This window comes from Cicer arietinum, chromosome 7, assembly GCF_000331145.2.
Source record: "Cicer arietinum cultivar CDC Frontier isolate Library 1 chromosome 7, Cicar.CDCFrontier_v2.0, whole genome shotgun sequence".
In the NCBI taxonomy this organism is placed as follows: Eukaryota; Viridiplantae; Streptophyta; class Magnoliopsida; order Fabales; family Fabaceae; genus Cicer; species Cicer arietinum.
In genome coordinates, this window is record NC_021166.2 from 56,985,811 (window position 1) to 57,057,899 (window position 72,089).

At 27.4% G+C, this 72,089-nt stretch overlaps 3 protein-coding genes across 3 annotated transcripts; 2 read left to right on the forward strand and 1 right to left on the reverse strand.

Annotated features, from left to right (window-relative positions):
• The first annotated feature begins 14,572 nt into the window (after nucleotides 1-14,572).
• Nucleotides 14,573-23,500, forward strand: LOC101512038 (linoleate 13S-lipoxygenase 3-1, chloroplastic). Its single transcript, XM_073363332.1, has 9 exons — nucleotides 14,573-14,972; nucleotides 15,132-15,324; nucleotides 15,781-16,061; nucleotides 17,916-18,156; nucleotides 18,242-18,574; nucleotides 19,296-19,489; nucleotides 20,395-20,696; nucleotides 22,080-22,346; nucleotides 22,551-23,500. The coding sequence occupies exons 1-9, from the start codon at nucleotides 14,745-14,747 to the stop codon at nucleotides 23,305-23,307; spliced, it is 2,796 nt and encodes a 931-aa protein (XP_073219433.1). The 5' UTR covers nucleotides 14,573-14,744; the 3' UTR covers nucleotides 23,308-23,500.
• Nucleotides 23,501-39,994: 16,494 nt separating this feature from the next.
• LOC101511721 (trimethyltridecatetraene synthase-like) lies at nucleotides 39,995-43,697 on the forward strand. The gene is made up of 2 exons (XM_004510423.4): nucleotides 39,995-41,011; nucleotides 42,806-43,697. The coding sequence occupies exons 1-2, from the start codon at nucleotides 40,106-40,108 to the stop codon at nucleotides 43,433-43,435; spliced, it is 1,536 nt and encodes a 511-aa protein (XP_004510480.1). The 5' UTR covers nucleotides 39,995-40,105; the 3' UTR covers nucleotides 43,436-43,697.
• Nucleotides 43,698-56,335: 12,638 nt separating this feature from the next.
• On the reverse strand, nucleotides 56,336-59,012 carry LOC101511392 (serine/threonine-protein kinase RIPK-like). Its single transcript, XM_004510422.4, has 5 exons — nucleotides 58,549-59,012; nucleotides 58,210-58,345; nucleotides 57,980-58,116; nucleotides 57,762-57,885; nucleotides 56,336-57,227 (listed from the first exon to the last, which is right to left on the reverse strand). Exons 1-5 carry the CDS (start codon nucleotides 58,936-58,938, stop codon nucleotides 56,641-56,643), a joined length of 1,374 nt encoding a protein of 457 aa, XP_004510479.1. The 5' UTR covers nucleotides 58,939-59,012; the 3' UTR covers nucleotides 56,336-56,640.
• Nucleotides 59,013-72,089: the final 13,077 nt, after the last annotated feature.

Below are 72,089 nucleotides of genomic sequence, written 5' to 3' on the forward strand. Positions count from 1 at the left end.
AGTTAGTTAACTAAATGAGCAGAATTTGAACTATATATACTATAACTTGTTTAATTCACAAACTTAGTGGATATATAGTCCAATGAAGTTCAAAGGCATCCAATCCAACTGCATAGGGCCCAAATATATTTTTTACAATATCAATACTTTCTTGGTGAATTTGCTTTAAGAATTACTCTTTTTAATTAGTTATAAGATATTAGATTTAAGTTGTAACGAGATGTTATTCACAATTTAAATAAGTTGTTTGAGTTTTTTATGTTTCATTTGGTAAAAGTATAATTTTTAATTATTAAAATTGTATTTTATTTTTATTAGAGATTTAATTTTTAATATTATAATAAAATTTCAAAAATACTTAAGACAGCTCTGTTTGTGATAGCTATAATTTTTTAGTAAGATTTTGTATGATGAACCGTTAATTTTAGTAAGTTGAAGGTTATGTAAATTAGACATAATAATAATAATAATAATAATAATAATAATAATAATAATAATAATAATAATAATAAACTTTATGTTAAAAATGAGATTTTTTATAAACCTATTATATGTTTATATCTATATTTTTTATTAGACAATTATTTTATCCTAAAAATACAATTAAATTATCGATTTAAAAGCACATAAATTTAAAATATTTGACTTTTGAATTATGTTATTCGAGTTTGAGTGGAGAACAATTTAATAATTAAGGAGTTGAGTGTTGATTCCGGAGAGAGCAAACATGTTGTACAATGTATCAATGAGAGAAAAACGTATGCATTTATTAAAAAATAATTTTCTTTTTAAATTTCTTCAAATACTAAAAAATAATACACCAAGGTCAAATCCGAGTCGCACGGCGACGACGGCAGCGCGCATGTGCATATCTATTTATGTGTGTTCCCTTCTTCACTAAATTGGTATCTTTCGTGCTACACCTTAATTGTCATACCTCCAACTTATAAACATTACTAATGTGTCATCCCTCATATTTGAGATTTCTTTATTTTTTCAATTCACACCAACTAACTTTTATTATTATCATCATCATTTCTAACAATCTACTATTATTATTATTATTATTATTATTATTATTATTATTATTATTATTATTATTATTATTACCAACAGTTTCATATTATAATTAGTAGTAATATTAAATCTACTCACTAATTTTAACATCAAGTAATTTAACAATAAAATTAAGCAAATTCAATAATGTTGCGTCTCATATTTATTTATTATACATATATAAATTTTATAGTAAAGGGATAAGACCTTATCCAACTCCACTAAACCCATTAAAGTTAAATACTTTTTATATTTTTTTTCTCTTAAATTCACTCTAATTCTAAAAATATGATGGGTCAATTAAGATGGTAGCTAGAAAATAAAAAGTAATCCAACTAATAAAAACGTTTCGCAGAAAATAAGATGAGTCAACTATAAAAATCATTAATGCATAAACACAAATTTGCTAGAGAATAAAAACGTGTGGACGGTGAACACAAGTTCATGATTCATATTTTGGTACCTTTTTAGTACATTTGATAAACTTTTCCTATGTCCTTCTCTTAATCATATACACATATAAAAGAATTATAAGCCAACTATTTCCATTTAAACCGATACATCGCTATAACAATTTATCACGGTTCCATTTTTGTTTTCTTTTCATTGCTCAAAATAGAGGAAACAAGAACGAAAACCTCATAAGAAAAACTCGTTGGGTCAAATATTGCTTAGACTTGATAGTCGATACACATATTCTCAATATTAAGCAAGACTTGTATTACCCGCCGTCACAATACCAAAGTGATGCAGGAATGACAAAGTTTAATTATAATTTTGATTTTTTTATTTTTATTAAGTTGCAAAATAGATTCTTTATTTTAAAATTGAAGTTTATCTTTTATCTTTATTTATTAAAAAAATTTAATGTGACATATTTTATATAATGTTAATTGATTATAACTATAAAATTGCAAAAAGTATAATTTATATTTATGAAATTATTATTTTTATAATTTATTTAATAATATATAAATAATTAATAAATTTAGATGGTTTTACATCATAAAATAATATATTATATTATCTTTTAAAATATGTCACATCATTATTTTTAAATTTAAAATATTCAAGAGAATGACTAAAACGATTGAATTTTAAAATAAATATACCAATTTCACAAATTGATGAAAATAGATAGATCAAATCTGTAATTAAATTTTAAAAAATTGTTAAAACTATACTCTCTAAAATAAAAATAAATAAAAATAGTATCAGAAAAAAACTGATGTATGCAATTAAAAATTAAAATCAAATACATTAACTTTTTTAAATATTTTTTTATTTATATTCATTCCAAAATAGTATAAATAATTTAAAAGGATTGTATTGACTATGGAAATGGATATATTATGATGTAATCAAATGCACTTCTAATGCAACGGAATCTAAAATATATAACGTAAAACAATATTTTTTTTTGTTTGGTAACGGGATTTCCTCGTGACTAAACAAGCCATATGAATTTAGTCAAAGAAAAACAGGGAATAGGAATTTAATTTGACTAAGGATTGGAATGGATTAAATAGAAACGTACAAATATTAAAGTACGAATGCATATATTGAACTTGATCCGTCCATTTTAATACCGGCCAAGACTCTTATGTGTTTTTTGTTTCTCCATTGGTCAACATGTTATGCAAGTTTAAAGTTCTTTCACCAAAGAATAAAATTTGCAAAAAAAACCAAGTTCCAGGGACAACACTGCAATTTTAGAAAATAAATATATGGAAAAGCATGTACAACAAGATGTAACGCATTTTCTATGCTGTTTCCCGAACAGCACCGCGTCTTTTACTAGGAAAAATTCTCATTGCCTCAGTTTTGACTCACTATCCCATTGTCACTGTTTATTTTCTTTGACAAAACCACGTCCTGTTGATTTTAAAGTTATGAATACAACTAATTAGAAAATAAAATGTCAAAATTCAAAGTGTCATTAAAGAAAAGTAAAAAAGGTTTATTATTGATAAAATATACCCATAATTAGTGGTTAAAATAAAAATAAATTTGAAATAAATTATTTTCGTTAATTACAAAAATACTTGTATATTATAATCTAAAAACACTATTTTAAGTAAATTTAATGGCTTGATTCTTAAAATACTTCTCATTTAATATAAGATCGGCAAAATTATCCAAAGGTCATTTATATTTCGTGAAAGTAACCATTTAATTATTTATGTTTTTATTTGTAACATTCATATCCTTTAAATTTAGTTTAATTTTCGTTTAGATCATTTAATTTTTTTATTTTTTTCGATTTAGTTATTTAAGTTATATTTTCCTTTCACCATTAAACTATACGTTATATTAAATTACGTATGTAGTGTATTAAATTTGACAATTTTTTTGAATTATTATTAAAATATAATTCAAACACCACATTGAGTTAATTATTCATATTACTTTAAAAGTGAATGAAATTATGATAATAATTATGTGGATAAACTTTTATAACCAAATTTTTAGATGTTATATATGTTTGTTTAAATGGTTGTAGAAAATCTAGAAATATAGATTGCTTATAAGGTTTGATTATTGCTTTCTATATAATTAGTATCTAAGACTTATTGTTGCAACATTTGATAGAATTTTTTAGTGATAAAATATTTTTAATTGTACTAGGCGTTGTTAAAATTGAGGCAAAAGACTAACAATGTAAACATGATGTAATTTATAGGACTAAATCAGAAAAATAAAAGCTTAAAAGAGCTAAGCGGAAACTAAGCTATACACAAAGGACATATGTGTTACAAAAAAACCATAAAAGATCAAACTTTTATTTTCATGAAACATAAAGGACATCGAGATGTCCTTAAGTCATAATTCAACTGGCAAATGTCGATATTTTGCTAGGTTGAACGTCTTGTACCGAATTCGAATCTGAAACATCACAGTTGCGTGACTTAATTATGATGAAATTTATCATCTCTTCTAAGACAAAAAAAAATCTCGATATATATTTTGTCTATAAGATGTTACTAACTATTTGACTTCCTTAAGAATTTAACGGTAAACACCAAACAATATACTTCTTATAATATTTTTTAAAAGAAAAAAATTCAAAATTAATGAAATTATTAAGCAAAATGCTAATAAGGGTTTGATGGACACTTGTTAAGAATCTAAATGTGTAAAAGAAAAATTGGAACTCTTACATTTATTACTTTCAAATTATAAAAATTGAATATTTCAATTCAAAATGTTGTTTTTTTATTTTCTCTTTTGTTTCCTTAGCATGACACAATTATTCATTACAATAACTTTTTAGATATTTTATAAAATATATCATCATAAAAATAATGAAACCTTAAATGTATACAGTGATATTTTAAAAACAAACATTTAAATAAAGGTAATTTTTAAAAAAAAAATACATCTTAAAAATTATGTCTTTTCTTATAAATAGGACAAAAAAGTATCTAAAAAACTTTGTATGATAAGAAACATATATAGTAACTCTTCTGCTTATGTGAAATAAATTTCTATGAAGGATATAGAAGAATGATAACAATACTCTTTTTAATCTTTACTATCTTATTGAATGAAATACATATGTATTCAATCATTTTATATGCGGTTCATTTTTAAAATGACGTAATCCAAATTTATTCTATCCAACTATTATGTACACCCATGCGTGTACAATTTTATTTATAGACTAATTTTTCTTATATATTAAGATATTGTTTATAGTGATTGATTAATATTATATGTATGTACATATGAAGAGATTAAGAGAACACTTGAGAAATAATTTCTTTTATTAATCGGTATTTGAAAATTTTACCAATAATGTGTTGAATTTCCTCATTATACTTTGACAAGTTTGGGTTATAAAGATCTTTCATAAACGAAATAAAAATTTTCATCAAACATGCCCAATGAAAAAATGATAACATGTACTTCTATATTGTTAAATATTAACAGTTAATACATCAATATAAATAGTATATGCAATCTTGTATAGTTAAAAACTAAAATGTCTAAAAAAAAAATGTAATTTGTATCTTCTCATGTCACATTTTAAAGACAAACTCAAATATGAGAACCAAAATTATAACATACATACCTAAAAAACAAAGAAGATTTCATATATTTTGTCTAGTTGGTTATGTAAGCTTATCACATGTTGACTATTTTGTTTAATTAATTATGGATTGTTGTAACCATCATTTTTTATGTGTTTGATTCACGCAATTGTGATTAATGCACACTCTTTATTCATACAATTGCGGTTAATGTTCGACTGTTGTATATAACACACACAATCTAGATTAATGCATAGTCATACAACTTTGATCAACACATTTTGTTATGGAGGACAATAAATACACGTATCATATTGAGTAACATAGCTCTTGGTTATCACAAAGGTACCCTTTTGTTTAAGATTTAAAAAAAATGATTTTTATATTATTTTATCTTTTTGTTATAACATTTTTAAAAAAATAAGATTTTAGATGAAAAGTTGGTTTAAATAGTTTATCTTTAAAATATAATTTTAAGTATTTCATTTATTTTTTATAATTTTTTTTGGATAATGAAATTTTAAAAATTAATTAAAATGAAAAACTATTTTGAGAAGCTCTTCATGAAAATCATTTTTCAATGATACATTTAAAAAAAAATGATTTTATCATGTTAATATCTCAAATGATGAAATATAAATGTGAATGTCAAAATTACTCTTTTTTTGAAAAAAATTTGTAACAAATTAATCTAAAAAACTTCTACTATTTTTAAATAAATTTTTATAAAAATCATTTTTTAAAATATAAAATCAAAATCATATTTTTAAAATCTTAAACAAACAGATCCAAATATAACTCTTGGTAATCCACACATGAATTAATTGTGTCATGATAAGTTGCAAGGTTTGGTCTAAATTCATGTGAGACAATTAATGCAAGGTGACTAATTTGATTCACCCATTAATTAATGGACCATGTGATTCTCATGTACATTTTATGTGACATTTTTTTTTTAATGTAAATTTGCATGTTTATCAATGAAACACTCATCTATTCATTGCATTTAATGTTATTTATATGACATCATTAGTAGCAACTTTGTTCATGTCATGCATTTGTTGGATGACAATTTCAATGGAGTGCATTTAATTTTGGTGCTTATAACCATGTGTGTGACTTAGATAAAGTAAATAGGCAGAAACATTATTTTTGTAAGTGTTTTAGTGGTGTTATGGATTAGGGTTAAAGTTTGTTGCATAAAGACTTAATAGGCTTGATACTTATTTTGAGTATCATCTTCCATTCTTGATTAACGCAATTGTGGTTTATGCACATCTTTCATACATGCAAATGTGGTTAAAACACAAATGACTTTGGTAATTCACGCAATCTTGATTAAGTAATTCATAGTCATGCAACCATTACTCACTCTTATTTTTGTGGAGGACAATTAATACACGTATCATATTAAGTAATGTAGCCCTAGTTATCATAATATCACTATTGGTAATCCATACACGATTTAATTATGTCTTGAAAATTTGCACAACCATGCAAAGTTTTATCTAAATTCATACATGAAAATTAATGTAAGACGATTGGTTTAACTTATTGAGTAATTTACGGGGCATGTAGTTCACACATACGTTTGATGAAGCATTCGTTCATGCATTTGTGTTTAATGCTGATAATTATTATCAAGATAGACTTTGATTCACGCATAACATTTAATGAAACATTCATTCTGTATTTAATATTGTGGGTTATTATAAATAGTAACTTTGATTCATTTATGCATTTGATGGATGCCAATTTCAATAGAAGTCATTTAATTTTTGTGTTAAATATCATGTGTGTGGCTTAAACTAAGTAAAAAGTGAAATAACAATGTCGATTTACAAGAAAGGGGGTTTGAATTGTAAATATGCATTTTTTAAAAATTCCTGTTAAAACTTAAGAAAGTAACTCAAGATTGATCTTGGTTGTGAAAACAGAAAAACGAAGAACGTTTTTGGTTTTAGAAGTAAAACGGAGAACGTTCCTTGATTAGTTGAAAACAGAAAATCAGTTTATGTTTTACTTAATTCAGTATGATAAATAGAGAGATAGGATAGAGAATACCACACAAGGATTTTATCCTGGTTCACCCAACGTGGGTTACGTCTAGTCCTCACACCGTGAGATTTTCCACTATGTGTAAAAGAGCTTTCTTGAACTTACAACACCTAGTCTTAGATCAACCTTGATCTATTTCAACCTCTAATGCTTTCTGCCCAGAAAGCAATACCAGCACCTATCTAACCTTGATAGGAAGTAATCTTAAAACAAACTATAAAGAAACTCTTATAGTTTGAGTTTTTACAATTTGATTGTTTTGACAGAATCTGAAATTTCTCAACTCTTGTTTGAGAATTGATTCTTTACAAAGGATCTAATGATAATTGCGCAAACCATTTGATAAGTAAAAACCAGCAACTGTTTTGCAGAAATCAGTGAGTATGATTTGGCTCTGTTTTTGCAGAATTTCAAGTATGTATGTGATTTATTATGGATATTGAAGCACTTGAATTTCTTGCTTAGAATCGGGATAATGACCTTCTATTTATAGGCTGTAGATGTACTTGAATGAAGGTACAAGAGCTGTTGGAGAGACTTTGCTTTTTGACTGAAACATTATTTCAGAATAAAAATAATCCTTTTTTGAAATAGCTTTTTGACTTTTAATGGTTTAGCATTTAAAGCATTTCTGTCCTTTCTTAGAAAGTGCTTTTGACGTTTCTTCATTGATCTTTGATGGTACATTATCTGTCTTGAGTCTTGAGTGTAGCTAGAGAAGGTTGGAGATTAATTGTAGATCACAACAGAGAGAAACAGAGCTGCTGTCTCTGTGCAGAAAAACGGAGAATGATTAACGTTCTTGGTTTGTCAGTTTGAACTTTCTTGAGCTTAAATAATCATTCTGGAGTTCCCGTTTTAAACGTTCTGGATTTCCTTTGTTATTGTCTTGTCATATGCCCAGATTGATCGAACTTTCTTGACATTTGATTTTTGGATTTTGCAGACTGTCATGATTTTTGTCTGCCTTTGAGTCCTTTGATCTTTGAGATCAAATAACCTTTTTGAATCTGGATGATTCCTACTTGTTCCTTGCCATGTACAGATTAGTTATGAATAATTTCCAAGGCGGACTTTTTGTCAAAGAGATAGAAAAGGTTTGTCCAATATGCTGTGATGGACAGTTGTTGAAGCTGAAGATCATTCTCTGTTATGATGCATAATGATCTTGTTGCTGGAATGCATATTGGTAAGATAGTTCACATATAACCATGTGTGTGACTTAGATAAAGTAAATAGGCAGAAACATTATTTTTGTAAGTGTTTTAGTGGTGTTATGGATTAGGGTTAAAGTTTGTTGCATAAAGACTTAATAGGCTTGATACTTATTTTGAGTATCATCTTCCATTCTTGATTAACGCAATTGTGGTTTATGCACATCTTTCATACATGCAAATGTGGTTAAAACACAAATGACTTTGGTAATTCACGCAATCTTGATTAAGTAATTCATAGTCATGCAACCATTACTCACTCTTATTTTTGTGGAGGACAATTAATACACGTATCATATTAAGTAATGTAGCCCTAGTTATCATAATATCACTATTGGTAATCCATACACGATTTAATTATGTCTTGAAAATTTGCACAACCATGCAAAGTTTTATCTAAATTCATACATGAAAATTAATGTAAGACGATTGGTTTAACTTATTGAGTAATTTACGGGGCATGTAGTTCACACATACGTTTGATGAAGCATTCGTTCATGCATTTGTGTTTAATGCTGATAATTATTATCAAGATAGACTTTGATTCACGCATAACATTTAATGAAACATTCATTCTGTATTTAATATTGTGGGTTATTATAAATAGTAACTTTGATTCATTTATGCATTTGATGGATGCCAATTTCAATAGAAGTCATTTAATTTTTGTGTTAAATATCATGTGTGTGGTTTAAACTAAGTAAAGAGTTGGAAACTTATATTTTTAAGTGATTTGGTAGTGTTAGCTTGGATTAGGGTTAAGGTTTCTTGCACCAATATTTAATATAATTTATAGATTATTGATATAGATAAAAGAATGCATATTGGTAAGATAGTTCACATATACATTTGATGAAACATTTATGCATTTGTGTTTAATGTCAATGGTGATTACTTTGATTGTAAGGATGCTATTTTATGAAACATTTATTTATTATATTTAATATTATGTGTCATTACAAATAGTATTAAAGTGAAAGTCATTAGTACTACTATTTAATTGTATACTTTTTTTTTTTTTTTTATAAATTTAAAAGAATCATTGTTCTAAACTAGATATTTTAATAAGTGTAAAGTTAGTTGTTTTTCTTATAAAAATTATAGAAAATAATTAATTAATATCATCTTCGAAATGGTGAGGTAAATAATTTTTGGATAAATTTTATTAGCTGGTACATATCTAAAACATGTGTAGAGAGAGGCTAACCTCTTAAATGAGTATCGAATAAATGATATATTAATACATACATTTGTAAACTTAAATAGGTGTGTGAAGCAAATTTTTTCCTCTTGTATGAGTTTACCAAAAGATAACAATGGATATTTATGGAAACTAATAGTAATCATCAGCCACCCATCTCGTTAAATACAAATTATATACATGCTCTATCAATATTTAGGCGGATTTCGGTAAACAAATATTAAGTGGATGTTTATTATTTGCGATATTAAAATATATCTACCCTACCGATATAATTATCTATGTATAAAAAAATTATTATATTTACAATTATGTAGAAATTTTCTCTCCATTTTGTCAAAAATAAAATAAAATATAAACACATAAAAATGATAATACATTAGCATATAAACATAATGTATCACAAAGTTTCATTATAGAAAATATCGGTATATTAACACATAAACAAAATGCATTACAATATGATAATTTATCAATTTATGAATGAATATCATATATTCGAGTGTATGGATACCATTACCTTTGTCTGTGTATCCGTAAACTAATAGGTAATTAAAATATTTATGTAATTTATTTGCGAGTATTGGTTAAAATATATGTTTCGTACTCATTGGAGAATTTATCTGTGGATATAATTTTTTTGTCATCGTTATGTATATCTAAGAGTCTTTTTAGTCGTACCTAACTCACCTTGAATATAGTTAAAGACTTCACCCAAAATTAAATTGTTAAAATTGGTTCATGAACTAAATGAGTTGAAAATTAATTTAGTATATTAGATGAGTTGAATTTGAATTATATATACTTGGATTTCTATCAGAGATGAATGGTCTAACAAGTGATTTCTTCAAATAAAGTGACAAATAAAAGAGTAAAGAAAGAAACAAAGATGAATCAGGTTAAGAAGATGTAGAAGAAGGCGCCACAACCTAGAAGATTAATAAGCCGATGAGAAATTGCCACAATGCTAAGGAAGTCATTGGTAAGATTCTGTTGGAAAAAACTTAAGATAATTACTTCAATAATACGAAATATTTTTCTCACACCTGTGCAAATAAGTGACCACATAGAAAATACAATTCCACATTGCAACAATAATTGACAAAAAAATTAAATATGAGACAAATACCATTTTTAACGTGGTAAACTTCCATCAAATTGAGAATATAAAAACCACGGGACCTAGTCCAATAAAACATTCCACTATAATAATTAATGAGTACACCAGAGTCTTCCTAGTAACACTGCGAACTATCAATCAACAATAGTCAATACCAAATAGTGGAAAACAAACAAATAAAAAACAACATTCCACTAAAGTGGGTATTTCAGAGTAACTCTCAGAGAAGATAAAACTACATACGTTGTATATTAAAATAAAAAACTCAGTGTTAGAAGTAACATAGTAAAATAGTAGATCATATAGAACAAGTTTACTACACACCTGTTACCATCAGAATCCAATTATGTCTTCTCCTTCACGTTACTTGCAATCTCACTTTTTCTACTTTTTTCTTCTTCTAATAGTAAAAATTTGATGAGTTCCACTTGAAGAGTGAGCTCATCCAACAAATTCAAGCAAATTCTAATATAAGAACTCAAAAATCAGACCTAACTCACTCAACATAAACCTAATTCATTTAAATCTATGCCCATATTTGGATTACATCATTTTTTTATAAATAAACTAAGCAAATTATCTTCACTTCCATGTGGCATCAACTAAATCTAATTTATTAAATTAAAATAAATAAAGTTTATTCTAATTTATTAAAATATGAATCATCTTCGTGTTCTCGAGGTACTTATCAATATATAAAACAATTAAATAATAATTTTTGTTTGATATGTGTATGATTGAATATGTTTGTGATAGTTATAATTTTTAGGTAAGATTTTGTATGACTCACTCTTGATTCTACTAAGTTGAATATTATGTAAATGAGATATAATTGAAAATTATACATAACATAATAATTAATGTTATGTTAATAATGGTGTTTTTTTATAGACCTTGAATAATATATTAGGGCAACACAATAAACCAAGTCAACTTGAATATACTTAAAGACTTCACCCTACACATTAATTTGTTAAATTTGGTTTATGAACTAAATGAGTTGAATTTGAACTATATATACTTTAACTTGTTGAACTATATATATGAGTGAAAATGTATTGACTTTAGGAAAACTTTATTTTTGAGTTACTCAGTTTAATAACTCAATATAAATGATGAATTTCATTAATTTAACCATTGATTATTGGCATAATATATTAATATTCAAGCACATAAAAGTTTATATAAATAAAAAATTCATAACTATGTAATCTAACCATTGATATTTATATTTTAGAAAAACGTATTATATGTTAATTTGAAATTATTTAACCAAATGTGAAATAATTTTAAAATTTTATACAAATTGGTGGAGTTGATCTACTCAATAAGAATTTTTTATTTAACGGTCGGATTAGTGAAATTCTTCGTGTATATTGAGTTATTAAATGGAGTAATTCATCATATACTTATTTATGGAGTTAACGGACCCTCACACACACATTTATATATATAAAATATTTAAATAATATTTTTTATTTGTTATATGTATGGTTGAATATGTTTGTGATATATAGGTAGAGTTTTTGAGTAAGATTTTGTATAATGAACTCTTAATTCAATTAAGTTGAAGATTATGTAAATGAAACATAATTAAAAATTATACATAATAATAATAATAATAATAATAATAATAATAATAATAATAATAATAATAATAATAAAAAAAATAATAATAATAATTTAATGTTAAAAATGGTGATTTTTTAATAGACCTATTAATGTTTATATTTATATTAGACATTTACTTTCTCTTAAAAATACAATTAAATTATCCATTTAAATCGAATTTTGAGATAAACAAATTATTAACGAGTTCAGTCGATGACATCCAAATCTAACTCAACCTATTTCCAACCCGAACCACTATATAACTAATTGTTTTAATAGTTGTTTAATTTGAAGTAATATTAAATCCACTCACTAATTGTAATATTAATCAATTCAGTAATAAAATCTAGCAAACTCAATAACGTTTTGTGATGTTATTGTAAGCCGAATTTCGCAAAAGAAGTGGTGTAAGAGTTTGCAAAATAAAGTATGTGATCGAAGGTTTATTATGATCATTTTAAATGTAGTCAATGAACTTAATCTATAACTATTTTATGTATATTGGTGCTGATGTTTAAGTTAACGAATCGAGGCAATAATTTATAGCAAATTGTATTGTCTAATCTTTAGTAGTAATTTTAAATATAAGTATGATGAAATGTAGGATACAAACAAATCACATTCATAGATGTTTTGACTTAATTACACTTTTATTCATTGTTTTGTTGATTATATTTTAGCTGAATTACAAAAATAATTCATTTATTTTATTTGTCTCTAATTTTGATTCTTAAACATAATTTTAGTCTAAAACTTGATAAAATATCATTTTTTTTAATAATTTATCAACAAAAAAAAATGATATGGAAAATTCTAGATAAATTAATTATATTTTAATATTATTCCTAATTTGTAAAACACATTTTCTATTTTATTATATTATTTAACTACAAAAACATAAAAAGGAGAAGGGAAACACATTTGCAATTATAATTCCTAATTCAATTCCACTCATTCTCTTAATCCTCAACGTTAAGAAGGAGAAGAAGGAGAAAATGAAATGAAATGGAATTAGAGATTAAAATAGAAATAACTCTTTTTTTTAATGTTTTTTGTAATTAAATGATATTATAAAATAGGAATGTTTTAAAGAAAAAGTGAATATGTTTTATAAATTATGTATAACAATAAAATTTAATTAATTCAATCTTCCCCATCATTTTTTTTTCGACACATCATTAAAAAAATGACACTCTATTAAATTTTGGACTAAGATTATATTTGTGGATCAAAACTAAAAACAAAAAAAATAAAAGATTATTTGCGTGATTCAGTTAAAATAAGAGTATCAAAACTACAATTAAGTCTAAATATTTTTCAAACCTTAGTATTTAAATCTAACTAAAACTATTATTATTTTTCACATGAAATATTTTTTTTAATTTCTTTTCATTAATAGTACTTCCGCTAAACATTCTTAATTATTTGTGCACGGGTTAACACGAAGATTTATAATTAAAAGATAAGACCTTATCCAAGTCAATAATTCAACCCATAAATATTAAATTCGTTTTATTTTTCCTCCTAAATTCACTCTAATCCTAAAAATATGATGGGCAATTAAGATGCTATATATCTAGAAAAAAAAAAAAGTGTTCCAATTAAAAAATAGTTACATATATTTTTAGTTTTTATAAAATTTTTATCTGTTAATTTTAATTTTTATAAAATAAAAATTAAATTTTAATTTGTATAAAATTATCATGTATTTTTAACCCCTATTATTAAGTTAATAAATATTTTTGAATAAACTTTTTAGATATGTTTACAAAATTATAAAAAGTTCTTCAAAAAAAATAATTAAAAATTTGATTTTTATGTCTATGTTTTTGTTATTTTTATCTTTACGTTTTCTGAGTTAAAAAATTTATATTTAATTTATCTTAATTTAAAAAATTATAAAATTTTGTGTAATTATTCTCGAAACATATTAATAGAATATTATTTAATTTTTTTTAAAGTTGAATAACAATTAAATTTATTTTATTTTAATAGATAATAAAATTACTTGTTTGATAATTTTATATAAACTAAAAAAATATATTTTTATCTACAACAATTAAAATTAAAATATTAAATTTTATAAATACTAAAAATATATTTAATTTTTGTTAATAAAAATAGTTTCGCGAAAAACAAGAAGAGTCAACTATAAAAATTATCATAAGCACAATCACAGTTTGCGAGAAAAAAAAAACGTGTGGACGGTGAAGAGAAATTCATGATTCATATTTTGCCACCTTTTTAGTACATTTAATCAACTTTTCCTATGTCCTTCTCTTCAACATATATACATATAAAAGAATTCTAAGCCAGCTATTTTCATTTAAACCGACACAATTATAACAATTTCTCACTGTTCTATTTTATTTTTTCAACTGCTCAAAACAGAGTAAACAAAAAACAAAAACCTCGTAATAAAAAACTCAAAAATTAAGAACCTTTGATTGATGGCACTTACAAATGAAATCATGGGTTCTTCATTGGTAGAAAGATCTTTGTTTCCTTCGTCTTCACCAAGTTTTCAACAGAAACGTGGAAGTTTCTTGATCAACCCTGTTTTGGTTCCTTTAGGAAACAGAAGAGTTTTGAAATTGAGAAAATCTGCTAAGTTTCCTGTTGCAGCTATAAGTGAGGATTTGGTGAAGGGTTCATCTTCTTCTTTGTCATCGTCATCATCTTCTTCTTCTTCTTCTTCTTCTTCTTCTTCTTCTTCTTCTTCTTCTTCTTCTTCTTCTTCTTCTTCTTCTTCTTCTTCTTCTTCTTCTTCTTCTTCTTCTTCTTCTTCTTCTTCTTCTTCTTCTTCTTCTTCTTCTTCTTCTTCTTCTTCTTCTTCTTCTTCTTCTTCTTCTTCTTCTTCTTCTGTTCCTGAAGAGAAACCAGTGAAATTCAAAGTTAGAGGTGTTGTGACAATAAGGAACAAGATCAAAGAGGATTTCAAAGAGACTTTTGTTAAACATCTTGATGCTTTAACTGATAGGATTGGAAGAAATGTTGTTCTTGAACTTTATAGCACTGAGATGGATCCAAGTAAGACTTTTCAATATTTATTTTCTAAATTCGTCATTTTAAGCAGCCCCATGATTTTTCTTTACAAGGGTGTGCTAGAAATGTCACCAGTTTCCTAAAAAATGATCCTTTTTGTGTTACCTTCAAAAATTAGTTCCTTGTTTTTGTTAAGTAAGGTCTATTTATTACATTTCTTTTTGATGAAAATTTATTTTTTTTAACAATTTTTTTTATTATAAATTTCACTACAAAAAAAAAAAACTTCTACTCTTTAAAAAACCTCTATTCAATAGTTTTTAGTAATTTCAAAATTATTAAATATCTAAATTATTTTATTTATTAGAATATATAATAAAATTGCCTAAATCACTTCAAATAATTCTTATATTAATAATTTTTAGTATCTTAATTTGGATTAACTTTGAATTTTAAAACTGAATCAATGAATGATTTTTTGGATTTGATTGTGATCTATAGAAACAAAAGCTGCAAAGAAGAGTAGTGAAGCAGTGTTGAAGGATTGGTCAAAGAAGACAAACATTAAGGCAGAGAGAGTGAATTACATAGCTGAATTCATAGTGGATTCAAGTTTTGGAGAGCCAGGAGCTATTACTATTATAAACAATCATCAACAAGAATTTTACTTGGAAAGTATAACCCTTGAAGGATTTGCAACTGGACCAGTTCATTTCCCTTGCAACTCTTTTGTTCAAGCCAGAAAAGATCTTCCTGGAAAGAGGATTTTCTTTTCTAATAAGGTATATTTAATTAACTATTTCTTCAATTCTTTTTATTTGTTTGAATTTTTATTTCTTCCTATCATAATAAGATAACATGTCCAGAAAGAAAACATAGAAAGTACAACCATTAGTAATATAATATGGCAACAATATTTGTGTTTTGTTTAATTACTTTTTTCAACGTGAGAAATGAGGTGAAACTTAAAAGTTAAAATAAATAATAATATTTTTTCTTTTTAAGAATCTTGAAAAGGATAATGAAGCCAAAATTTCCTTTTATCGGAAATATATTATATTTTATTTGTTTATTTTTAGTTAAAATAATTTTTCGTCCCTATAGATATATTATTTTTTATTTTTTTAAAAAAATTATTTAAATAATAGTTAATAAAATATTATTTAAAAAAAATTTTGGTTCTTGTTTTTAATTCAATTCATGTGTATTTTTAAAATTTTTGAATTATTTTTGCATGTGAAGAGCATTATAACAAATCTCTTCTACAAAAATTTATTTATCTTTAATTAAATATAATTTTTTAAGTAGTAAAAGGTTAAAAGTCATATTTGATTCATTCTTCTAAAGTTTTGTAGAAAATGTTCTTATAATGTTTTAAATATAGATATAAAAGATAATTAAAAAATTATAATATTTTAGATGAATTGATATAAAAGTAAAGACACAAATTATTGACGAAAAATATTCAAAAAATCATTGTTTAAATTTTTAAATAAATTAAAAATGAAATATAATATATTTATAAGGACATAAAACTTATTTAATAATTTATATTTTAGTGTCTAATAGTCTTTGATTTTTTTTTTGAATTAAAAATAGTATTACTTCATTCAAATTGAAAAAAAAATATTGATCTTCAACTATACAATTCAAAATAACTAAAATAAAAAATGATAAATATTTAAACAAACTCATAACTTTAAGATTATAGAAAAGGAAAATATCTATAAATAAGATACATCTTATAAATGTTAAACCAATTACAAATCTGAAATACCTATATATTTAGAAATGTAACATTAAAGACATCAAAATCATTGACTGAGTTTCCACTAAATTGAATTTGATTTATTAATTTAAATCAAATCAATGTCGCACCACGATAGAAAATAAAAAGCTTTGTATTTAAACGATGAAATTAAAAAAAAATATAAATTACTTATTTTATTAATAGATAAAAATCAAAATGATTTATAAAAATAATTTTAAACCAAAAATTTATCACACGTTCAAAAAAAGAAAAGGAAACTCAAAATTTGGATACAGAAGAGAACAGTCCTTGATTTTTTTTTTTATTTATTTATTGTAAAAAATACTAATTTTCCTCGATACTAAAAAGCTAGGAAACCATATAGTCAGATTTTATGCATGGACCAAGCAGCATTGAATTGACCTATATCAACTACCTACTCCGTTATGCAATCAGGAAAAGACACCGTCCAATATTAAATACTCTCTCGTTTATAATAATAATAATTATAATTATAAATATTACTTTATTTTTTTTCTAAAATAATTCATCTAATTGATTATTTCACACCTAATAAGAATAATATATAACTGAAATAAAAAATATTACTTTTATTAAATGTTAATATATTATAAATATCATAAATACATAATAAAATATATTGCATTAAAAATAATACAAATAATATTAATTAAATAGTAATATAATTGAAAATAAATGACTTAAAAATTAAAATAATCAATAATTTTGAGATAATTTTTGAAAAAAAATGAATTCATTATTTTAGAACAGAAGAAATTAATAAATAATAAGTTGATTTCACATTATTTTTTTACCAATAAATTTGTAAATTATGTTTATTTACTGTGTAATTTAATTAAAACAGGCTTATTTACCGGATGATACACCTGCTGGGATTAAAACTTTGAGAGAGAAAGAGCTGAGAAATTTGAGAGGTGATGGAAGTGGAGTTAGAAAATTATCTGACAGAATTTATGACTATGATACATACAATGATTTGGGAAATCCAGATAGAGGAATTGAATTTGCAAGACCAACACTTGGTGGATCTGAAATGTATCCATACCCAAGACGGTGTCGTACTGGCCGTGGACCATCTGATACAGGTAATAATAAATTAAATAAACATTACTAAATAATTAATATTTGAGATATATTATTTAAAACAAAATTGGATTGGGGTTGTTACAGATATAACCGCTGAGAGTCGTGTAGAGAAGCCACATCCTATGTACGTACCAAGAGATGAACGGTTTGAGGAATCAAAACAGAACACATTTTCAGTGAAGAGGCTAAAGGCAGTGCTACATAACTTGCTTCCTGGCCTTAAATCAAGTCTTTCTGCTCACAACCAAGATTTCAATGACTTTTCAGATGTTGATGGCCTTTACAGTGTAGGGTTACTCATTAAGTTGGGTTTGCAAGATGATGTTTTGAAGAAATTACCATTACCTAAAATTTTTAGCAAAATTCAAGAATCTAGCCAGGGTCTTCTAAAGTATGACACTCCCAAAATTATATCAAGTGAGTATATGGTTTTTTTATTGTCAATTTCTTGCTAACTATTTTGGATACACAATTCGGTTTCCACTAATTTCTTATATAAATCTTTTTTATTTCCTTTCTCTCTAAAATTTAGTGATTTGGATGATGTATTTTTTAAAAAGTAAAAAAAAAAATGATTTCATAAATTAAATAGGCCTTTAGATTTTTAAATATCCATTATTGTCTAAAGCTCATAATTATTCATTTCCACGTTTTAATTTTTTTAGTCAAGAACAACCCCTGTAATTTGTCCTTCTAGTTTTTGCTTTTTTTTTTTTTTTTTTATAAAAATATTTTATAAATAAAGATTTTTTTCATTAGTAGTATTTTGAATAGATATCAAGTCAATTCAAAGGCCAATGTGGTGGGGTCTTTGGCCATTAATATACTCTATCATGGATGTCATATAAAAAAGATAGTGCTACAAAAAGAGCCACTCCAACATGTTTTTTGGCTTTTTATTCTTGTCAGTTCAATTTCACCATAAAAAACACGAGTGTTTCAGTTCAAAGATAGATCTAATGTTCATATTATTCCTTTTCTTTATTAGTATATGATTTACAAGTGTGACAACTTGTTATTATCAAATGAAGAAAAAAAAAACTGTCTTCAAAGCTGTTTTGAATAATTAATTTTAAATGTTTCACATATCGGTTTAAAAGTTGTTAAATTATTGATATCACGTGTCTAATGTGTGCAGAGGATAAATTTGCTTGGTTGCGAGATGACGAATTTGCCCGTCAAGCAATAGCAGGAGTTAACCCTGTTACAATTCAGAGCCTTAAAGTTTTCCCACCTGTTAGTAAATTAGATCCTGAAATCTATGGTCCACAAGAATCTGCTCTTAAAGAAGAGCACATTTTAAGCCAACTTAATGGCATGACTGTCCAACAGGTATACCCATCAAATAATTCATAAACTTACTTAACCATATTATGTTAACGAGGGCTTTGGAGAAATTCAATTCCTAACTAAATACATGAATTTGTATTTGGTAATATTAGTGTTTGGTTCACCGTCCGATTTTAATTAGACGGTTCCTGTCTCAAATAATTTTTTATTTTTTTTAAAATAAAAATTATTAAAATAAAGATATGAACCGTTTGATTTTAACCACACAGTTACAAAATCATTAACTGCGTGAATACATGCGGTCAATAACAGTAAATAATCCTAATATCTAAAGACAATTATTTCGAAAATGAATATTATTTTCAATTTTTAATATAATTTTAATTATTAAAAATTGTTTCAAAAATAAATATTATTTTCAATTTTTAATTTAATTTTAATTATTAAAAATTGTTTCAAAAATAAATATTATTTTCAATTTTTAATATAACTTTAATTATTATTCTTTTTATATTATCCTTTAATTATTAGTATGTGCATAATTTATAGAATATTATTATACTATATACCGATAAGAATAAAAAAAGTTGATTAATAATTAAGATAAATAATTTAATAAAATTAATTATCTCTTTATTTTAATTATTACATTTGTTAATATGTTTGGAAATTTTGCATGATACTTATTATAACATGGAAGAAGTATTTTTTTACCAAATACATTAATGGGGCAGCGAATTTGAATTCGTAATCAAGTGTCTGTGTGAAGATAAGATTTGTTGATGCAGATTAACCAATTATATAATATTTCACATGGATTCAATCATTCATTTATTCACATGACATCAAATTTACAACGATCTTATTTATATTTTTAAATAAATAATTCAAATAAAAATATGCCTACTTGTACTAAGCTCTTGCAATTTTATTTATGAATTTTGCAGGCACTTGATGAGAATAAGCTGTTTATAATAGATTATCATGATATCTATCTTCCATTTCTTGAAAGGATCAATGCATTGGATGGTAGAAAATCATATGCCACACGTACCATATACTACCTGACACCCCTTGGGACTCTAAAACCTGTTGCTATTGAACTTAGCCTGCCACCATCTGGACCAAATACACCATCAAAACGTGTAGTTACACCTCCTTTAGATGCAACTACTAATTGGATGTGGATGCTTGCTAAGGCCCATGTTTGCTCCAATGATGCTGGTGTGCATCAACTTGTCAACCATTGGTAAGCTACGACCTACATTTTCTTTTACTTAGTCAATTATTAATTTGTATTGAATTTAATTGATATAATTAGTATAATTTCTTTTTTTTTACATTTACAGTTAACATATCATAATTATTCATAGAGATGATTTTAAATATAATTTTTTTATAAAAGTTATATATTTTCTATTAATAACAGCTATGATTGAATGTAAATTTTTTTCCATTAATATTATATATAAATTAAATCCATTTATATTTGATATTTAAAATTAATGAAATTTTAAAATTATATCTGGAAAAAAAATCTTGATTGTATTAGTTAATTTAATCTATGTTGGATTCTACTAATGTGAGAGAGTATTTTTTATGGTTATAAATCATTTTGCAAATTTGTTAGTTTCATGGATCAAATTGGTAGATTAAATTAGTATGATTGATTATTTTTAGTTTTTGAAATTATTTTAGACTTTCATTATTTATTTATCTTTTGACATAAGAATTTAATTATTTTCGTAGACTATATAGATAGACACATTCATTTAGAGGGGAACATTGATGATTAGAAATTATAGTTTAGAAAGGTTTAATATCTGAATTTAATGGAAGTCATAAATTGATTTAGTGGAATGAGAGAGTTGAAGTGATAAAAAACTCATGAACTCAGTTTCATTTTCTCACAAAGTTTTGGACTAAAATTCTGTTTGGGGATCAAAATTGGAGAGAAACAAAATAGGGAGATTACTTACGCGATTTAGCTAAAATATGAGGACCAAAACTGCAATTAAGCTTAAAAGAAATATAAAATTAATGAAATTTCAAAATAAACTATAAATTTTAAAAAATGGATCATATTATTTTTTGTTGGCTGGATATTTCCAATTGGGCCCACACCAAGTAAAATAAAATAAAAAGTAAATTACATGGGCTTGGCCCATGAGTTGTTGGAAGAAGGGATTTAATCCCTAAATCTCTATATATAAACAGATACTGCTGCAGCAGCAACATAAGCAGAGAGATCATTGCAACCTAGAAGAAGAAAATTGGGTTCCGGCGGTGGATGATTGGTCAGTAATCTTGTTAATTTTAATATGCTGTTCTTATCGCGCGGACTTTGATTTATTGATATATTTTATTAGTAATTTTGTATTCTGTTTTGAATCGAATAAGTGATTCGAAGAGAATACAAAACTACCATAAAAATATATATTAAATCAAAGTTCAGTGATTAGAACAACATGTATGAACAATTTTGCTGCACAACCATCCACCTCTGGAACCAATTTTTCTTTCTTCTCTCATCGCGAAAGTAAAGTTGTTTGGTAACGGTGATCATGTGATGAAAGATTTTTTTTATAAAAAATTTGATTAAACTTATTTAATTTGGTGAATTGTGATATAGGTTACGCACACATGCTTGCATGGAACCATTTATATTATCTGCTCATAGGCAATTAAGTGCAATGCATCCAATATTCAAATTATTGGATCCACACATGAGGTACACTTTGGAGATCAATGCTTTAGCTCGCCAGAGTTTGATCAATGCAGATGGTGTCATTGAGTCTTGTTTCACTCCTGGTCGATATGGCATGGAGATTAGTTCTGCTGCTTACAAAAGCTTTTGGCGTATTGACAAAGATAGTCTCCCTGAAGATCTCATCCGCAGGTAAAAACAAATACCTTATATTACTATATACCTCTAGTTTTAAATATAAAATTAAATCAATAAAAATTGATGTATCTAATTAAACTACGACTTTAAAACCACGAGTCTCGACCGCCTACTGGATGGAGATGCTCTTAGAATGCTCTTTAGTGTATGAAAATTGCAAGCAAATCTAACAAAGATTTTCTCTTTTTGAAATTACAGAGGAATGGCAGTACCTGACCCAACACAACCATATGGTCTAAAGCTAGTGATGAAAGATTACCCTTATGCAGAAGATGGTCTATTAATCTGGTTTGCAATAGAAAATTGGGTTCGTACCTATGTCAACTATTACTATCCAAACCCAACTATATTATGCAATGATAGAGAGTTACAAGCTTGGTACTCTGAATCAATCAATGTGGGCCATGCTGATTTAAAGAATGAAACATGGTGGCCCAAATTGGACAACACTGAAAGTCTTGTCTCAGTCTTAACAATCTTAATTTGGAATTCTTCTGCACAACATGCTGCACTTAACTTTGGACAATACCCTTATGGCGGCTATGTGCCGAATCGTCCACCGTTGATGAGAAGATTGGTACCAGAAGAGTCTGACCCTGAATATACAAGCTTTTTATCTGATCCACAAAAGTATTTCCTCAATGCATTGCCTAGTTTGTTGCAGGCTTCCAAATATATGGCTGTTGTCGATACACTTTCGACTCATTCGCCCGACGAAGAGTATTTGGGTGAGAGGCAACAGCCTTCTATTTGGTCAGGTGATGCTGAGATTGTTGAGAAGTTTTATGAATTCTCTGCTGAAATTGGAAAGATTGAGAAGGTTATTGATAGTAGGAACTCTGATAGGAATTTGAAGAACCGTTGTGGTGCTGGTGTTTTACCTTATGAGTTGCTTGCTCCTAGTTCTGAACCTGGTGTTACATGCAGAGGGGTTCCAAATAGTGTGTCTACATAATAAATAAATACAAATCTTTTTAAGTAAATAAATTGAGTCACTTATCACATATCACATTTTGATAAGCATTATTGTTGGTTGGGTTATTTACTAGTAGTAACTTAACTAGTATGGTCAGTGACTCAGTCATGGTAATCTCACATTTTGTACCTAGATTTGATAAATATTATATTATTACTAGTAGATGCGTCAATATTAATTCGTGTCTTATGTCAAGTGTCAGAGTTTCATAGGTATAGGAGGGTGTTGATTTGTTTATAAAACAATGGTTAAATTGCATTATTAGTCTTTTAAATTTAACCGAATTTCCGTCTAGGTTACATTATGTTTGGAAAATACAAAGCATCAATTTATAATAATTAATTTTTATTAGAAATAAAAATATCAAATTAAACTGTTAGAGTTCATCTTCTTTTCTCTTCTCTTCTTCACCGCTATTTTCTTAAGATTTCTGATAACACAAACTTTAGAAAAAAATGAATGCGTTGGGGCCTTTAAATTTGAATCCACTAGTTTAATTGATGAAAGAATAAAATTAGATGAATAAGAATTGTTGCTAGTGATTTTAATGTTTTTATTTTGTTTTATGTTAATAGCTACCCTAAAATCTTATGTTTTTATTTCTTGTTTTATGTTCAAGCTTGTTCCTTTCTGTTCTTTTTTAAGTTTTTTTTTTCCTCTGAATTTTATTTTTATTTTTTTGGATTTTAAGTTTGAAAGATGAGAGAAGGAAGAAGATGAAGCTGAACTGGACAATGTAGTCAGTATCATAATGCCACAAACGTTTTATTTTAACGGAACTCTCAAAAAGAATACTTGAACAAACTAATTAGAACATAAAATTATTGCAAACATAAATTAATTTAAAGACTAAATCAAAAATATATTTTTTTTAAAGAATTTAAGTGAAAATTGAACTAAATTTAAATAACTGAAAGTACAATGTAGTCTAAAATAAATGTCACAATTATGTGATTTGGACTGTTTTTCAGTTATTTATTGCAAATATTAAGAACTAAAATTTGAGAAGTTTTAAAACATTTTTTTTTCAGAAGCTTTATAACCTCATCCTTAGTGATGCGGTTAAACACAATGAGTGTGAGATTGACATATGTGCAAACTAATGAACTATCTGATAACCCAATGAGCTTCAAAATAATTTTCTTTTATTTTTTCAAAATTTTGGCTTATGTTATGTAGTAGACTCAAAACATCTAATATTAAAAGTGAATATAAGTGAGGGATTAGGAAGCATAAACTTTTGTTTGTATGTTTTAGGCTCAACAGTCAAAGATATAGCTGATGCATAATTATGGGTGATCAAAATTGAAGATAAAGAATAGGAGTGTGTGTGGAATAGTTGGGGGATGTGTTTGCAATGCTACATTTAAGATATGTAGGTGGTTTGTGGATTTTGTTTTATTTCTTTAATATATACTGTTTGCATTTGGCTCCAACATTTTTGTTAATATGAAGTTGACAAAGTAAATTTGTTGAAGATGGAAATACAACTTTAATTGCATTCATTAAAGCCAGTTCTCTGTCAGTCACAATCACCTGAGGAAATGGCGTGTTTGAAAAAAACAACTCTTTTAACTTCTCCAATGCCCACCAAAAGTTGTCTTGACGTTCAGAATCCATATAAGCAAATGCAACATTAAATGTCAACCAAGTTGAAGTTACACCAACAATTTCAAACAACGGTAACCTATACTTGTTGGTTTTGTAGGTGCTATCCATGATCAATACAAGAGGGAACATGTTAAGCAAAGTTATGGAATCTGTGTGCGTCCAAAACATATCCCTCACAACGTTGGAGTCCTCATGAGTCCTACTCCAACAAGTATATTTCTCAGCTTCAAGTAACTTCAACAAGTGTTGCATATCAGTTCTAGGTCCCATCAAATTCTTCCTGTATGTACTTCGTCGCTTGTAAATTTGATAGATACTAGTCACATTCTCCGTATCTCGATCTCTCAAAGATGACAAGATATGTCTCGGTGCAACGTGATACTTTGTCAACTCGTCAACATGTTTCTTATCTTCTTCTGTTAAGCGTCCCATAAATGCATTATTCTCAAAAGTAGCTACTAACTCATGGTTGTGAAGTCCACAGATTAAACTAATAATCCATCCTTCATCATTTTTCAGTGGTCTCGCTTTAAGTTTAAACGGACATCCACACTTTTTAGTTGAAGTACCTGTGTCATTTGTATTTGACTTATATTGTCCACCTCTATCACAACCAAGAATTACTTTTGTCTTTCTTCCTCTCTTTCCAGTCTCTACGTCTGATCGAGTAATGATAACTGCTACTCGATTTTGTCGACCTATCTCTCTTGCCCATGATATGACAGCTTCTCGTGACTCAAAAATTTGATCAGTTGTAAATGCTTCAGTTAAATCTATAAATACTGGTCGTGTGTTTTCCATCCCTAGTTCAAAAAAACAATTCAAAAAAAATAACAAACAAATTAAAAGCATATTCAAAAAAAAAAAAAAAAAATTAAGTACCGGATTTTTGAAATTTCCGGGTTAACTACCGGAAATTTCAAAAAACCAACTTTCCGGTGAACAAAAAATGACTACCGGAAATTTCAAATTTTTTGAAATTTCCGGTAGCTTCCGGAAATTTCAAAAATCCGGTATTCAAATTAAAACTACCGAAAATTTCATTTTTCAAATTTCCGGTAACAATTATAACTACCGGAAATTTCGATGCAACTTACCGGAAATTTCAGGAATTTCAGATTTCTGGGTAATTTTTTTTAACTGAGAGTAAATGAATTTTATGAATTTTTTAAGGATAAAATTGGATTTTCAACAATTTGGGGGGGTATAGGTTTAAATGGGGGGGTACAATAGCCAGTTTTCTTTAGAGAGATGTGGTTGTGTGTTATGGGCCGAGGTCAATTTGGTTGAGGTTTAACAATAAATAGGAAAAATGTTATCTTTCTTTCATTCAAAATTAGAGTTTTCTACCACGCACCCCCACTTAAACCTGTCATCTTCAATTTATATAAAAATATAATTTTACTCTTTTAACTTAACAAAATTTTAAAATATTCGAAAGTTTTGAAAAATTCAAAATGACAATTTTCATGATTTTCGTAACTTTTGAACTATTTAAAACTTCCGAAATAGAAAATTTTAAAATTTTTGAACCTTTTCGGAAGTTTCAAATTTTTGAAAATTTGGAAAGTTTCGAAAGTTTCCACATATGGAAAGTTTCAAAAATTTTCTATTTCGAAAGATTTGAATTGTTTTGAAAGTTTCGAAAATTCTGGACTTTTCTATTTTAGAAGTTTCAAAATTTTTGATGTTTTCTGGAAATTTATGCTTCGAAAATTTTGAATTGATGGAAACCTTCAAAAATCTGAGAAATTATGTTTCGAAGATTTCAATTTGTTCAAAAGTTTCGAAAGTTTTTATAAAAACTGGAAAATTATGTTTCGAAACTTTTGTGTTTATAAAAAATTTCGAAAATGTAAAAGAAACTCACTATTTTATATTTCGAAAGTTTGAAAAAGTTTGGAATGATAATGATAATTTTGTAAGTTTCAAAAAATTGAGTGAACAATGGAGTGGTAAATTTTTTGCTTAATTGCAGTTTTAGTCCCTCAATTTTAGTTGAATCACGAAAGTAGTCCATCCATTTTGTTTCTCCCCACTTTTGGTCCCGCAAATAGAATTTTGGTCCAAAACTTGATGAAATTTCATTTTTTTTTCATTTATTTAAGCCACATCATGCATCAAGATCTCATTTACAATAATTGTACCTGAAATATATGATCATCAATAGTGTAGTACATGTTTAAAAAATGAAATTTCATCAAGTTTTGGACTAAAAATCTGTTTGGGGAACCAAAATTGGGGAGAAACAAAATGAATGGACTACTTTCGCGATTCAGCTAAAATAGAGGGACCAAAACTGCAATTAAGCCTAAATTTTTTTAAGAGACAAAATTGTATTTTTGTTTGGGATGGAGGGAGTTGCATGGTACATTTCTCTCAAAATTATTAAGTAAATTTTTTAGGACCATCACTTTGAAGATAAAATTATATCAAAATTAAATATTAAAAAATTACATGACAATTCCACAACAATGCCCTTGTAAACTGAAGTATTCACCAATTATTAATAGGGGAAGTTATAGGTACTTCCATTGGTTGATCCAAATGTACTTAGAGAGAGAGGAGGTAAGGGGTTGGGCTTAATTATGACATCATTAGTGTTGAGGTAAAATCCTAAATTAATATTTTAAAAATAAATAAACAAGTTAGTTAATTTATAATAATGATTCTAATTGTGTTGCTATTTAACTTGTATTTCTTAGTGTATTATTCGAAGATAGATAATCAAAATCATTTTAGTTCATAAAAATATTAATATGGGCAAACCAAGATCATTCTGGTTCATAAGAGCAATAGTCTGGAAAAATTAAGATCATTATGATTTTTTACAGTATTATTCTAATCAATCAAGATCATTCAGGATAATTCGTTTTAAAAATAAAAATGAAATGAATCATTTCTCAAAATTCAGATTTTAAGTAAAACGAATATCAAGGAAACTTTGAACAATGATCAAACCCAAAAGATTAAAAGAAGCAAAACAACATCAAGAACAACAACCATATCAATGTCCAGATTAATGACCTATGAACAAATACAACTAAAACATCAAGGATGAAAATGACACTATTGCAGAAAGTCCAACTTGCGTGTAAAGTAGAAAAACCGACACCAGACAACTGCTAAAGATCTCAGTCACAATATTCATTTAAGCACAAATGAAGAACAATATGGTTACAAAGGAATAACATTATGGATAAAATAGAACACGTGTATATTAAACTATCACTTTGAACAGCTGAATCAGTAACAACTATATGAGTTGTCTTCCACCTTCATCACGTCTATAAAAAGAACCTCAAGGTGAATAAAACAACAAGAGTTTTCAGTGCAATCAATTCATCCCTTAAACAATCATACTTGAGAAATTAAAAACTCTTCAATCAAGCAAAAGCTTCAGTTCTCTTACACTATATTCACAGATCTTTTTTACTTAGTTATTTCCTGATAATCAATCTCAAACAAGTGTTGAGTAGATCATGATCTTACGATCTTCTTTCATAATTTCATTTGAAACTAAAGACTATTTCTTGAAGATAGTTTGAGTGTTTTTAAAAAATTATTTTTGTGATTAAAAGATATCGTGTAAAAGGAATGAAAGGTATATCTAAAAATCCTTTTAAGATTGAAAGATGAATGTTGTAACTAATCAAGAATGATCAAAGAAAAATTGTGAGAAAGCAAGAACATTCTTGTGTGAAACACATTAGTGGAAAAACTAACAAATTGTATGACTCGACATAGCTCACCTTGGATAAACCAGTATACATTATTGTGTGATTCTCTTATCCTTATCTATTATTATTTCTCACTTACTATCACTAATCACGTAGTAAAATTTTGTTTCATTTATTTTTATTTTTATAAGTAACCAAAATTGATCTTGAGTTAGTCTAAATTAAAAATAGAAATTCATATTTTATAAAGGGAATCAATATTCAAACAACTCTTCCTTGTGATTGATATCGTTACTTCAATTCGCATCAGAGCCTACCTCTAAGGATAAATACTTAACAAGTGTTAGAGAAAAAGATTTAGGAATCAATGTCTAAAACCAAGTATATCGTTTAATGAGGATCATCAATTTGACCATCTTACTTTGAGGGTACAAGCTACTACTTTTGAAAAAATAAGATGCAAATATTCTTCAAGTTACAAGATATAGGAATGTGGTGCATCAGAACAGATGGAAACTTTGTACTAAGAGTTAAATCAAAGCTATTCAACATCTGTTGAAAAGAAAAAAACAGATTGGACAACAAAAGTCAAAGTTAAGGTACTTCTAAACTCTAAAGCTCAATTATTTTTGTCTTGTGCTTTGAGCAGGGAAGAAAGCGGAAGAGTTGATGAATGTGATACGGCTAAAAAAAGTATGGGATACATTACAAAGTCATCATGAAGGAACAAGTCATGTAAAAGAAACAATAATTGATATAGTTGTACGAAAGTTTGAACTATTTGGGATGAATGAAGGAGAAACCATTGATGAAATGTATTCAAGAATTACAACCATAGTGAATGAAATGCGCTATCTTGGTAAGTAATACTCAGTCCAAGATAAAGTAAGAAAAAAAATCTGAGATGTCTCTCAATCATATGGATACTAATCGTCACATCCATAAGTCAAGCCAAAAATTTTGAGATACTTGAATTGGAAGAGGATTAACCAACAAAGAGAGGAAAAATAATAACCTTAAAAGCCTCTCACAATCTTCAAAGAAAGCACATCTTCACAACAAGATGAGAGAGAAGACTCATAAGAAATTGATCAAGAAGAAGCTGATGAAGAAATAGTTCTTCTTACAAGGACAATTCAAAGATTAATGAAGAAAAGAGATCAGATTAAAAATAATTCTCCAAACAAAAGAGAAATCTCTAAGACAAAAATAGATAAGAGTCAAATTACATGTTATGAGTGCAACAAACTAGGTCACTACAAAACTGAATGTCCTTTAAATAAAAAGGCACCAAAGAGATTTCCATTTAAGAAAATATCCATGATGGTCATCTATGATGATTATGAAAAAGTAGACACTAAAGAAAATGAAGAAGCCATCATGTGTCTAATGGAAAACTTAGAAAACAATGAGGTAATCATTTATGAACAATGTCCTTTATGTGAACAAATAGAAAGAAATTAGATAATTTGTTAAACGACTCAAACTTTCTTGCTAAAAAATGTGGCTTTTTAAAAGAACATGTTTGCAAAGAAAAAGAGAAAGTGAGTGTTGAGACAAAATCTCAAGTTAATGTTTTGATGAAAACAAACAAAAAGTTAATTAAGAATGTTAATTATGATTCTAAGTGTTTTGGTATTTAACATGCGTGTTTGAGTGTATTAATCAAAGATAGGATCCAAGTAAAACAATAATAAATCAGCATGAAAAGCAAAATCTGAACAAACAAGAAAGGAGAAAATTCTTGACAAAATCTGAAAAACGGAGAATGTTCTTCAGTTTCAGAATGATCATCACAGCTCCAAAACCAATCAATCTCCACTAGTTAAAAGAAGTTTTGGCCTCTGGATTTTACATCTATATCATCAGCACTTGGCAAGGAACAAACTGAGATGATTAGATTCAAAGAAACTACCCGAATCAGAAAGAGAAAAGATCAAGAATTAGCAAGACCAGACATATCTGAACATTCTTGATAGTATTCTGATCAATCTGAACAGCAGTCTAATAGCAGTCTCCAGATTGATAAATACTCTTCAGCTTGTTACACTTGATCTTCAATAGCAAACATCTTTATCTAGAATGACCAGACCAGTCTCCAGATTGATTATCAATCTCCGTTTCTGCAGAATTTCAGCATTGATATCCTTACTTATCATTCACCAAACTGTTTTGGACAGAATCAAGGCTCCAGATAGAAGCTGTAACATCAATAAATACATATGAAGCTTCAAGGATCATTAAACACAAGATAAATTTGATCAAGAACAAAGAAACCAAGAACGTTCTCCGTTTTCTGTTTTCACAACCAAGATCAATCTTGAGTTATTTTCTTAAGTTTTTAACAAGAATTTTTAAAAGGTGCCTTTACAATTCAAATCCCCCTTCCTTGTAAATCAACATTGTTACTTCAGTGAGTGCTATGAATGATGAACTAAATAAATCATTCAAAGTTTAGAGGAGTCTTATTTTAAAACATCTAAAGAATCTGAATGTCAAGAACGTTCTACAACTCAAAAGGAGAACGTTCTGCTCAAAACAAAACTTGATTATCTTAAAAATGATTTATCAAATTTAATTAAATCCACTAAAACTTTCCAAAGAATTATGGAATCTCGGGTAGGAATATTTGATAAAGTTGGACTGAATTTTGACAAAACTGAAAAGCAAAAACTATGTGAATTTTTTTTGTACTAGAAAGAAAAGATGATAAGTGCAAAACAAAATGTTTTTATTGTAATAAAATGGGATATCTTGATTGTGCATGTTATTTCAAAATAACCGATGAAAATAACAAATCAAGACAACCTCTCAACATTCTGGTATCAGGACAATGGTTTTTCGATACATATGACAAGAGATAAATAATGATTTCTTTCCTTTGTCAAGAATGATGGAGGATTTGTAACCTTTAGAAATAATGATCAGACACAAATCAAAGGTAAAAGTATTACAAGTAAAGAAAACTTTGCAAAAATTGTGGATGTTCAATACGTTGAAGATTTGAAACATAATCTTCTAAGCATTAGTCAATTGTGTGACAATGGTTTTGAGGTTATCTTTAAACCAGAAATATGTGAAGTCAAGCGTGCAACTTCTGAAAATATCATTTTGACTGGATAAAGAAATAAAAATATATATATTTTATATCTTGAAGAATCACCTCTTGAATCATGATTTATGTCCATAAACAAAGATAAGTGGATATGGCACAAAAGAACTGGGCATGTTAGCATGAAAACAATTTGAAAATCAGCCAAACTTGATCTTGTTATAGGAATTTTTTATAAAGATAAAGTATGTGAAACTCGTGCTATAGGAAAACAAGTCAAGATTAATTTTTATTCAAAAGATTTTGTTTCAACTAAAAAACCTCTTGAATTGCTTCACATTGATCTTTTTGGTCCTATCAAAACTACAAGCTTATGACATATATTGCTACTTCAGTTAGAAGTTCATTTAGGGGAGGAAGAATTTTACTAAATAATTAGTTATAAGATAAATGTATATTTGAATTTTGGTGTGTCTTTTGAATAATATCATTCTAATCAATCAAGATCATTCAAGATGATATGTTTTAAAGATAAAAATAAAATGAGTCATTTCCCAAAATTCAGATTTGAAGTAAAACGAATTTCAAGGAAACTCAGAACAATGATCAAGCCCAAAAGATTAAAAGAAGCAAAACAACATCAAGAACAATAACCAGATCAATGTCCAGATTAAGGTCCTATGAACAAATACAACTAGGACATCAAGGATGACAAGGACACTACTGCTGCATCTATTGCAGAAAGTCAAACTTACGTGTAAATTAGAAAAACTGACACCAGACAAATGCTAAAGATCTCAGTCACAATATTCATTCAAGCACAAACGAAGAACATCGTGGTTATAAAGGAATAACGTTCTGGATAAAATATAACACATGTATATTAAATTATCACTCTAAATAGATAAATCAGTAACAACTATATGAGTTGTCTTCCACCTTCATCACATCTATAAAAAGAACCTCAAGGTGAAGAAAGCAACAAGAGTTTTCAGTGCAATTAATTTATCACTTAAACAATCATACTTGAGAAATAAAAAACTCTTCAATCAAGCAAAAGATTCAGTTCTCTTATACTATATTCAAAGATATTTTTTACTTAGTTATTTGATGATAATCAATCTCAAACAAGTGTAGAGTAGATCATGATCTTACAATCTTCTTTCATAATTTCATTTGAAGCTAAAAACTATCTCTTAAAGATTGTTTGAGTATTTTGTAAAAATTATTTTTGTGATTAAAAGGTATCGTGTAAAAGGAATGAAAAGTATATCTAAAAATCCTTTTATGATTGAAAGATGAATGTTGTAACTAATCAAGAATGATCAAAGAAAAATTGTCTAAAAGCAAGAACATTCTTGTGTGAAGCATATGAGTGGAAAAACTAATAAATTGTGAGTATTGGACATAGCCCACATTGGATGAACCAAGATACATTATTGTGTGATTCTCTTATCCATATCCTATATTATTTCTCACTCACTATCACTAATCACGTAGAAAAAATTTGTTTCATTTATTTTTATTTTTATATGTAACCAAGATTGATCTTGAGTTAGTTTAAATTAAAAATAAGAATTCATATTTTATAAAGGGAATCACAATTCAAACCCCCTTCCTTGTGATTAATATTGTTACTTCAATTGGCATCAGAGCCTACCTCTAAGGATAAATACTTAACAAGTGTTAGAGAAAAAGATTCAAGAAACAATGTCAAAAACCAAGTAAATCGTTGAAGGAGGATCATCAAATTGATCATCTTACTTTGAGGGTACAAGCTACTACTTTTGAAAAAGTAAGATGAAACTATTCTTCAAGCGACAAGATACATGAATGTGGCGCATCATAACATATGGAAACTTTGTACTAAGAGTTGGATCAAAGTGATTCAACATCTGTTGAAAAGAAATAAGCAAATTGGACAACAGAAGACAAAGTTAAGGTACTTCTAAACTCTAAAGCTCAATTATTTTTGTCATGTCCTTTGAGCAGAGAAGAAAGTGAAAGAGTTGATGAATGTGATACGGCTAAAAAAGTATGGGATACATTACAAAGTCATCATGAAGGAACAAGTCATGTCAAAGAAACAAGAATTGATAGAGTTGTACGAAAATTTGAACTATTTGAGATGAATGAAGGAGAAACCATTGATAAAATGTTTTCAATATTTACAACCATAATGAATGAAATGCGGTATCTTGATAAGGCATACTCAATCCAAGAATTGATATAGTTGTACGAAAGTTTGAACTATTTGGGATGAATGAAGGAGAAATTATTGATGAAATGTATTCAAGTTTTACAACCATAGTGAATGAAATGCGCTATCTAGGTAAGTAATACTCAGTCCCAGATAAAGTAAGAAAAAATTTGAGATGTCTCCCAATCATATGGATACTAATGGTCACATCCATAAGTCAAGCCAATAATTTTGAGATACTTGAATTGGAAAAGGATTAACCAGCAAAGAAAGGAAAAATAATAACCTTAAAACCCTCTCAAAATCTTCAAAGAAAGCACATCTTCATAAAAAGATGAGAGATAAGACTCATAAGAAATTGATCAAGAAGAAGTTGATGAAGAAATAGTTCTTCTTACAAGGACAATTCAAAGATTAATGAAGAAAAAAGATCATATCAAAATAAATTCTCCAGACAAAAGGGAAAACTCTAAGACAAAAATAGATAAGAGTCAAATTACATGTTATGAGTGCAACAAACTAGGTCACTACAAAACTGAATGTCCTTTAAATAAAAAGGCACCGAAGAGATTTCCATTCAAGAAAATATCCATGATAGGCATCTGTAATGATTATGGAAAAGTAGACACTAAATACGAAGAAGCCATCATGTGTTTAATGGAAAACTTAGAAAACGACGAGGTAATCATTTATGAACAGTGTCCTTTATGTGAACAAATGGAAAAAGAAATTAGATAATTTGTTAAACGACCCAAACTTTCTTGCTAAAAAATGTGGCTTTTTAAAAGAACATATTTGCAAAGAAAAAGAGAAATTCAGTGCTATGAATGATGAACTAAATAAATCATTCAAAGTTTAGAGGAGTCTCATTTTAAAACATCTAAAGAATCTGAATGTCAAGAACGTTCTACAATTCAAAAGGAGATTGTTCTGCTCAAAACAAAACTTGATTATCTTAAAAATAATTTATCAAATTTTATTAAATCCACTGAAATATTCCAAAGAATTATGGTATCTCACATATGAATATTTGATAAAGTTGGACTCAGTTTTGACAAAACTGAAAAGCAAAAACTCTGAATTTTTTTTTTGAACCGGAATGAAAATTTGATAAATGCAAAACAAAATGTTCTTATTGTAATAAAATGGATATCTTGATTGTGCATGTTTTTTCAAAATAACGGATGAAAAATACAAATCAAGACAACCTCTCAACGTTCTGGTATCAGGACAATGATTGTTCGAGACATATGACAGGAGATAAATAATATTTTCTTTCCTTTGTTAAGAATGGTGGAGGATCTCTGACCTTTGGAAATAATGAGCAGACACTAATCAAAGGTAAAAGTATTACATGTAAAGAAAACTTTGCAAAAATTGTTGATGTTCAATACGTTGAATATTTGAAACATAATCTTCTAAGCATTAGTCAATTTTGTGACAATGGTTTTGAGGTTATCTTTAAACCAAAAATATGTGAAGTCAAGCGTGTAACTTTTGAAAAAGTCATTTTCTCTGGATCAAGAAAGAAAAAACTATATATTTTATATCTTGAAGAATCACCTACTGAATCATGCTTTATGTCCATAAACAAAGATAAGTGGGTATGAGACAAATGAACTGGGCATGTTAGCATGAAAACAATTTGAAAATCAGCCAAACTTGATCTTGTTATAGGTCTGCCAAAAATAAGTTTTGATAAAGATAAAGTATGTGAAACTTGTGCTAAAGGAAAACAAGTCAAAATTATTTTTCATTCAAAAGATTTTATTTCAACTAAAAAACCTCTTGAATTGCTTCACATTGATCTTTTTGGTCCTATCAAAACTACAAGCTTATGAGGAATGAGATATGGCTACTATTCTTAAAACAAAAAGATGATTCTTTTAATGTCTTTCAAACCTTTAGTAAAAAAGTTGAAAATGAAAAAGGCTCATAAGAGCAATAGTCCGGGAAAACCAATATCATTCTAGTTTTTGACTGTATCATTCAAATCAATCAAGATCATTAAGGATAATTCGTTTTAAAGATAAAAATGAAATAAATTATTTTCCTAAATTCAGATCTTAAGTAAAAGAAATATCAAGGTAACTCAGAACAATGATCAAGCCCAAAAGATTAAAAGAAGCAAAACAACAACAAGAACAATAACCAGATCAATCTCCAGATTGATGGTCTATGAACAAATACAACTAGGACATCAAGAATGAAAAGGACACTGCTGCTGCACCTTTTGCAGAAAATCTAGCTTGCGTGTGAAGCAGAAAAACTGACATCAAACAGTTGTTAAAGATCTCAGTCACAATATTCATTCAAACACAAACGAAGAACATTATGATTACAAAGGACACACATGTTTATTAAACTATCACTATGCACATTTTGATCAATAACGACTATATGATTTGTCTTCAACCTTCGTCACGTCTCTAAAAAGAACTTCAAGGTGAAGACAACAACTAGAGTTTTCAGTGCAATCACTTCAGTCTCTTACACTTGAATCAATTATCTTTTTACCGAATTATTTGTTGATAATCAATTTCAAACAAGCGTTAAGTAGATTTTAGGATCCATTTAACTATTTCTTAAAGATAGTTTGAGTGTTTTGTAAAATTCATTTTTGTGATTAAAAGATATCGTGTAAAAATCTTTTATGGACTGAAAGGTTTATGTAAAAATTCTTTCAAAGTTGAAAGGTGAATGAGGTAATTGATCAAGAGTGATCAAAGAAAAATTGTGTGAAAGCAAGAACGTTCTTGTGTGAAACACATTAGTGAGGATTGAACATAGTCCATCTTGGATGAATCATTATACGTCATTTTGTGATTCTCTTGTCCATATCTTGTATTATTTCTCACTCAGTATCACTAATCACATATAAATAATTTGTTTCATTTATTTTTTATTAACCAATAACGTTCTTGAATTTTTATAAGTAATCAAGGTTGATCTTGAATTAGTTTAAATTAAAAACATGAATTAATATTTTTTAAAAAGAATTACAATTCAAAATCTTCTTTTTTATGACGTATATTACTACTTCAGTTAAGAGTTCATTTAAGAGAAGATGAATTTTAGAAAATAATTAGTTATAAGATAAATGTATATTTGAAATTTGACGTGTCTTTTGAATAAATGTAAAGAAAGTTATAATATATTATTTAAAATTTATTATACAAATTAATTTTATCCACGACAAATATTTTTTACTTATGAATAAAAATAGAAATTTTTTGTTTGAAATTTGAGCCAGCAAAATGATAGTGATTGCCATATATGAGCCAGCAAAATTTAGTGCATAACAATTATTGCTTGATAGAATAGTTATTCCTTTATTTTTATTTTTTATACTTTAAAAAATATTCGAACAATTTTTGAAAATATTTAGTTTATCACAATATTATTGATCCAAAAATTTATTACTTTAATTTATAGTGATATTTTGATATGAGTTATTTAATCAACTCGATTTTCTAACCTTTGAATTATTCCTTTTTTCATTACTTAATTAGTTGACTTTGAAACTTACTTCTACGATTTATATGAAATCACTTTCTTTTTCTTCATATTTTATAATAAACTATATTTTTGAATAACATAATTTAATATTGGTATGCCGACGCGCACCAACATATTCTTTTATAAAAAATACATCAGCAAGTTATAACTAAACAAAGATCGGATATACTCAAAGATGTATGTTACTAAATAATTATTCTAAAAAAAAGTGCGCATACACTAACAACTCTTACATATATTATTGCTTATAATATATCTACTACTTTTTTAGAAAGAATATCCTAATAAGTTATAATAAAAAATTGTTAAATAGATCCTAAAAATTGTATGATTACTAAAATTTTGAACTATTTAATATTGATATATAGATTTAATTTATATATTATGATAATACAGAAATACTTTATATTATTAATTAATTTTAATTGCTAAATTATTAAAATTATTTAATTTTTTATCATAATTATTTTTAAAATCATATACATAAATAATTGAGAAATGTTTCACAATATATATCTTCTTCACAATTAAACTTTTTTATATATTATGTACTGCATATAATGATACCACCTTCACACTCGGTCAGTATATGGACCCAAGATGGCCAGGTCAGGTCACTATTTATTTTTTTGAATGACTCAAGTCAATGTAACAAACCATTTTATAAATATTATTAAGTTGATTAATTTCAATCAATATTGAAATTTCCATGAAATCGCAATGGCAACTACCCAAGATTTAAAGGTAGTGAGCCATTCTTGACACAAGTCTAAGTCTTTTTTAAAAGGGAAAATAGACGAATCAAAAAAATGGTCTTCCACTCACTTTTTTTTATCTGACAAATGTACTTTTTTTGTCGATTTTCCAAGAACCTGCTTGCAAACTGACAAAATTATTTTCAAGTGATTGGAGTACTTTAACTAAACATGGTTAAATTAAAATTAGGATTATAATATATAATTGTGGTAATTAAGGGTATTTGGTAAGAAATAAAAAAACAAATATTTTATTTTGAGAATAACAAATTTTAAATTGTTAACAAAAAAAAATAAATTATAACATGAAGAAGAGGGTTAAGCTCTTATACAAAGGAAAAGAAAAGAAAAAGAAAAAGAAAAATATACATAAAACGATAACAAATCTTATCTATATTCTCTAACTGTAATATTTTCCTACAAGCTCTGTTGTGGTATGTTCACGAAGACAAAATTAAAGATGAGAGAACAAATTGATTTTTTATTTTTTTTTAAATATAGAACTGTAGGTTAGACGGATGACCGATTTATTATCACTTAAGAAGAAAACAAATTTATCAAATTTGAAGGATATGTTAGTTTGTTTAATTGGTTTCTATTTAAATAAGTCTTTTAATTAGTAGGAGCAACACCTAGTTAGACTTAGTATTATATGCTATTTTGCAGGAATTAATTTTCTCTTATTTTCAGGAATTTCTATTATAAGTTATATCTATATATCTAGCTGAGACGTGGAATAAAACATTAAAAAAGTTATTCTCACAAATTACATATAGTGTTTAAGCTTTACTTTTCACAGTATAAGTGTTGTAGGAGAAATTGAATCCATTTGAACTCATAAGTTAAGCTAAGCTAAAACACCTATTTTACTTTACCGTTTGATCTAGAGACACTTGGTCCCAAAAAACACTACATGTGATATATTTCTAACTGTGAGATAAGTAGTCCAATCAAAATGTATAGAACCAAAAATTTCTAACATAATAATTCAAAATGTTATCTATCTAAAGTTGTACAATAAAGATCACTTATCTACGAATAATCCATATAAAATTGATCTAAAATTCGCTAATATAATACAAGATCATTTATCAACAATAATTAAAAGAAAATTGAGTTGATAACTTTCTAACTTATCAAAATTATTTTTTTAAATATTAATATTAGATTGGTTCAAATGCAACTGATTTTAATCTCTTAACAAAAATATTGAATTCAAATTTTGCATACAAAAGATGTAATTAGCAAGAGATCCGCTAAAAATGCTCAATCAAATTTTTGAACATAAATAAATCACTAACAAAGACGAAAAATACCTCCTACAAATAACGGTTACTTTTGTATATATAAATATCGCTCTAATATATTCTTTATAGACTATAGTCGTTTATTTATTTTTCATACTCATCAAGTCCTTTATTTTGTGGAAGACTTGGTTTTAATGTTTTAAATAAATAAAAAAAGTAGTATTTCTTTGTATATATATTTTAAAGCGTTCTTTTACCGAATTTTAAAATCAATTATAATAATTGCAACTTTTTTAAGAAGCTAATAAAAGCAACTATTAAAAAATAATCAGATATTTATTTTTAAAATTTAAAACTTTTTTCATTAAAAAAATTAAGCAATCATGAATCATCTATGATTTTTAAAAATAATATGATTATTTATTCAAACAATTGTTTTAAAGAAAATTATTAAAATAAGTTGAAACAAATTATTGTTTAAGTCAGCCTGAAATTATAAATTTATAATTAGAGAGTAATGTGTTTCACGCTCATGTGTGTTGGAAAAATAGGTTCTATACAAGTGTGAATCACAAAGAAAGCAAAATTTGTTCGATTGGGATGTTTGTTGAACCTAAAGTGGGTCCTAGAGCAATTGCTTTCAAATTCTCATCATGTAAATAAAATGACCCACTCACACTTCAAATTCTCATCTCAAACTCACAAAACCCAATATGGCTGTAGAATTATTGGCACTTCCTAGTTGGGTCACTTTGTTTACAACATTTTCAATCCTCCTCCTCTTCAGCCTCCGTCTCCGCCGCCGCAAATATAATCTACCACCAGGCCCAAAACCATGGCCCATAATAGGAAACTTCAATCTTATTGGACCTCTTCCACATCAATCCATTCATGGGCTCACCCAAAAATATGGACCCATGATGTATCTACGGTTTGGCTCCAAACCGGTCATTGTGGGCTCAACCGTAAAAATAGCCCAAGCCTTCCTTAAAACCCATGATGCTGCCCTAGCCGGTCGACCCAATTTATCGGCCGGTAAATACACAACTTATAACTACTCCGACATAACTTGGTCCCAATACGGCCCATATTGGCGACAAGCCCGTAGAATGTGTCTATTGGAATTGTTTAGTGCGAAACGTCTTGAGTCTTATGAGTACATAAGAAAACAAGAGTTACGTGTTCTTTTGCACGGTCTTTTTAATTCAAAAAACAAAACAATTTTATTAAAAGACCATCTTACAACTTTGAGTCTAAATGTTATAAGTCGTATGGTATTGGGGAAAAAGTACTTGGAAGAGACGGAAAATGCTATTATTTCTCCCGATGAGTTTAAGAAAATGTTGGATGAGTTGTTTTTGCTTAATGGTGTTCTTAATATTGGGGATTTTATTCCTTGGATTCATTTCTTGGACTTGCAAGGTTATGTGAAGAGAATGAAGACTTTGGGTAAAAAGTTTGATAGGTTTATGGAACATGTGTTGGAGGAACACATTGAGAGAAGAAAAAATGTCAAGGATTTTGTTGCTAAGGATATGGTTGATGTGCTCTTGCAGCTTGCTGATGATCCTGATCTTGAAGTCAAGCTTGAGAGGCATGGAGTCAAAGCTTTCACTCAGGTATAATAATATCATTGAGTAATTAATTATTTATTTTCTATACTTTTTAACTTCTTTATTAATTATTAATTTGTGGGTAGTACTACTTTGTTTGCATGTGGAATTTACTTTGTTAGTTAATGATTTCACACTCAATTTAAAATTTAGATATTATATTGGGAACGATTGAAGGTGGGGACAGAGGTAGGCAGTGGCCCCTCTCTATATAGTAGACCCTATTTTGCTTTAGTACGCACACGTGGCACAATTACACAAACACATATATAATTTAGTTATTTTTTCAGTTTTAGTTTAAACAAAAATTCAAATGTGTTACAAAATTGAAAAAGATTGTGACAATAATTTAATATTTTTTAAAAATTAATATATTGTCACAAAATAAATACTAAATTTAAAATGTAATTTTATATTTTTTGAATTATACCATCAAATTAATATCATATACATATATAATTCAATATCTTCACTTTTATATTTATGAAAATCATAAATATATCATAATTAATAAGATTAATTTACTAAAAAATTATTTTACTTTTTATTTATATATATTTTTTAATTTATATGAAATAATTAAAGAATAAAGATGTTTTAACAAATGATAGGTTAACACGATATAATTTTTCCTTCATTTATAGTACATTTGGAGAAAAATACACAAAATACTAAAAACAGATTTAAAAATTTAATGACGGTGGAACCTACTTAGTAATAGGATTTATTAACTACTTTTTAAAACAAAAAACCAACCACAATTTAGAGATTAACTTCTTAACACAATTCCAATTTTGCTTAATAGCTCTAAAAATATCGTTATCCATTCTATTGTGGAGTGCAACTTAACTCACTCTAATCTCGTCGATTTGTCACCTTTATCAATTTATGGATGTAATTTTTATTTTCTAATTTCGCAGGTGGTGTCTAGTTTAAACTATTTGTGAGAAAGAATTATAAACAAAATGTTAAATTGCATACGCAGTTCTTTAACTTAATTTTAGTTAACGTTTTAGTTATTTATTTTTTTGTTTTCTCAATTTAATTATTTATTTTAATTTTAAGTGATAATTTAATATTTCATCGCCAACAATATTAAATAAAGAATGAAAATATGAGTTTATTTAAAGATTTAAGTTATGAATTTGATTAAATTTGTATTTTATTGAAGACAATAATGAATTTTATGGATTTTGTTTGAAAATTTTAATGATTTTTTTGAATTTTTGTAAAAAAAAAAGGACAACATTGTTGATATTTTAAAAAATAAAATATCAAACTGTCACTTATAATTAAATAAATGACGAACTCGAAAAAAAAAATAAAACACTAAAACGTTAAATAAAATTAAATTAAGGGACCGCATATGCAATTTAGCCTAAACAAAATAACTCATACTTTTTGAAATGAAATATAATGTAATTTTAAACAACTTCTCTAATATCTCTAAAATAATTTTCATTTAATTTGAAACTTTAATTTTCAATATCAAATTTATAAGTCATGAAAGATAATTTAGACAATAAACACATTTTTTAATAAGATTGCATTGATTAATTATTGTCAACTATATCTTTTAATAAGCATAGTTTAATTAAAAAATTCTAATAATTGCTTCTAGATGGAATATTAATTATATACATAAGTTGTTGGGCTATCTCAATCAATCCACTCAATTGACTAACATTACTAATTAAGATATATTTGATTGAATCTAAAATTTGGATCATCTCCAAGTAGTTGAGATTTATTGAATAAACTTTGATGCAATATTTGATATTTGATATTTTTATTGATCAGGACCTAATAGCTGGTGGGACAGAGAGCTCAGCAGTAACAGTAGAATGGGCAATATCTGAGTTGGTGAAAAGGCCAGAGATCTTCAAAAAAGCCACAGATGAGCTTGATAAGGTAATAGGAAAAGATAGATGGGTTGAAGAGAAAGATATTGTGAATTTACCATATGTATATGCAATTGCTAAAGAAACAATGAGGCTACATCCAGTGGCCCCAATGTTGGTGCCAAGACAAGCCAGAGAGGATTGCAATGTTGATGGCTATGATATCCCAAAAGGGTCACTAATTCTTGTCAATACTTGGACTATTGGAAGAGATTCTAATATTTGGGAAAACCCTTATGAATTCATGCCAGAGAGGTTTTTAGATAAGGATATTGATGTGAAAGGACATGATTTTGAGTTGTTGCCATTTGGTGCTGGGAGAAGGATGTGTCCTGGTTACCCTCTTGGAATTAAGGTCATTCAATCAAGTTTGGCTAATTTGTTACATGGGTATAATTGGAAATTACCTAATAATGTAAAAAAAGAAGACTTGAATATGGAAGAAGTTTTTGGGCTTTCTACACCTAAGAAAATACCACTACAAGTTGTTGTTGAGCCTAGACTTCCTCATCATCTTTACTCTCTTTGACTATTTTTCTCTACTTACTAAGATTGGGAATAATGGCTTTTGTGTGAGTCAATGTCATCGTAGTTAATAACAAGAGAAATAAAAAAAAATATAGTAAGCATGTTAATGAAGAAAAAAAAGATATTTCATTGTTGGAGGTTAGTATTGAGTGTAGTAGTAAACTAGCTACTAGTTGTTGTTCTAGTGTATTGTAATACCTGAATATTGAATGTTTTGTCATGTATCAAATATTTCCTTAAAATTTTCCGGTTCGTTTCCCTCATCTTTTCTTGATTATCTTCTTCTCTTCACTTAAAAAAGAATTATTTTTAGTTTGAAATCACCTAGATCATTTTTTATTTATTTAAAATAATGATTTTCATATAATTTTTTGTTGTTATGATTTTGACATCCTAGTGCGATGTTTTGATTTTTTTTTTATTATAATATTTGTTTGGTTCAAATTGATAAATCAACTTTGATCCACTACAGAATGCATATTTAAACAATGAATTTGACATGAGTATTATGGACGCTCCAAATTGATTATATTTGTAGACTTGTCAAATTTGTTGACATTTTATTGTGAGAAGCTCTGAGTTTGTTCATAAATTCATTTTTTCGATTTTATCGATTTTGAATTATAATGTTCTCAATCAATATAATATCTTACATTTAAATGAATAAATGAATGCTATTTATTTATATAAAAAGACAATTTTGTAGTACTAAATTAAAGTATATTGTGATTTACACACTCAAATCTATATAATATATTTAATTGAGTAGATAAATATTTTAGATTTAGTATTTTAAATTAACAAAATAACAATTTAATTTTTAAAATCGAGAAACATCGGGCTTAATTCATATCGGGTTGTCAAGTATGAAACATGATTTTTGTTAAACACTCAAAAAAAGTATATAATTAAATGTCATTCTTTTTATGGAAATTTAACTAACCAAAATTAAACAATTTAAAATTTTAACACTTTAACTAAACGTCTTAAACTTTGAGAAGTGTTCAACTAAAAGTCTTAAATTCAATTAATAAAAAACAAATCACATATTTTCAACTTATTGAGCTCGAATGTGTAAATCATAAACACAACACACAAACCAAATTATTTCGGTTTTGACGAGTTGGTTCGAACTAAAACTATAACAATTTCTTGGTTTGGATCACAGAGTCAAACGAGTCGATTTAGACCGTGATATTTAACAATCTTCTGAATCTAGTAAAAAAAAAATTTGAAGTGATCGGGTTAATTATTCTATTAATTTGCTGAGATTGACCATTTTATCTTAATAATCTATATATTTAATATCTCATTCATATCATCCCATGGCTTACATAAAATTATTTTACTGTGTTTCAAAAATCTCTGTAATGATCAATTGGCAAACTCAACCATAATATTCAACATAAAAAAATATTTGATATTATTTCAATAAAAGAATATAGCATAAGTGCATGTTTAATTCTAAACATGTATAAATATAAAACAAAATGCAAAGTCATTAAAATGTGCATGTTTAATCTCATACATGCATAAATATAAAACAAAATGCAAAGTTTTAATAACATACCTATTAGTCGTATTATTTTTTAGATGCAACACTCGATTGGTTCATGCTTTAACAACTTTTTCTTTGTGAGGAGTCAATTATATGTCTCTAACGTAGTAAAAGAAAAAAATATTATTAACACGTGCATGTCCAAACCTTTGCAAAAGTTACTCGTACTCTTCTCTTCAGAACAATAAACAATTTTCCTCAACAAATCTAGAATAGGTTCATGCATATCCTTCTTCAATATATATTGTTTGCATTTTACTCCAACATTTTTGTTGATATAAAGTTGACAAAGTAAATTTGTTGAATATGAAAATACAACTTCAATTGCATTTATCAAAACAAGTTCTCTATCAGCCACGATCATCTGAGAAAATAAGACATTTGAAACAAATAATTTTTTTTAACTTTTCCAATGTCCAACAAATTTTTTTTTTTTTGACGTTCACAATCCATGTAAGCAAATGCAACGTTGAATATCAACCTAGTTGAGGTTACACCAATAATTTCAAATAATGGTAATCTATACTTGTTGATTTTGTAGGTGTTATCCATGATCAATACAAGAGGGAACATCTTCAACAAAGTAAATTTGTGGAAGATGAAAATACAATTTCAATTGTATTCATCAAAACAAGTTCTCTATCAGTCACGATCACCTAAGAAAATTAGATATTTGAAACAAACAACTTTTTTAACTTTTCCAATGTCCAACAAAAGTTTTCTTGACGCTCACAGTCCATATAAGCAAATGCAACGTTGAATGTCAGTCTACTTGAAGTTACACCAACAAATTAAACAATGGTAACCTATACCTGTTGGTTTTGTAGGCCTATCCATGATCAATATAAGAGGAAACATGTTCAACAAATCTATGGAGTCTGGGTGCGTTCAAAATACGTCTCTCACAACGTTGGAGTCTTCATGGATCCTACTCCAACAAACATACTCCTCAGCTTCAAGTAACTTAAACAACTGTTGCATAACAATTTTAGGGCCTTTCAAATTATTCTTATATGTAGCTCGTCGCTTATAAATTGAGAGATATTAGTCATGTTTTCCTTATCTTGATCATTACAAGATGTATCTCGGTGCAACATGACACTTTGTCATCTAGTTAACATGTTTCATATCTTCTTCTTTTAAGTGTCTCACAAATACATTATTCTCAAAAGTAGCTACTAACTCATAGTTGAGAAGTTCACATCTTAAACTAATAATTCATCCATCATAATTCTTTAATGGTCTTGACCTAAGTTTAAATGGAAAACCACACCTTTTAATTGAAGTCCTTGCGTTACTTTTATTTGACTATATTTTTGACCTCTATAACAACCAAATTTCTTTCTAGAACAAAGAAGTTTTCATACATTTTTGTTTTTTGAGTTTGATTAAAACCAAGACCAGCTTTATCAAATATTCCTACTTGAGATCCCATGATTCTCTGAAAAGTCTCAGTAGCTTTAATGAAGTTTTTCAAATCATTTTTATGAGTTTCAACTTCAGCCTTGAGAAGATCGTTCTTCGTTTGAGGTGAAGATCGATCTTGGTTTTCTGGTTTTTCAAATTCAAGATTTTTGAGCTGAGATTCTTTCAGATTTTGAATGATCTCTTTAAGTTTATCATTCATAGCCTGAATTTTCTCTTTCTCTTCTTTTTCCTTGCGGAGCTGTTCTTTTAATAAACCAAATTTTTGAACAAGAATGTTTGAATCACATAAGAGATTATCAAATTCTTTTTCCATTTGTTCACAAATAGGACATAGTTTAGAAAAGATCACCTCATTATTTTCTAAGTTTTCCATTAAGCACATGTTGCCTTCTAACATTACTTCTTCTTCCTGAATCTTTTCCTCTAACACTTGTTAGGTGCTCAACTTTAGAGACCGAGCTCTGATGCCAATTGAAGGTAAAAAAAAAAGATGTATCTCGGTGCAACATGACACTTTGTCATCTAGTTAACATGTTTCATATCTTCTTCTTTTAAGTGTCTCACAAATACATTATTCTCAAAAGTAGCTACTAACTCATAGTTGAGAAGTTCACATCTTAAACTAATAATTCATCCATCATAATTCTTTAATGGTCTTGACCTAAGTTTAAATGGAAAACCACACCTTTTAATTGAAGTCCTTGCGTTACTTTTATTTGACTATATTTTTGACCTCTATAACAACCAAAAATTAATTTTGATTTTGTTCCTCTTTTTTCATTCTCTATGTCAGAGCGAGTTGAAGGTAAAAAAAAAAGATCTCAATCCAAGATTGATCTTGGCAGTGATGAAGATCGATCTTGGTTTTGTTGAAACAACAATATCAATTTTATCAATATAAAATATGATTGTAAAGCATAAAATAAATAGAGATAGAGATAGAAAGAGAGATCACACAAGGATATTTCCTGGTTCACCCAACCCGGGTTACGTCCAGTCCTCACAACCGTGAGATTTTTCACTAAATGTTCAAACCAAGATCGTTCTTGGTTTTCATGGATCAATCTTGATCTTTACACAATTCCTACCCTTCTACCTAGAAAGGATTTCTTCAATTCTACCTTACTGTTTTGGAAAGGCTTTAACAAGTTACCTTTCAAAACATGAAAGGATTTTTACAATTTACTCAAGATTTGACAAAACAACCTTGAGTTACAAAGTGATGGATTTGAGACTATTTAGAATCTTGATATTTACTCAACTCTTGTTTGAGAAATATATTCTGTAAATAGACCTCAGTTGTAAATGATTACAACACAAAGATTAAAACAAAACAACAAACTATAAGAAAGATTTTGAGACACTTGAGTATGATTGAAAATATTGATCTTTTGCTTGGTGTTGATTGTTGTGTTTTGTTCTTCAACTTGCAGCTGCATTTATAGACTCCAAGAAGGCTTATGACAGCTCATGTGACTGTTGGAAAGGGACCAGCTGTCATAAAAGAGTTGTTGGATAAATTCTGCCAAAAGCAAGATTGATGAGCTGCATCAGAAGATCGATCCAAGATTGATCTTCTGGTTTGTGATGAACTGGCCTTGAACTCTGTGATTTGTGTCAGTATGTCAGCCTTGAGTACTGCTTTTCTGTTACTTGTGCAGGCTTTAGAATAGTTCAAATCAGTAGTGTACTTTGCTACTTGTAGTCTTGTACTTGCATTTGCTTTTCAAGAGGAATGATCTTTGTGATATGCCTTTATTGAAGCATGCCTTTGATTCTTCAAATTCTGGAATATATATGACTTGGATGGATCTTTTGTTGATTATATGAGAGTATAGGATGAAAATTATTTCCAGGATTGATGTTTGTTTTCCAGAACTGCTTCAAGATCAATCTGCGTTTTCCAGAACTGCTTCAAGATCAATCTGCGTTTTCCAGAACTGCTTCAAGATCAATCTGCGTTTTCCAGAACTGCTTCAAGATCAATCTGCGTTTTCCAGAACTGCTTCAAGATCAATCTGCGTTTTCCAGAACTGCTTCAAGATCAATCTGCGTTTTCCAGAACTGCTTCAAGATCAATCTGCGTTTTCCAGAACTGCTTCAAGATCAATCTGCGTTTTCCAGAACTGCTTCAAGATCAATCTGCGTTTTCCAGAACTGCTTCAAGATCAATCTGCGTTTTCCAGAACTGCTTCAAGATCAATCTGCGTTTTCCAGAACTGCTTCAAGATCAATCTGCGTTTTCCAGAACTGCTTCAAGATCAATCTGCGTTTTCCAGAACTGCTTCAAGATCAATCTGCGTTTTCCAGAACTGCTTCAAGATCAATCTGCGTTTTCCAGAACTGCTTCAAGATCAATCTGCGTTTTCCAGAACTGCTTCAAGATCAATCTGCGTTTTCCAGAACTGCTTCAAGATCAATCTGCGTTTTCCAGAACTGCTTCAAGATCAATCTGCGTTTTCCAGAACTGCTTCAAGATCAATCTGCGTTTTCCAGAACTGCTTCAAGATCAATCTGCGTTTTCCAGAACTGCTTCAAGATCAATCTGCGTTTTCCAGAACTGCTTCAAGATCAATCTGCGTTTTCCAGAACTGCTTCAAGATCAATCTGCGTTTTCCAGAACTGCTTCAAGATCAATCTGCGTTTTCCAGAACTGCTTCAAGATCAATCTGCGTTTTCCAGAACTGCTTCAAGATCAATCTGCGTTTTCCAGAACTGCTTCAAGATCAATCTGCGTTTTCCAAAACTGCTTCAAGATCAATCTGCGTTTTCCAGAACTGCTTCAAGATCAATCTGCGTTTTCCAGAACTGCTTCAAGATCAATCTGCGTTTTCCAGAACTGCTTCAAGATCATTCTGCGTTTTCCAGAATTGCTTTCTTTGATCTGATTTGTGATGTTTGATACCTATCTTGTTTTAACACACTCAAATGCACATGTTAAATATCAAAACACTTAGAATCATAATTAGAATTCTTAATTAACTTTTTGTTTGTTTTCATCAAAACATTAAATTGAGATTTTGTCTCAACACGAGTAATGATAGCAACTACTCAATTTTGACGATCGATCTCTCTTGTCCATGATATTGCAACTTTTCGTCACTTAAAAATTTGATCGCTTGTTAATGTTTCACTCAAATCTATACATAATTGTGTTTTTTTTCAGAATAAATAAAAAAAAATTCAAAACTTAATTTTCAAGAAAGTTATTAACTATTGAAAATTTTGTTGGCGAAATTTTCGATACCCAAGTTACACTACTTAAAATTTTATGTCCTGAAATTTCCAGAACACAAATTACACTATATGAAAATTTGAAAATACAATTTTCGGTAGTATTAATTTGTGTATCGGGTTATTAGTGAAAAAAAATAAAATATCGAAAATTTTAGTGAATGATATAATTTTGGAGCAATTTTTTTATCTTAGAATAAATAAAACTGAAAGAAATATAATTGAATTTTATGTATATTGGAGGGTACAAATTAAATTGAGGGATACCAAATATAATTTTCCGCTTATGGGCCACTGAGGTGTGCCTAACCCCATGTATTTGTTGGCTCTCTAAAATTCTATAAAAAAAAGGCTTTATCGGCCTAATCATTTTTTTTAGGCATGGGCCAACTCACTTAACATGTGAGTTATATAACTTTACAATATACAAAATTTATTCTTTACCTCCCATATTTATTTCTCCATTTCATATTTCCAATAGAAGAATAGTTTTTTTAAAAAATACTGATTTTTACACTACAAATTATAACTATTTTTTTAATTTCTAATCATCTTCGAATTTAGATTTTCTAGTACTCTAAAAAATTCAATTATCTAGAGATGAATTTTTAAAAAACCTAGGCGTGGCTAACACATATTTGTTTTAAAAAATTAAATAATTTTTCTTTTAACGTAAGGAAACTATAAATTTAATGTTTTTATGAATAATTTTATATTTTTGCAAACTTAGAATTAGATATTTTAGATCATATTTTTGTAAAAACATAAAATTTCAATTTTATCAATAGTATTATTAAAATTCATTAGTCTAAAATAATTCAAATATCAATTTTAACTCTATCAATCTTTAACTTTCCTGGTCATCGACTCCTTATTATGGGGTTGGCGAAACGAAGAAAAATATAAATATGTTGATGCAACATTTATTGATTTTATCTCAATAATAATAAATATTTATGTTAGTCATGTTTAGGTTAATATACAAAATAAACGTTAGCGGTGATGAAAATAAATATTCTTGATATATGAGAGGGAAAAACAATTAACCTCTTATATTAGCAAGTAGTGTCGTAAACATTAATTTAATACAAAATTTGGTTAAAATTAGCATTAGTTTCTTATGTTGAAAAGTAATTATAAAATATTAATTATTCCACTAGCAGGTGACATGAAGTTCTAACCAATCAATTCCATGAATCTGGAACATAATATGAAGATGTTGAAAGCAATGTAGTGTATATTATTATTTTCTTTTACAATAGAAACTATTCTTAAAATAATGTCATTTACTAATTGGCTACATTGTTACAAAATTAAGTAAACATGATCCATTTCCTTATTATAATAAGGAAAATATTTTTCTTTGTTTGAAATGTAAATCTTATTATTCAACGATAGAAAATAAATTTTGAGGTGTGCAGTCCGGCCACGGTAACGTAAAATATGAATTGATCAATTGACAAATTGCCAAATGTTCACCAACAAGTATTTTATATTACATGATTACACCAAATAACATTATTCTATTTTTATTGATGTTTAAGTTGTAATCTTCGTGTTAGTGGTGGTTCTTGTGGACTGATTAATGAGTCACATATTCTAAACGAGTATTACATGTCAATAGAGTTCTGGATCATGATGCCAATTAATAACAGATGCTAAACGATTGTTACATGTAGTTAGATTGATTGTTGAATTAAACACGTAGAAAGAGTTCTAAATAGGAGCTTTTTTGTTCAAATTTAAAAAAATTCATCTAAGTATTGATTTATTTACAATATTCTATCAAGGTTTATATTAACATTAAAATTAATATATATTAAATATTAAATAAATAAATAAATATATAATATATAATATAAAAATATTTTTTAGTTGCAAGAAAATTATGTGAAAAAAGTATGACGATTCTTGAGTTTTTACATTTGACCTAATTTGTTATTATGAAATCGCTTTATAAGATGAAAAATATTTTTCTTTATATATCTTTTAGTAAGATTAGAAATAAAAATATAAGTTTTAATAAGAAAATTGCAGCTATTACTTTTCAACTCCGTAGAGTATTGAAAGTGATATTTTTATTAATTGTTGTAATTGAGAAACACCAGTCTTCCAAATGTTCCCTAACCTATGTCATATGAATGAATGGATATAGTTGTGGGCTCTACCTAACTTGAACACTGTTGTTAGTGCAATAAACTATCTAACTAGTAATGTAAATTTCCCCCCAAATTTTTTATGATTATTTTTCCCTTAATTAAAAATATTTTAATTAATATAGATTGTCAGTAAAAAATTTATATTATCAATTAACTCACATCCGTTAAATCAATAAAAATATTTGATTACTTTTAAAATTGTGCACATGATTACTAAAAACAATTAAACTTAAAATGTCTTATATTTGAGTCAGCCTGACAAAGATATTGCAATAACAATGTGACAACATATACTACATGTTTCCAATGTGAATATGTTTTAGTTGCTATTGCAAGGGTGATAGACGAAAATAAGGAATAAGGAAACATAAATATTCATCATTAGCCTTTAGAACACATTATAATGGTGTTTGGTAGATGCTTGAATTAATTGAACTGATTTTAGTCCAACTTTTTGGCAACAAATGTTCAAGTCACAATTTCATATTCTTCCATTTTGCTATTACTAACTGGTGAGACGAAATACTTGTGCATAGTTCCCATGTTGAACCCTATCTGTATGTGTGGTATAATTTCCTTTGTGATTCTACATTACACGCAATTTTAGACTAATTCATATTTTTTACTCAATTTTAGACTAATTCATTATATAATTAAATAAATTTTTTGTTTTTTTATAAAATTTTATTTGTAATCTCTGAAAAAAAATCACATTTTTTAGTTTATACAAAATTAATTTTGGTTGGAACATCGATATATACTTTTAAATGATTTTTTTATATAAATGTTTACAATACTGTAAACAGTTTATCCACAAAAAATAAATTCGAAATTCGATTTCTAAATTCATATTAATTCAGCTTAAATTAAAAAAAAAAAGTGTATAGATAAACTTTAATAATGTTATAAACATATTTGTAAAATTTAAAAGATATTTCATTTCAAAAAAAATTAATATAGTTTATAGAATAATTTAATAAAAACTAAAAAATATACTCTTTAAAAAGAAACTAAAAATGAAATTTCAAAATTTTTGTAAAAAGTAAAAAGAAAACCTTATATCGAAACATTTTTTACTCTTCTAAGTGGCATAATGCCTAACTTTGTTAATTAACTGCAGCGTTGAACAATGCAGCTTGAATATATCGATGAATGATGATAGAAGAGCACTTTTAATTTCCACACAAATTTTGCCTACAAATTAACAAACTAGAAAGAAACCGGTTATGTCATTCAGTCATTCCACATGCCCAATATTTTTGTATATTCTATGATCAATATTATTTATTTGGAGAGCATAAAAGAATTTGAAAACGACTTGTCTCACCATCTCATTAATCTTAGTGGAGATTAACTTTTATAAGTAATCCAAAATACTCCTTATTTATTGTTTTAGTTTAAGTTAAATGATAGAAGTTTAAAATATTTTAATAAGAGAGACAAAGGCACGTAAATTTAATTATTCGTAGTATTTTTTTCGTTTTTAATTATAAATAAAGATACATATATTTATATTTATTAAAAATAATAATGAAATACATTTACTAACATACTTTAATTATAAAAGTTATCTTATCACAACAATTTCATTCTACCTTGTATTTTTTTTTTTTCATATTCTTATTTAAGGCAAACAAAGGACTTTCTGATTTTGTTTTAAGGATGTGACTGGAAAGATGGTGAAAGATACATTTCAAAAAACATATTAAAACAATATGAATACACATTTAGTTGAAGATGTGAGGCAATATTTCTCTAGTGGCATTTGATTTTGATAATCAAGTATTATTATTAGTCTTCCCTTTGATTGTTGACATGTCACCAAAAGACAGCTGTATAGATTTTTAATATGTGGTATTAGGCTTACCACAAGTGATTTTCATTCATCCCACTAATGGCTGGGGTTGGTAAAGGAATTGATATGAATATTTTCAGCCCAATCAATATTAAGTCCTGTTCAACGGATTGAAACTATGTTGCTATTTTTCTTGAAATTTTAGGGCAGGTTTAGAATCATATGTCATTGTTTTATTTCATTTTAATTAAAATTTACCATCTTTATATATTTACAAATATTGGTATCAGAAATAATGAAAAAAATGTTTTCAATGTTAGTAACATGTGAGTGTGTGCACCTCCACAAGAGAGTCCACGTGTAAGTCAGAGAGCTTCTACCACTTCACCCTCCTTGGAACCATCTGCTCCTCACAATTAGTGAGTTGATTAAGAGACACTGAAATATCTAAAACTCAAATCTTAAAAATTAATATAATTACTGACTTATTAATATTTATTTGTTGTAACAGAAACAATCTTGTTTTTTTTGTTTTTGTTTTCTGTTCTAAAATTTAAGTTTTTAATTTTAATTTTTAGTTGAGTTAAATTATTCTTTTTATATTATCTTGTTATAAATTTATTAAATATAAATAATATTAACACATCAAAATATTTTAAAAATAAATATTTTAATTTTAATTATTTTAAAATAATATAAATACTATAAAATTATAATTTTTTTTAATAACAGTAGTTGTGGAAGATGACTATCACATTTGTGATTGATGATCGAAGACGACTGTAGTGGTCGAAAGAATAGTTGATAGTTGGAGGTGGTGATCGTTGCTTGACCGACGGTGGTTGTAGTGTTGGACAATGGTAGGAGATGACAGTTAAAGGTGGCTGGTGTCAGAGATGGTGGGTGGACTGTGGTGGTGGTGGGTGTCGGGTATGGTAGTGAATAGTTATGGCAATGATCGAAGATGGTGGTGGAAATCATCAGAAGGGTGATCAATGGCGCTGACAGTGACAGGAGGTGGGTGGGTGATGAGGATGGAAGTGGTTCGACATAGTAACCGGTGGTGATTAGAGTGATTGGCAACAATGGAGGTGGTGATAGTTAGAGATGGATACTAAGTAGGGATGAAAATATGTCAAATCGATTGACAGGGACCTACGGCCTAGCCCACATTAGACTAAAGTCAGATTTTTTTAAAACAAATACGACCAAAGCTTCTAAAAATGTCTATTTAGTTAAAAAAAAATGTCAGGCTACATACCATATAATAAGCCTTTTAGGCCGACTAGATCAGTCTATTTAAATAAATATAAATAATATTTTTTTACTACCATAATTATAATGTTAAATTTTGATCTTTTTGTTATATATATTCAACTTTTAGTAATTTACACATATTAATTTTATTTAGTTTTTTACATATTTAAATGTATTATTATAAAATATAATTTAAGTAGGATGTATATAAAGTTATATTCTTCAAAATATGATGTTAAATTTTAAAATATAACTTAATTTCATTCACATATTAACTTGTTAATCTATTTAAAGATGTGTTTGATTACTTATTCAAAAATATTAAAATAAAATATATTAAGTAGACTAACATGTCACACCAGACTTCTATGACTCAATTCTCAAGTCTGAAAAGTAAACCGATGATAGTTCACATGTTAGACTTAAGGGTTTAATTTTTTAACATGTCAGACTCAGTTTTAGCAAAGTCTAGTTTGATTCAGCTTATTACCACCCCTAGTAGTAAATAATTGTGCGGTAGCCATAAATGATCGCCGTTGGTAGTGATTGATAATTGTTAGATGTTTATCTCTAATGATAACTTATTTTAGTTTAAAAATAAAAATTAATTCTTTTTTTTTTTTTTGAGATTTTAGAAAAAATTAGTTTAAAGTTAAGTAAAAAACCAATTGAGTCTTATTTTACCGCATAATTGATGCCACAGTCTTGGAAAGTTTTGTTCACAAACAACCATTTGTCAATAAACGGCAGAAGTCAACGGCACTAGTAGTCAATCAATAATTTGGCCTATTTCACTTTTAAAATCATTATTTTCTTTCAAATAAAAGTTTTTTGACTTAATTTCAATGGTAAAAATGCCTGAACCAGAGAATACGAAAGGGTTACATACAATTGTCAATAACAAGGTGGAAAAATCCAAAATGAAAAATAGTTAACAAATAATTTGCATTAGAGATAAGGTTTACTGATGTTTATACTTTCCATATTTTCTATTTTTATTTTCACTTAAATTAATAAATATAGATTCCATATTTTGCTCAATATTTTGTTTTACAAATTATAAAAATAAAATAAAAATGAATCAACATTTAAAAAATTAAAAATATCAATATATTTTTTTTTTATTATTTTGGAAAATGTATTCTTCAATGCTGTCATTTCATATTTTCTTTATTATAATTATTCATTATATAAATATTTTATAATGAAAGTTAATTTTCCAGAATAAAAATTGAAAAATATTTTTTAAATTAAATAGACTTTAAATTTCACTCTTTTTTTTTTTACCATATCATAAGTATTATAAAGTATCAATCAATTCTATAGATAATAAATATTTATCAACGAACTTAAATGGCCATTTTTAGTGAGATATTCGTAAAATTCGAGACATTGTGTTTTATATGATACAAGGTAAGTTCCATTTAAACTACATAAAGTTTATTCTACACACATTAGATAAATGTGTAATACATGTAAAATTTAAACTGTCTATTATTTCTTTAAAGAAGTAATTAGGTATGTGTAACATCAATCCCCTTAAAACAAAATGGAATTAATTTCCAAAAAGCAAACATCAAAATCAAACTCCAAAAAATGAAAAAACACCAAAAAAAAACCAAAAACTGTATGTTGTGATGTACAATTACTATGTTTTCCTTTCTTGTCCTATGTTCTTTGTTTTTCTCCTAACTTTATCTATGATTATATTATATCAAAGAGAATTAAGGTTCCATCTTCTGCTGCTACTGGTAAATTTCTTCTTCTTGATGCTTCTACTTGTTTTGCTTAGGTGAATATAAATTAGTTCCAAGAGTCTTATACAAAGATGTATCAGAGTATACATCACGAGGTTTCGTCAACGGCTTAATCCGTCGTCGATTGCTACGACTTTTTCGACGAATTTGATAACCCTTTTCTTCATCTATTGTTTTCACCACACTTTTGTTGTCCACATCACACATCTCATTTTCTTTTTTATTCACATTTAGTGACACTTCAACATTTGTTACCTCACTAGGAGCCACATAAACAAAATGACCAATTGGAATGTCATTTAATTTCATGAGTGGCTCTAAGGTTTTAACAACGGTTCTCATTGTTGGCCTACTTTTGTCATGTTGGCTTAGACATTGATAAGCCAAGGTTGCTAATTTTCTAGCTCCTTCAATTGAGTATTGATCCTCTAGTCTTGAGTCAATTATTCTTTCAAGTTTGTGTGAATCCTTCAATAATGGCCTTGCCCATTCTACCAAATCTTGTTCTCTTGTTGGTCTTTTTTTGTCCACAGATTTTTTCCCAGTTATTAGCTCTAAAAGAACAACTCCAAAGCTATATACATCACTCATGGTTGTCAAACGACCTATAAGAAAAAAAAATAAAAAGATATATATTAAGTTAATTGAACAACATTCATGAAATTTTGACGAATAGATGACTTAATATTGAACTCAGATCCTCTATAACCGACTTCACGGTGCAAGTAGTTTATTAGAATCTTTCAACAACAAAAAGCTGTAGATTTTTAGATTAAAAAAAATTAATCTTTCTTGACTTAATGTTCTACAATCGGGTGCAGATATATAGTTGACCACATAGAATTTTATTCGTAAAATAGTATAGTGTAATTATTGTTTTTGTTCCCTTAGAAAAACAAATTGTCAACCCATTTTGATCATCTTTCTAAAAATGATTACAATTAGTCTCTTTATGAAAAAAAAAAGAGACTAAAAAGTAAGAAGCGAGACAATTGTAATTATTTTTAAAACAAAAAATTGACTTAAGTTCTGAAGACCAAAAATATTAATTATTTTATTTTATAGATTAAAAAAAATATTTAAGCCTAAACGAAAATTAAAGGGTTGGTTTAAAATTGGTTTTGATTAAATTAAAATACCTGTCATGATATATTCAGGAGCAGCATAACCATGTGTACCCATCACACGAGTTGTAATATGTGTTTGATCTTTTTCTGGTCCATCAATTGCCAAACCAAAATCTGAAAGCTTAGCATTGTAATCCTGAAAAAAATAAAATGAGTGTGTTCATGTCACTTTATGCTGCCTCTATTTGATCAACATATATTAATCTAGTGCATAATGAATGTGTACTTACAGCATCTAATAGAATGTTTGAGGCTTTAATATCTCTATAAATAACTGGTTTCTCTTCTTCATGAAGAAAAGCTAGTCCTTTTGCAGCTCCAATTGCAATTTTGATTCTTGTTAACCAAGGCAAGGTTGCTAAATAAGCTGCATTTTAACAACCATTTTGTAAGAAAATATTGAAACAACATTTTTTATTTTTTATTTTTTTTATTTAGAAATTAAAAATGCATTATTCACCTTTGAAAAGTTTTTCCTCTAGATTTCCCCTCTCCATGTATTCGTACACAAGAAGTCTATGTTCATCTTCACAACAATAGCCAATTAAATTAACCAAATTTCTATGCTTCAATTGCCCCAAAAAGATAACTTCAGCCTATGCAATATAAATAAAAAAGTTAGACAGAAGAAAAAAATAATAATAATAATTTTGCTAATTACACCCATTTTATTTTTAATTATAACTAAATAGTTTAAATGAATTCAAAAATTATTTTTTTAGATTTATTTGAAAATAAAGGGGTGTAACTATGAAAATTGTAATAAATAATAATATTGAAAAGTTAAGAAAATTCTTACCAACCACTCTCTATGACCTTGTTTTCCATCCAAGTTTAAGGCCTTAACAGCTACAACTTGAGGAAGAAGTGCAGGCCTAAACTTATCATCAATAAAACCTTTGTAAACTTTGCCAAATCCACCTTCACCAAGAAAATTTGATTTGTTGAAATTGTTTGTGATCTCTTTGAGTTCCTTGCAAGTGAAAATATAAAGATTTGATCCTACTAAAGAATTGGACAAATCACTCATGACAGAAACCGATGAATAATCACTTAAATCAGAAAGTGAAATTCTACTTGAGCATGTCTTTTTTGAAACCATTTTTGGTGTTTCCAATGAAGGTTGTTGTTTGTTGTCTTTGAAACAACCAAATACAAAGGTTTTCCATTGAGCTTTCTTTGAAGGCATTATTTGATAAAAACTATATGTCTCAAAAAAATAGTTTTAATTTGATAGCTTTATTTGTATGTGCAAATTTTGGTTTAGAGGGTTATGCTTTTATATAGGTAACAAGACTAAGTCATTAAATGTTTCCGAGTAATTTTATCAAGACTTTGAAAATGATCATTTAAACTTTTACACTTTAAATTATTTTTTTTTCTACCTTTATGTAGAAAAAAAAAATGATTATTTTATTTTTCTTCCGTGTAGGCCAGTAAAGTATATGATAAGATTTTTTAGCTCATGTCATTTGTTGCACGACTTGGAAGCAGCCAATTAAGTCCTGTATACCCACTAAATAAAAAACTGGGGTACTTGTCCACATTTCTAATAAAGTAATGTAAATGTAAATGGTGTTAACTAGTTTTGGGTTGAATCTCCTCTTTTTTTCTTGTGCTAAATTGTATTTGCTATAAGTGTTACTCATGGGTCGGAGGATCAATATATTCTACTAGCAATCATTCAATGGATTCTACCTTGCATTTTCATCTAAAATTGTAGGTATATTTGCCAGTTTGAATTTTAGAGAGAAATTTGGAGGAAAGATTTTGAAAGGTTAAATTCATATTTTGTATATATTTAAAATTTTAAGAAAAAATTAAAAAGTTAAATTCATAATTTTTTATATATTTAAAATTTATAATAAAAAAAAATTGTAAGATCAACATGATAAATGATCATATACAATCTCAATTACACAGATTTCACTCTTGAAAATATTGTGTAGATTTCTTAATTTAGAAAAGAAAAATAAGTCTTATCCAAAATTTAACTCTGAAATATACTTTTACTCATACTTGATACATCACTAATATCCTCATTCAATGTGAATCCACCCATTCACCCTGATATGTTCTCCCTCAAATGGAAGTTTTTCCATCCAACTACACTTGCACATCTTTTGGCACTATCGCTAGGATATGTCGCGTGAACATTATTGTCAAGAAGAATTTTGATATAAGAAGTCGATCACGTCAAACCATCAATTTTGATACCACAATTATATGCCAAGGATTTCGCCGATTATTACTTTAGGCTAAGAGCAATCATACAAATGAGATGGATACTATATATTTTTCCAAAATCTTATAGTGCGTTTGGATGAGGGAATGTTTTTAAGTAATATAATTATTTTGAAAAATTCAAATCATTCAATGTAAATTACCTCGTTTAGATAATAAATTTGAAGAATTTTAAAAATGAAGATATTTCACAAAATATTTAGTCAAAGTTAAATTTATAAAAAATTGAAATACCACGTAAAAAACCAAGAACTTAAGATTCCCTTTTAACTTTATAATATATGAATCATAAAATGATACCTATAACTTTTCAAATTTAAAATTTTGAACTTATATGTTTCAAAATTTGTATTAGTCCCAATAAATTTTCAAAATTTGTATTAGTCTCAATAAATTTTCAAAATTTTACAATTTGGTCCCTACAAATTTTCAAAATAGTCCCTCTACTTTTCAAAAATTTCATTTTCAGTCCAATTACATTATTTTCATTTTCATCCGAAAACTTTTGAAATTTATAAAATGAGTCAATTTTAAATGAACTCCTTTGTCCAAACAAAAATTATAAATAAAAAGAATAAAATTGATGTATTCGAATTGCTTTTAATTTTAAATTATTTAAAATTTTCAATCACTTCAGTGAAACACACTTGACATTAGATGTATGGATTATCTCACCTATATAATATTCAATATCAATTTTTTCACTTAATGTATGACTATTACTTACACTTGATACACCAACAATAACCGACACCATGTGATCGAAATTAGAAATTGATTAATCCATATAACAACCTCAAACTCAAAGGACCTTCTTCCATAAGAATCGATTTGGATATCTCTATTTGTCTTATCTCTATTTTACATGAGACTTTTATTATTATAAAATGAATAATATTTTTCTTTATATAAAATCTTGTGACATATTCCATTCAGGACTTGGATTTTTCGTTATCATCAACTAGACAACTAAAGACACTAATTTCTCATATCATGTATAATCCGATCACATAAATATTGTATAGAAACTTTCATCATCTCATCCAAAATTCAAATTATGTGATGTTGTACTTTAGGACTTCAACTCAAACTCTCTAAATGTTGTATGTTTCTAATTCCTCAAAATAAAGCAACCCAATTACTATAAAACAAGTGGTTCTAAAGAAGCCAACATGCATCATTTGTCAACTTAATTTTTTTTTATTGCAATACCACTCTCAATTGCAAGTTTGTAACTTGTAAACTATCCCTACTCCAGTATCTTCTACAATACTATTAGCGCACACACACACATATATATATATATATATAAATTAAAAAACCTGTTTTTCAATATTTGATTGCCCTTACTTAAATTAAGAGTTTACAGAATATTCCATTTAATACACCAATTCGGGAAAGGAGCATTTATTTGGTATACAATCTTAGGATATTGGAAACAATATATATACTCTGTCTCACGATGTTCATTTGAAAAAGATATTGTAAAACTATGGTTGCTAGCTAGCTGTAACCGTACCGAATCTAGTATATCTTCAAACCAACTATATCCTAAATCCTAATAATTAACAACTACACCCCCACCTGCTCATAGATATATAAATATATAAACTATAAGGTGGACAAATAGAAATAACAATTTTGGAAGGGCAATTCAACAGCCATCTAAATTTGGTAGCAGCCTAATTTTATTATAAAAAGTATTAGTCCTTATGTTAGAAAAGTATACTATATATTTAATGTGAAATGTTTAAACAGGAACATGTTAGTCCTTATGTTGATTCGATCACAAAATTGAGTTTTGTTTTGTTGAGTTAATTGTTATATCTATGAATTTGTTTAGGTTGCATTTTTCGAAGATCCACGTTGTCATGGGATGAGTGGTGTATCAAGGACCATGTATCACCAGGTACAAACTTTTTAACTTCATTAGTGACCATAATAACTTCAAATATTTAATGAAGAATATATATATCATCAATAATAGACTAGTGACTATAGTCATAGCCTCGAGAGACACAAGAATGAGACAAAATACAAAAGGAAAAACAAGTGAGTTAATAGACTTGTGAGAGAGGAATGTAAAAAAAAGTATATAATTTATTATGTAATGCATGTAATATATATTAATATCATGTTAGACTCTCAAATAGTTGTGTTATTAATCTTGAAGAGTTATTTTAATGTGAGAAAAAAAAAATGTAAAGTTTGATCATCTAGTATATATTTTTTGTTAAATTTAGTCTTTTTTTCTTTTTATACAAACTATGTTTTTTATAAAGTTCCTGATTTTTTCTTGTTCGCCGTGTTGATATATGAGTTTAGTGGTCGTTTCTAAATATTTTTAGCTTTATTTCTTTTTACTTTTTGGGGCTTGACCCTTTCTTTTTCAAAAAAGAAAAAACAAGAAACTTCAACTTAAATAGGAGGGAAAGAACTAGAGAGGATCTTATCTCAGAGTAAAGTTTTATAAAGTGAGAAATAGGATATGCGATCGATTCTTATGTTCTTTATTTTTGTGCAAAAATTAAGTAAAAAACAAGTTAAATCTCTGAATATAATAATAAAAAGATAGATAGTTATATATAATGTATTTAACATATATCATTTATGTATTGATGTATTTTTTTATATTTAGTTATAATATACCTCTATTCTATAATGAATGATCTATTTTTTTTAAAAAAAAATTATCTTAAAATAAATTATTTTTTCAATTTTTAATATAATTGTTTTTTAATGGTACCTCTTATTGATAGAATCACTTCCAAATCAATATTTTTTACTTTATATTTATGATAATAATGAATAAATTAATATTTAACAACCACAATTTAATAAATATAGTATTATATCTGTTATATATAAACTTTTTTAAATATGTATCAAAGGGTCACTCATTAGCTTCAATTAATCTTCTACATATGTGCATATGGATTATGATAGTCGTTTCATAACAATTAATTATCGACATTGATTATTATTTTTTTTTTTAAATTCTTGGTTTGTGAAAATCACAACGTGACTAATTTTTTTATTTTTTTATCTAATGGCTTAATGAAATAATTGCGCTTGAAAATTATGACTTAGTAGTTGGATTTCTTTTTAACGGATAGATTATTCCCTACAAATTACGGTTGAAAAAAAAAAATAAAGTTTTAATAATATGATTGGAAAATGGAAATCACGTAGCACTTGTTAGAGGTGTGACATAGGTTATCTGAAAAAATGACCTTGGTTGGGTCCCGTCGTAATTGACTTTGAATGATATTCAATCACAGCACACATTAATTCTTTTCGACGTTCCATTTCATACATAAAATAAAGTGTAGTCATTAATTAGAAGCTATCTTTTTTAGTTGTTTTGTTTTGTTGTGCTTTATCACATTCTCGCCTCATTTCTTTGCAATTTCGTCTTACGGTGATCATCTTTTGGGGAGCAAACCAAATTAATATGAACATATGTTCTCAACAAGCTTTTCTTTCTTCTCTTTTTTGCTTTTTATGTATGACTTATAAAGGTGAATAAGAATCAAATTTTCAACGACTTGAAATTTAACTTTAACAAATTTTAAATCAACAAACATCCAAATTGTTTATGCATATAAATTGATAAAGCACAAGTTTTATAGATGGATCAAATTATATCTTAATATATATTTATTTGACTTTAATTGTTATGCATTGTGAATGTTAAAAGTTTTACACGGTCAATATATCCTAATTTTTCATAAACATGTCTTTAGAGAAACAGTTATAATAAAAGTCAAATATCTCTAGTGATTTAATGATTATGATTACTTGACAATGTACAAATTATTTATATTGATCATATATATGTGTGTAGATATTTTATATTTTATCTCAACTTGTATTAGATTAGTATGTGGTACTTTTATTAGAAATACAAAATATACTTGTACGTGACTAGAACCTCGAAACTTCAAATTATATCTCAACTTAGATGTTGAATTTGGTGATAGTTTGTTATTTATTCTATTTTTTATTTATATAAAATTATAAATAGTATGATATTTAGTCATTTAATATATGTACATCCGACCTAACATACTATACACATAACGTTAAATTAAAATATAACAATTAATAATTATGTTATTATATGATCACATAAATGTTGCATAAATCAAATGTATTCAAAAAGTAACTTCAAAATAACTCCAAGGAAAACTTTATGGAGACAGTAGCTAAACATGTGTTTGACATAATATAATATTACACACAAATAAAATATTTTTAAATAACTTAAAATAAATAAACAAATATAGTTAAACAATAATATATTTTGTGTTTGACACGGACTACACATTAGTTACCAGAAAATATATGGTAATAATTTAGATTATATAAATTACATCATTTTAAAAAATATTGATAAAATTTTGCATATTGTCTACTTCATTAATAACTTTTATCGATAATTCAGACAAAAGAAAATAAAAATAAAACTTTTATTCGATTGTTAATACTTTAATTACTCAAGTGAGAAAATTTGGAATTTCTTATTCGCAATTGGCACCCTAATAATAAATGATAAATAAATAAATAAATTGATCCTTAAAATTACAAACATCAAACTTTTAGAGTAAATATATTGGTCTTACTTAGTCATTACATCGTCGGTATGATAAATTAAATGAATTGTATAATAAAAATTTACTCAAGCATCGACAACCCAAAATGTTTATAAAATAAATGAATTTGAAAATAAATTAAAACAAAAAATTAAAGAAAATGAACATCTCAATAAGAAATAAACAATTCATCCTCTGAACAACTCACACGAATAACCCGTAAGTTTTCACTAACTGAAATCCAACTAAACTGATACAAAAATCGATTGAAGTCAATCACGAAAATTGCAAGACTTGATTTTAGATAATTTAATAAAATGTAGTTCAAACCCACGACTATACGACCGATACTCACACACATATATATAAAAATTTATAAAAATATCATTCAAAATATCACTATCTAAACTTTTATTTGTTGCTAAATATTTTTGGTCTATCATCAATGTAGTCACAAAATATACTATCCATCTTCCTGCCAATCTTAGACATTTGATGAACTAAAATTTCACTAATTAGTCAATCCACAGTTAGAATTATTGACAAATTTGTCTTCGATTTGACCAATATTTATAAGCAAAATTGATTTTGAAAAAATGATGTTGATACGAAATTAACGTAAAAAAATCATATATGTAATTTATGTGTCACATTTTTATAATTTTAAGATGTATTTATTAATTTACGAAATATAAAAATTAATTTAACCAATTATTACAATTTTGAGATCAATTTATCTATTTACTTAGTGTCTTATTTTCTTCTGTAACAATGGGATTAAATTCCAAAATGCATGTATGTATGTTCTGCATTTCTATAAATTCCATTTACTTGACATTTGTTCTTTTAAGGGTGCCTCTGCTGGATGTTTCACAATGACGGAAAGGAAAAAGGGAAATTGTTGAAACACAGAGGAAACTCACTTTCCTTTGAGAATATGTTTCACAAGGACAGTGTGAATATGCTTCCCTACTTTTCAATAAGTATACTATACCAAACTATTAGAATTTCGTAAATAAATTTTTTAATAAGTATAAATTTAAAGAAAATTACCTACTTCTGTAATTTGAGATAATGCAAGTAAAAATATTTAGTCACTCTGTCAACCCTCATTGGATTACTCTTTCAAACCCTCATTGAATTATTATTATTATTATTATTATTATTATTATTATTATTATTATTATTATTATTATTATTATTATTATTATATAAAATACCTCATATAGTAGTCATCCATTATCTATTTTATTAGATAAAAATATTATTTGTCTCCACTTATATTACTATGTATATGCGCGACATAAATATCTATATACAAATGTCCATGGGTACTTTTTTTTTTTAATTGTTTAAAGAAATTAATTATACTTATAATTTCCTTCTCCTCTTTTAATAATATTGAAAAATATTAACACATCAAAATATTAATAGATTATGCTAATAAAAAATGTTAGCAACACTTAGAGTCACTCTTTCATTCGATTTAATTCATGAGTCCTACAATTTTATATAAGTCATTTTTAAAATGTAGGACCCACATTAAATTTACTTAATAACATAGTAAATGATAAAACGAGTTATGAAAATTAAGCGCCGATAACACTTCTCAATACTAATATGTATTCTTATTTATATAATTTTATTAACATATTCAAGTATCTATATGTATAAATACCTTTAGATTAACATATGCAACCATCAACGAACGTATAGTTGAAATATCTGTATATTTTATCTGCAACACAAACTAAAATTAAATAATATTTGGTTTTCCACTCTTTACCTTCATTTTCATTCCTCAAATAAATCTTCTTTGAATCTGAACCACCAACTCCATCTTTTATGTGATATAGGAGTTAAAAATTTGTTTTTAAAAAACTTGAAGCTGATCTCAAAAGAATCACATTTCCAATATACTTATTTTTCATATGTACTTTTTGTTTTTACACTTTTTTTTTCTCTCTTAGTCCACTTTTTCTCTTATAATTCATTTCTACAAAATTTTAATTTATTCTCTTTATACCAAGTTATACGTTTAAATTTTATGAAGTAAATAAAATATACCAAGCTCAACGATGTTGTTATATAGTGGGCTGTATATGTTGGACTTTAGTTCCTCCTTCAAATTTAGCCTCATTGGCCCAATTCCAAAACTTGCAATATGTAATGTGTAAATGGCCACTCTAAAATTATAATAGCCTAGTAGAAAAGGAAAGACGATAATTTCTATTCACACGCATCTTTACTTATACACCTCCCCTTAAGCTTTTTTCAATGTTTTTTTCTTTCAGAAATACACCATTCTCAAACTTCTATTTAATTTCTTTTGTTTTGATTGAAAAGGAAATTAAACTAGAGAGTAACGTCAACTTGGCAAGGAAACAGGCTTTTTTTACATCATTGTTAAGGCAAATGTTTAAAAAGAGAAAATAATCTTCAACAATAGTTAAATCTAAAATAGAACTAAAATTTATTGAGATTAGTAAATCTATACAAGTGTTTGCATCTCTAGTAATTGTAAGAACATAAGCTCTTTAATTTGAGGTTAAAGAAGGTGAAAAAAAAATATTATTTTTGTGAGATAGAAACATATCACAAATTAATTTTTTGAATTGTGATTGTGCCTTCGAGAAATTATTTAATCTCAAATTTTAATAGAATTGTATTTTGAAATGATGCTCGAATTAACTTTCTGGAAGTAAATAATCACAATTTCATACTTATTGTTTCCATTTTAAAATTAATTATATTTTAAATATAACAAGCCAAAATTTAATTTTCGAAAAGAGACAATTGGGGGAAACACAAATAGAAATGGGTTGTATTAGTAAATATGCGGTGCAAATAACAATATCCAAGAAAGATATATAATATTACATTTATGGGTCCTACTTATCAACCTCCAAAACCCAATGAAGTTTGAGTCCAAAAACACAAGTATCCAATCTAAAGACAGAAAGACATACTTAGGACTGTTTGAAACACTTCTCATTTTTAGTTTTTAAAAATTATTTTATAAATTAGTTTTAAAAATGAATTTTTAAAAAGATTATAAAAATAAAATCCGTTTGACTATCCAATTTTCAAAAATTATTTTAGAGAAGAGAAAAAGAGAAAAGTTGTTTGGCAATCTAATTTTTTAAAAATAATTTTAAAGATAGAATAAAAAAACTAATTTGAATCTAATCTATTTTTTATATTTAACAATAAAAAGTTAAAAATAAAAAAAAGATATATTTTTTGAAATATAATAATTCAACTAATACACAATTGATTCATTGAGAAAAAATGTTTTAACAGCGCAAATGCACTACAACATAAGTTTTTTATAATTTAATTAAAATTAACTAAAATCTTTTTTAATTTAATTTATTTTAAATTAATTGACTAATAAATTACAACTATCGTAGATTCAATATTTTTACTATTTTATCAAAAATCGTATACTTGCTAATTATAATATTAAATATTTGAAAAAATTTCAAACAAAATTGTTTTAATAATTAAAAAGCAAATGAGATTTTAAAAGGAAAAAATAAATAAATTGAACTAAACCCCATTATTATTCCAACGCTTGAGAACACTTGCATCTATTATAATTGAAGGTATAGTGAAATGTGAATGCAACTAAAGTGTACAAATCACTGGTTGGAAAAAACATACAAGTAGACTATATAATAATTACAAAGAATGTCATTAATGAAAATGACATGTTTTCCGCGTTTTTTTTTAGTATCGTTTGTTTGGAGTACAAAAAATGAATAGTAAAAGTTGAAAAGCAAAATATATTTTAAGTGTTTTGATTTTTTCATTTTAAAAAGAGTAAAATAAAAAATAATTTTTAGAAACAGTTTTACAAAATTATGTATTTAAATAAGTTTTTAATTTTTTTGATTTAAAAAACTAAAAAACTGTTTTTTAGAACTAAATCAAACATGCCCTTATTTTTTACCTCTTGTGCTGACAAAAAAAATTGACCTCTTATACTCCATTCGATAATACTTTGCTATAAAATAATTGCAAAAAATAAAATAAAATTCATTTTATAATTGACGATTGACTCCACATTACATTATTGTTCCTTAATTTGTCTAATGAATATACAATTAATTCTTCAATAACAATTAATATTTTTGAAAACTTAGATCTACCTAATTTCAACTAACTTTTGCAATCCTTTATTTATTTTTATTTATGAATGTCGAACACTAGTGACATTTCGGATTGTTATGGTCGCAAACCTCCAAAATACTTTAACTTCTCTTTGAGTAAAATATTTTCATATCGAATGTATCTTTTGACTTAGTTTATTATGATGTTAAGGTCATTCACCAGTTCTTATTAAAGGTGATTTAGATATTATATCTTTTTTTATTAACAATCATACTCATTGTTTTTTGGATTTATCTTATGAAAAATTGTTTTTATGTTTATTTAGCATTTATCATATTTTTTGTGGTATAGTTAAAACTCAACATAATGATGTTATAAAGTGTTTTTATTGTGATTTAGATGGTGAATATAATTCTAATTAATTATATGAGTCACTTGTTTATGATGGAAAATTTTATCCCATACCCCTTAATTATACCTATACCCCCAAATCAGGAATGAAATGACGTTTTTACCCTCGTTTAAATAATACAGGTGTTCCGGAACTCAAAAGTAAGTTTTTTTTTCTAAACTTCCAGAGAACTTGAATACAAGTTTTCCGTACAGAAGCATCTTCCGAAAAATATTTTTTTTGAAGTTCTCCGGTACATAACACTATTCCGGAAAACTTTTTTGAACTTGTCCGGTACAGAGGCTTGTTCCGGGAAACTTGAGGCTTAATATTTTGTTAAAAAAGAAACATCGTCATATTGTTGAAAATTTTAGTTTCTTTTTGTTGTCAGTTTCAATTTTTGGGTGAAGGAATCTATGATGTTACCCGGGCCTTAATAATTTTTTGTCACTCGTCACCTTTGGTCTGTCTCCTTTTGAAGCATTGTATGGTTGTGTTCGTGATTATTCGTATTTAAATGTCTTTAGTTTTGCTTGTTTTGTTATTCGTCCACAAATAGAAAGTAGTAAATTGTCTTCTTGTTCTACAATATGTGTTTTTCTTGATTACAGAGGGGTTAAAAGAGTTATCGTTGTTATGATCTTTTGAGTAACAAACTTCATGTTCCTCGTCATGTTGTGTTTCTTGAGCACATACATTTTACTAGCTTTTTTGATATTCTCATGTTCATACCAAGTCTTAGCTTACTCATTTTGTCCTTGATGACATTCTAATTGTAATTTTGAAAACTACAGGGGCGATACTAGTGTGACCCCATATATAGATGTCATTTTCCCACTGTAACTATCCAACAATCTATTGTGATTGTTGATCATCGTCCTCATTATCCTCCCCTTGATCGTAAGTCTAGTCAATTACTTAATTTTATTTGTTCCACTAATTTTATTTCCTTTTCTTCTTTTTAATCTATGTTCTCAATTTGTTTGAGCAATATTCCTATAAGGAGGTTATTTTTTATCCTCTTTGGCAAAAGGCTTAGGCAAAAGAACTTTATGCTTCAAAAAATCAAATTATAGTCTTTAGAACCTCTTATACCTATAAAAGGTTATTGGGTCTTATTGGGTATTTAAAATCAAAACTAAGCGTGATTGGTCAATTAAGTGCTACTCAATTTGTCTTGTTCTTAAAGGTTTTTTTCAACAATATGGTGCGAATTACGAAAAAAATTATGTTCTCATGGTCAAGTGTGTGAATTGAAAAGGACACTTTATAGTCTTAAACAATCTCTTCCAACTTGGTTTGAGAAATTTTCTATTATCATTGCATCACTTTGATTTTGTAGTGATCGTTGCTTTGTTTCTCAGGTCCACTTCCCATGGTTGTGTCAAATTTTCTTTATATGTTGGTGATATGGTCATTACAATGGATGATGTTGATGCAATTAATAAGTTGAAATTACAATTAGCCAAGTAATTTAAGATGAATGATTTAGGCATTCTTTGTTTATTATTAGGAATTGAATTTCCTGTTGGAAAAAATAGCATAAGTTAAAAAGAATTAAGACACAATCACAACACAAGAATATAACGTGGAAACTCCAAAACCGGAGAAAAAACCACGGCCGCTGCCTAAACCGGCAACCAGAGAATTAATACTATGTGAAAATTGTTACAACACATAGACTTCTCTCACTCACACCCCAGACACCCCAGTACAACCACACTCTTACAAAGCAAATATTTAAACTAAGTCAGATACAAGCTTAAAGTGCTATTGCTGACTGGTGCATTTGAAAACAAAGGACCAAAACCCAATATATAGCCTTGGCCTTCTCCTTATTCTCCCACACTAAGGGATGTGGGACTTGCAATCAACCCCAACAATCTCCACCTTGATTGTAAGAGTTACAGCTTTCGCTTCCATTGTCTTACTGACAATCATACTCCACCATCAAAAGTACACTTCACTTGGAACTAAACCATCCCAAGAATTTTCTCATGTCGAAACCTTGCTGAAATTTATGGTGCAACTCCCATGTTGGCTTCCAAGAAGTTCTTCAGCCATCGACACATCACCACACACCTTGCATCAATGTCAACCAATGCCCGTGTGCTGTTCTGAATCCGCTAGCAATAACTTGTCCTTTTTCATGGTATAGCGGAAATACCATAAGGGCAAACTTTATCTTCTAGATGAGATCACCATCATCTCCCAAAACAAGGGAGACCTTGCCAGCACTTGTCTCAAAGTCTTTTTCAGATACTGCTCCACCTGGACAATTTCTCTTCACATGCCCAGGCTTTCCACACTCCCAGCACACCAAATTCTTTGCATGTATCTTCTTCCCATTAGCCCCACTTCTAGTCAGCAACATTGAGCTTGATGAAGTGCTTTCATCATTTTTCATTCTCCTTTCTTCAGAAATAATTTTAGTTGCAACTTCTTCAAAACTCAAACTTTCCTTCCCATACATCAGAACAGGTTTAAGATGAACATAGGAAGGTGGAAGGGACAAAATGAGCCTTAACGCTTTATCTTCATCATCAATCTCAACTTTGATAGATTCCAACTCAGAGACAATATTATTCAAAGTACTAAGATGATCAGAGATTTTCGTACCTTCATCCATGCGCAGATTGTGGAATTGCTCTTTCAACAACAACCGATTTGAGATGCCCTTAGCCTGATATAACCCTTCAAGCTTCTCCCAGAGTTGCTTGGCTGATGACAGATTCTGCACATTCGCAAGAACATTCTTTGCCAAACACAGACGAATTGCACTTGCAGCTCTCAAATCTAGTTCCTCCCACTTGTCGTCCTCCATGTTGGAAGTGTTTCCTTTCAACATCTTGTGTAATCCTGATTGTATAAGCACATCCTTGACTTGTACTTTCCACAAGCCAAAGTTGATTCTTCCATCAAACTTCTCTATGTCAAACTTCATAACACTTGAATAAGACATAGCAGCTGCACGCAGACTGTAAACTGTGCACC

Coding starts and splice junctions, on each gene's coding strand:
- LOC101512038 (XM_073363332.1), top strand. CDS start 14,745: ATGGCACTTACAAATGAAATCATGGGTTCTTCATTGGTAGAAAGATCT. Junction 15,325..15,780: donor TAGCACTGAGATGGATCCAA/GTAAGACTTTTC, acceptor TGTGATCTATAG/AAACAAAAGCTGCAAAGAAG. Junction 19,490..20,394: donor ATGGCATGACTGTCCAACAG/GTATACCCATCA, acceptor TGAATTTTGCAG/GCACTTGATGAGAATAAGCT.
- LOC101511721 (XM_004510423.4), top strand. CDS start 40,106: ATGGCTGTAGAATTATTGGCACTTCCTAGTTGGGTCACTTTGTTTACA. Junction 41,012..42,805: donor GAGTCAAAGCTTTCACTCAG/GTATAATAATAT, acceptor TTTATTGATCAG/GACCTAATAGCTGGTGGGAC.
- LOC101511392 (XM_004510422.4), bottom strand. CDS start 58,938: ATGCCTTCAAAGAAAGCTCAATGGAAAACCTTTGTATTTGGTTGTTTC. Junction 58,117..58,209: donor AGAGGAAAAACTTTTCAAAG/GTGAATAATGCA, acceptor GTTAAAATGCAG/CTTATTTAGCAACCTTGCCT. Junction 57,228..57,761: donor TCCTGAATATATCATGACAG/GTATTTTAATTT, acceptor TTTTTCTTATAG/GTCGTTTGACAACCATGAGT.